The sequence below is a fragment of the Drosophila ficusphila genome, unplaced genomic scaffold (assembly GCF_018152265.1).
Source record: "Drosophila ficusphila isolate 14025-0441.05 unplaced genomic scaffold, ASM1815226v1 contig_791, whole genome shotgun sequence".
Lineage (NCBI taxonomy): Eukaryota > Metazoa > Arthropoda > Insecta > Diptera > Drosophilidae > Drosophila > Drosophila ficusphila.
Genome location: NW_025064737.1, coordinates 9761762 through 9833585, shown reverse-complemented (window position 1 = coordinate 9833585; position 71824 = coordinate 9761762). Strand labels below are relative to the sequence as shown.

The 71824-nt window shown below is 40.6% G+C and overlaps 4 protein-coding genes across 4 annotated transcripts; all 4 read right to left on the bottom strand.

The window, feature by feature from the left end:
- Positions 1 to 4155: 4155 nt before the first annotated feature.
- LOC108097498 (TSC22 domain family protein 1) lies at positions 4156 to 26669 on the bottom strand. Its single transcript, XM_017199811.2, is given in 6 exon segments — positions 4156 to 6037; positions 7394 to 7628; positions 13398 to 13510; positions 20624 to 20739; positions 20742 to 21029; positions 26257 to 26669. Coding segments are annotated over 5 exon segments (1908 nt in total). The 5' UTR covers positions 20845 to 21029; positions 26257 to 26669; the 3' UTR covers positions 4156 to 4696.
- A 30293-nt stretch (positions 26670 to 56962) lies between these two features.
- Positions 56963 to 58037, bottom strand: LOC108096187 (chymotrypsin-like protease CTRL-1). Its single transcript, XM_017197573.1, has 4 exons — positions 57824 to 58037; positions 57708 to 57753; positions 57463 to 57638; positions 56963 to 57394 (listed from the first exon to the last, which is right to left on the bottom strand). Exons 1-4 carry the CDS (start codon positions 58035 to 58037, stop codon positions 56991 to 56993), a joined length of 840 nt encoding a protein of 279 aa, XP_017053062.1. The 3' UTR covers positions 56963 to 56990.
- An 851-nt stretch (positions 58038 to 58888) lies between these two features.
- Positions 58889 to 59964, bottom strand: LOC108096357 (chymotrypsin-like protease CTRL-1). Its single transcript, XM_017197909.1, has 4 exons — positions 59748 to 59964; positions 59641 to 59686; positions 59426 to 59577; positions 58889 to 59361 (listed from the first exon to the last, which is right to left on the bottom strand). The coding sequence occupies exons 1-4, from the start codon at positions 59962 to 59964 to the stop codon at positions 58958 to 58960; spliced, it is 819 nt and encodes a 272-aa protein (XP_017053398.1). The 3' UTR covers positions 58889 to 58957.
- A 305-nt stretch (positions 59965 to 60269) lies between these two features.
- Positions 60270 to 61412, bottom strand: LOC108096338 (CLIP domain-containing serine protease B15). Its single transcript, XM_017197886.1, has 4 exons — positions 61190 to 61412; positions 61089 to 61134; positions 60863 to 61035; positions 60270 to 60738 (listed from the first exon to the last, which is right to left on the bottom strand). Exons 1-4 carry the CDS (start codon positions 61410 to 61412, stop codon positions 60332 to 60334), a joined length of 849 nt encoding a protein of 282 aa, XP_017053375.1. The 3' UTR covers positions 60270 to 60331.
- Positions 61413 to 71824: the final 10412 nt, after the last annotated feature.

Sequence of the window (71824 nt, the reverse complement as noted above, 5' to 3'; positions counted from 1 at the left end):
TAACTTGTTTCTTGCTTTTAACTTCGCTGTGCAACTTTGACCTATATTTTTAGAACTAAACTGCTGTCAAAGCCAACAGTTAATTAAAGTTAGCCCCTTTAAATATTACCAAGTAAACCTACTTTCGAATGAAGAACGCCCAGTGCAGCAACTGACAACTTCAAACAACTTCGAACAGTGTTGAACAGCACCCTTTAGTGGGTGGAAATATGTGTGCTCTAAGCTCGAACGATTATGTTAACGGCTGCATGTCCTCAACTTGTCTTCGGCTTGTCTCGAAAGCTCTCAAACTCCTCCATAGCACATTAATTTTAAATGTCCTACAAGCTCCCCAAGTATAAGCTGCAGATAGTTGAGGGAAAACGAGAAGGAGATGAAGACACTAGAACATTTTGGTACAGTTGACACACATTCAACGTAATTCGGCCATAGGCTTTTGTCTCGGGAGTCGTTTTCCTCTGGAAAACTTTTGCAACTGCCAAAAGTTGACTACCGAATGAGGAAAAAAAGCAGTCATAGCATCTGGCAGAGTTGGGTAGCTAAGGTGGCTTGTATCTATTATTTAATTAAAACTATTCGGGGTGAGTGTGTGTATGGGGCTAAATAATTTAATTGGGCCGTGTGTGAAAATTTGTAATGAATGACAAAACGCTCTCCGGCACAACTGCCAGTATAACTTTCAGAGTTTGCTGTTAAAAGGTGAGGGGTTTTGGGGATTGAAGTGAGAAAACACTGAAACTTTTGATTAACACAAAATAGAGTTCAGGTTTCCAGGAGACCGAGCTAATTGCCTTTGCACTCAATGCAATGCTAGTCAAATGTTGTTCGAAAACACATATAAATAAATGCTACTTTTTTCCTATCTTTTATCTTTTCAATTCCAACTTTTCACATTTTAAACTTTATGATAGCCCAATGTCAAAGAGAAGCTACAGAAATTGTGGTTTTATATTTTTAGTTTGTTGGCTAGATTAATTTTTATATTAAATATGAAGTTTAATTTAAGCCTGTGTCTTTTCCTTGTAAGTATCTGACATACGGTTTAATTTCAATTAATTTGCTTGATTAAAGCTTAATATTACTTAGCTATTTAGTCCATTGCGTAATTATATTATTTGTAAAGTGAGGACACGTATGAGAACCCAACAGATTGGATGAAATAAACTTGTTATTATCTTGCAGCATTTCCTTCTCCTACTAACGAGGTTGATTGAGCTTGTTATAAATCTTCAGGCAATCTTGAACGTATTTAATTAGCCCACTGAAGCCTTGTATCTTTCATCAACAGCAAATATACTTGACGAGCTGTGGTTCCTTTCCCTTTTATGCCGCTCGCAGCCGCAGCAAAAGTGCATCTCGTTCACCCAGAGAAAATAATTAAGTTGTTTATCTTAATGCAGGCACATATACTCGTATAGGGATACATATATCTCTAACACAACCACACACACTCTAGCAAGGACTCCCCATTTTTGCCACTGCAAGTGACTGTTAATTACACCATGAGCTTTATGCAAAACCCCAAGAAAAAGAAAAGTGAGAGCAGGGTAAACTTTCTATTAAAGCGAGTCTTGTAGGAGTGTGTGCACACACATGCTTTTTACCCCCTTTTACTCTTTTGTGGACTCCTTACTCAAGTGCGCACTGCGCAAGCCAATTTAAATTTTAAAATAAGCACATTAACTGCATGCACAAGCGCTAAAACAAACTGAATTCCTCAGTTCTCCGCAATTTCCCTCTCGTTTTTCAAGGAACACGCGCTCATATTTAATTTGCTGCAGATTTACGCCTCTTCTTGAAAGGCACTCATTTTTGGAGGAATAGCCGGGGAAAGAATTTCAGGATTATAAACATTTTTTATATACTTTTAATTGCAATTAGACGTTGCAGTGTCAAAATTTAAAGTAATGAATTGATATATACTTACCAAGATTTTATATTAAAATGTATTTTTTTTTGTGTACAAAAAGAAATTTATTCTTTTTGCATTGTTAAAGATTCCAATCATATTACCAACCCATCATCCGTAAAGCAAATAAAAGTCGCATTCTTTTTCATATTTCATAATTTGATTTTTCATAGTTTTCTTTTTCGTTCTTTTAATTATTATCCATATCTGCTTATAGAAAAAGGTGAAACTAATTGTTTAATTGGTTTTACAAAAAATGTATAAACTAACTAGTTGTTGGGGCATAATTAATTGCTAATCATTTTATTAATGTAATTGATATTTATATTAATGTTTGGGTTTTTTCCCACTGGGACTTCTGTTTACTTCGATTAACTGCCATTAAACATTATAAATTCGATTAAATCGCTCCTTTTTGTTTTCTCTTCTTGCATTAAAACTAAAACACGCTCTTCATATTCCATATAAAATCTAAGCAGTTGTAGAAAAGGATGTAGTTGGTATACGAAAGATCTTTAAATACGAGTCATTGGCTTGATATGCTGTCCAAAAGTTCTTGTTAAATTAACAGGAAAACAATTATTTACATACGATTCAAATTAATTTAATTTGATGCCTAACATAGGTTTTCATAGACTTTCTCTAACATTTTACATTTATTGTTTAGTTTTTGGAAGAGCTACAGCAAAAGTTTCTTATTGACGTCCGTATGTACAACTTGCGATGGAGAAAAAGTTCTTATCGAGTTTGCTTTGGAAGGTTTAAGTTTAGGATAAAAGTTGTTGTTTTAATATAGTGTTTGTACTGATATTGATAGTATTAGAAACCAGGTGTGCTATATTACATAAATACGATCTTTGATATGTAAGATTCAAATCAAAAGATTTAAAATATTGAGACTGGTAACTATAGAAACCATTGGGGAACTCAAGATATATTGAAATTAAATACCTTTAATAATTTTGTCAGTGGGTTTGAAAAACTATAAGTTGAGAACCATATATCTAGTAATTTGTAGGATTAGTCCTTGTAAGCTGCTGTTCGTTTTTGTTGTCACTCGCTCGATGATTGTGCTACTGCATTTAATGTATCTGGTTCTGTTCCACACCATATCTATGTATATACGCCTTATATTGTTTATAGAGACCTCGATTTTGACAGGCGGTTTTCCAAAAATCACAACGACTTGAACTCGATCTAAAGCAATTATTGCATATCATATGGCTGATGGCTGAAGAAGTTAATCTAGGCTAAGTTTTTATCCTTTAAAGTTGCTACTCGTGGGAGGGGAGGTCCAGGGATCGGCCTTATCAATATAAGCATATCGTCTTGGGTTCATTTTTCGATTCTAAGCTATGTGTACTCTACGTACGATTATGTATGTTTGTATAGACTACGGTTTATAGGATACATTGCATTGTGCTCATATAAGAAAATTTAACATTTCGCTTCCTCACACACATCGCTGGGGAATTTTTTGAGGATGGGGACTATTAGTGGATATATTTTTACGGGTTACGAGGCAGGGGGAGGCCATAATCCCCATCTGCTATTTACAGTTCTGATACAACCTAGGTAGTGTTCTCTATATCGCGGGGGTTCATTGACAAGGGCGCCCGCTAAAATGGTTCACTCGATATACCTAATGGGTGTTTTCTCTGATTTTCGAATTCGCTTCTTGCTCGGAGTTTTCGTCAAGATACAGTTTACAAAGCTTTACCAACTAGCATTTAGTTTATACAGTTTATTATTGTTTCGGTAATAAGTAAATATGTTGTTCTTTTATATGTAAACAGTCTTTTTAGAGCCTTTGGTTGTCGTTTCATCAAAGGCTGCGGTTAAATGCAATACTGCAGTTAATGTTCAACAAAATTCAACAAAAATAATCAACAATGGCATACAATACGTTTATAAAACATTGACATAATTTCGACTGTTAAATGTTTACTAACATAAACATGTTAAACTAATAAGCTCGTGGTGAAATGTAAAAAAATCGTTGGCTGTTAATTAACAGCAGCAGTAACATTTACAGTGGCTGACAAAAATATGCAACCAAAAAATAAATTCTGAAGAACAGTTTATAGCAGCGCCGAAAGGTATGCTTCAAATTTAAAATCAATTGTTAATAATGATTTCAAACCATAAACACAAAAAGTTATCTTCCCCTCCACACAACAATTTTCTTGTAAAACAAAAACCCAATGCAACATAAAACTTTGAAAAAATAAAAATTCATGTCATGATTTAAATTTTTTATAATATTTTGGTATATTTCGTTGACCTTCTGTTCAACGCATTTTTCTTTAGCAGTTCTCCTTCTCTTATACTTCACTTAAAAACTAAAATAACAAACAAAACTAAAGTTAAACTTAAGAGTACATTATGGACATACGTTTAATGGAACTAGATTATAAATTAGTTTTGCAGTTTCTAGTTTAGTTTAGTATTATATATATTGTAGAATTTGGTAATCACATTGGAAAAACACTTAGGACCTATAAGTTCTTTGCTTTGCGACAAGTTTCGCTTTTGAAACAGAGCGAAAACTTGGTGGTATGGCAACCCTCTTTGATAGACCTATCGAGAAACTTTGGGTTCTCTTCTTGAAGTTTAGTTAGGCTCAGTATGTTTAATAACTATTGCTTTGACGATGTACACGCAGGACAGTTTTGATATTTAGTATACTTAACCTACGAGATATGACTAACTGTACAAGGGGTATTAACTTAAACCCCCCTTCTATTTACAAGGATTCTATTTAGGGTGCCTAAATGTTTTAGTTATCTACGCTGGTGAGAGACTGGCAGCATTATTGTTTTCCAACTGGGAGGTGACGGTGGAGCAGGCACTGCTGTTGTTGTTGGGACTCGTGGCCTCGCCGCTGCTGTTGCTGCTGTTTCCCGAAGTCTTGGACACAGCTCCTCCTGAAGTTCCCTTTCCCCGGGAATTGCGATTCCAACTGAAGTTCAATGCGGAACTTAGTTTGCTTGGCTTCGGTTGGCTCACCATCTGTGGCTCGGCGAGATCGTAGTCCTGTCGTCCGATCGAACTGGCGGGCGTATGGTGGCTATATCCCGAATCCGAACCGAAGCTGGAATCCCCATAGGGGTGTCTATAATCCCCAGCAGTGGGTAGCAGTGTGGAGGCATAAGGTCTTGCCCCACCAGCACTTTCGTAGTAATAATTCGCATTGTACATGGGCTCTGCGTAGCAGTAGGATGGCTCCTGTGCCATTGGAGCGGCGTGGATGCGGTGGTGCTGGTGCTGATGTGGTGCCAATCGACGATCCAATACCCTCGGTTGGGTTCTCGCCCGCATCGTGGCTGCCATTAAACCACTGGCCGCACTGGAAGGATACTGCTGACTGGCGTTGGGATAGCGAATGCGTTCCCTGTAGATCGTGGAAAGTGGTGGCACGGGGTTTTTGCTCAACTGCGCGTTAATCCTATTCCTGCGCTCCACTTCGTGTTCCAGGGTATTGTAGAATTGTGGGGCTGTGGAGCGAGCCATGTAGCCGAGGGACATCAGATTGCTGCGGTTGTCGTACAGTGGTGCCAAGTCGGCAATGTCCGCCGTCGAGCTGCTGTTGTTGAGATCCTGATCCTGAGTGTTTCGCGGCTGTCGCGTCCTGGTAGTACGACGATTGCTCGAGCCCGCTGCCATTTCGTGATTATTGTTGCTGGCAGAGGAAGCTGTTGCCGTGGAGGCATCCTGACCACTGGAGGAACCACTGCTCAGGACACTGTGGCGCTCTTGGGTAACCTGTTGCAGGTTCGAGGATGTTGCTGCTGCAACAGGTGCTCCTCCTGCTGCTCCTGTACCGCTGCTGCCGCTTCCCGCCGCCCTTTCGTGATAGGGCGTGGCACCTGCAGCTGTGGGCGGGTTGTTATCCTTCTGGAAACTGCATTCACCTGGCAGCGACAGTTCGTCCTCGGCGAAGTCGTCATCGGAGTGCAGTGGCGGCTCCGATTCACCATCGGAGTCAACGCGTCCCGGTCCAAGTTCCTCGTAGACATTGTCATTAGAACGATAGGGATCTGGTCCAGGTGAGGAGCTGACCAGGAACGGTGGCGAACGCGTCATGGGATAGCCACTGGGATAGTGAATGCTTTTGCCTTGGAGCAGCTGTAAGTAAAAACAAAGAAAATAAATTAGTTAGTTATTGCGTAGGAAAAGGGAAAATTAAAGCAAAGGGGTGGGAAAAGAGTTGGCCCTACTTTCACTTTCTTGACTGCACAGAGAAAAATACTATTATTTATAAGACGATTTTACTTTGTTCTTAATTAAAAATAATAAAAAAAAAAAAAAAAAAAAATCAAAGCTTGTTTACAGCCAGGTAACCCTACAGAATTTAAAAATAGAATTTTAAATATACCATACAATATTATGGCATATTTATGCCCGTTGTGGCATTGCAACCCTCTTGCGGAAAAGGAAAGGTTTTTCTTGGTAAGCCGCTTTACAGCCACGTACCCTCGGGCAGGACTTTGAAATGTGACAGGACAAGGAGGCGGTTGCAAAAGGGGCAAGTTGTAAGGGGCAAGCAAGAAGGGAAGGCAGCAGAGCAGCATAAGCAGTTGTTGAAACAGAACAAAGCTGACAAAGGCAAAAAAAAGCAGTTAAAAATGCCACGAGAAATGAATAATAAATGCGTAAGAAAAAACAAGAAAGTAAAAATACCCCAGTTAAAGTATCAAGAGTAAAAGTTGAAGGGTTTTTTTTCCAACCACCATTTGAATTTTTATAAATAGGTCAAGTACTTAAACGATTGGAAAAGTACATAATAAGCAGAAAACAGTTTTAAATAAGAAACAAAAATATACAAAATTATTAAGAAGGAATATATTTAGTCTGCCAGTTCATATGAGACTCCCTAAAGAAGCTGTTTATCAGACAATAAAATAAACACACACTTCAGACGGGCAAAATAATGGTATAGTATGAGTTACCCCGACAAAAGCGCAAAACTCGAACATAAAATATGAAAAAATGAAATAAAGGCGAGGGTGAGTGCTGTCCCTTCATAAAGAAAACACGTTTTGGGTCAGAAAAAGCTTTCGAGGCGTCAGAGTCGTAAAATATTTAGGCACACAAAGGAGCTGAAATTAAGCTGACTGAAGTCTGAAGGGTAGGCGACACACAGGATACGCCGTATATTCACATTATGTCTTGTGAATATGTCCGCCGTTTAAATGTGCCATGTCAAGTTCAAGTGTAAATTGAGGCGTACAATGGGCATAAAGAGCCCTAGGCATAAATGAATAATATGCAGAAAGGGATATCCTTTGGCGAGAAGGAAATGTGGTTTCGTCTTACAATGGGATTGCATGTGACAGGATCAGAAACAGAACTGAAATTCGAGTGCGAGACAATGACTGCGCAATGTTTTGACAGCGATTGTCATCGTGATGTTTGTCCGTCGATTGAGGGCGGGAATATCATATTATATGGGATTATAAAGGATATATGAGAGATACCAACCTCTGAGTGATGCTGCTGATAGTGATGGTGATGCGCCAGCTGCTGGTGATGATGATGCCGGTGCATCACCAGTGGTCTGTGGTGACCCAGGTGGGCATCCGGATCCTCGTACATCCCGTGATGATGATGGTGGTGCGCCGATCCCAAGGTGCCACCGCCGAGGGGCATGGCTCCACTGAGAGGGCCGCGGGTGGGTGTCTTGCAGGGGAGCAGATTCTGCACCTTTCGCTTGTTTCTGCAACGAGGGAAAAAAGAAGAGAAGAATGCGATTAATAAGTGCTTCAAGGATGGCCAAGGAAGACTGATGATGATGATGATGTTGCTCGGCTTTGGCAAACATTTAGCGTTGCCTTTTGCAACTCAGCCCCTCCCTCTGACAGGCTAATAGAGCCATAAGTTCTCGGCCCGAGCCAAAGATAAATCGATTTGTAATGACCAACAGGAGGCAGAGCCGCCTTGATAAATGTCAGGTAAACAAGCCAAAGGCCGAGCTTTTTCCTTCTCCCGAAATTGCCCGAAAACAATTTGATTAATAAAGAATGCCAAAGCAGCAAACACACACACAGCGGAAATTCAATTTAAATGAGCACAAAGCGGCAGGCATGTCAGAATGATGATGAGCCTGCAGAAAGGACGGGGATTCCCAAGGAACGACAACCGCGTGCCATGAAAATAATGAACATAATTAAGTGTTGCCCCTGGCAAAGGCAACAGACAGCCTTGAGGATTCCTCCCATCCCACCCACTTCGCTCAGGCATAAGTATAATGAAAAATGTGAAATTAAATTGACGCCACGTAACTGGCAAAGGATGAGCCCGACATCCTTGTAATGTCTTGTAGGTAAACATGCTGCGATGTCAAAACGGAAGTCGCTCGTAAAAACTCTCAGCCAACGCAAACACAGACGCACACGTGGAAAACTGGTTGTGGGCAGACATTAAAAATGCTTGCCTACTTTCCGGGGTTTCACCCCCGAAGGACTAAAAAAAATTAGCAAAGCAGACGTATACGAATTTTGTTTGACCTAAGTAAAAGCTAACTTTAAGATACAAATTCTTGATACTAAGAAAATTACTAATATTTACTCGAGGAATAATGATTTTTATTGAATTTAAGCTCAGGACTTACTCGCTATTTTACTAAAATCCTTTTAATATATGTATGTACTTATGTATTTATATATGGAAACTAAGTTCCCTGTATTATTTGAAGCAAAAGCCGAATTGATCCAATTAAAATAAGAGCTTTTCAGGCATTTCGAGATTAAATTCTTTAAGACCTTATTGGCTGGGTAACAAACTGTATCTGGCAATGTACAATATCGCACATTCCCTGCAGGATATAATAGACAGCCCACACACACACACCCACACACCCACGAGACTCTCACATTTCATGTTAGCCAGCTGAAGAGCAGCTTGTTGACTTTTGGGTGAGAGTAAGACAAGGAGGCGATGGCAATGGCTGTGGACGGGCCAAAACGTCTTGCCAGTTGTCTGGCTGGCAGAATATTCTTAAAAGTAAATTAAATAATGTGGCATGCCGCAAAACCAAGGCACTCCGCACTCGACATTTGTCCCCTGCCTCTTGACTGCGAACCGGGCGAGTGCTTCATTTCATTTCATTTCACTTACGAGGCGTAAAAACGAAATCAAGAATGAATGGGGAAAAGTGGAAGGAGGTCTTGTTGGCTTAACCCTTTGAGAGGCTTGTTTGATTTCTAAGCGTTATGGCCAACTGGCCATAAAGAGAGGCCATGGACTCGAGGGCAACCCCCCAGAGTGTCGTACAATTTGGCAAGAAAGTAAACCATTTGTATGCTCGATATATGCAGAAAGGGGTTGAAGCGGAGCTTAAGCCAAATGCGAAATGCGAAATACCTTTGGGGGCTGAAGGCAGACACGGGGTTTTTCCTTTTGGCATAAGCAATTTACAGTAAAAAGTAGCCGGCAACCAAAGGGGCAACAATGTTGTTGTTGTTGTGTGCGTGTGTGGGAGTTACTGCCTGGCAAGAAGTGAATCTTTTATTTATGAACTCTGAACTACAGTTCCAGCCACTCATGCCCACTCTTCCACTTTTGGGGGTTGCAAGGCGAAAAGCCCCGGCACGTAAAAAAGTAAACTACAAAGGGGGAAACAAAAAACAAATAGAACTGGGGAAAAGAATACGGAGTAGTACTACAAATATTCCCAAGGTATTGAAAAAATGGGGAGGCTGGCGTGCTAAGACTTTGATATGGAAATTGCCGGCGAAGAGATTGTAACAAGGTAACTAAACAGGCAATGTAGAAACTCAGAAAAAAAGTAAGATCTGCATAGATAAAAAGAAAGGTAAGAGCACATATGCAAATGTCAGGAATGGAACAAAATCGGTTGATTCCACAAATCCATTGACATACGAATATACTCTCTTTATATAGTCAATCGACCTACAAATTAATTTTCCTCTGAAGTCCAAGTCATATTCAACATTTTTTGTTGACCACACTTAATGAACACATTTTCCCAGGCAACAATTTCGTTTGAACTGCAGTCAAAGTAAATGCTATTTGACTGCTTACTGGGGCCACAAAACCGACACCGCCACTTTGGTGGTCTGCCATCCCAAAGCCCCCATCCCATCGGCACTCCCCCTCGAAATGACCATTGCATAATTTCACTGCAGTCGACCAGACGACAGGCAACAAACAAAGTGACCGCAAAGACACAACCGCAGGGCAAGACTCGACTAGGCATCAAATTACCAAAACCAGGAAAAGAGGAAGAACAGCTGCTGACGGCATGAGTCACACAGTCACATGGCAACTCTGGAAGACCCGAGGGCCAGGGTTGCATTTGATTAAAAGGGAAATTGCCAAGACATCCGCGATGATCAACTTGGCTGTAATAAGCTGAAATTGTGATTGTTATTGCATACTTGATAACAACAACCTTACATGACAAACAGGCAAAAAGAAAAAAAAACAAGAGGCCACAGTCAGGTTAAATTGATTTTACTTATTTAACAAGAGTCAACAATGTTAATGCTGCCATAACTTTTACTTCTCATGGTTGTCAGGGTTTCCCTGCTCATTTAATATGAATGAACTTTTTGCCAAGGCCGCGACTTTGTTGCGGCCTTAAATTTGTAAAATATTTCGCACACCATTTGTTGGCGGAAAATATTTGTGTACAAATTAAGCACATGCATTTATTGGAATATTATTAACTGACGACAATGTTAACAATTTTAATAACAAGGCCTTCAGATTTTTTTTAAACACAACCCTTTTTTTTGTGCCATTTGCCGCAACACGCACACATGTTGCATATGGTTTGGCACTCGCATCTCGTGTAATTAATAAAGTTCCAATATGCAAACATTTGCAGGAAAGTGTGTGGCAATCGGAGAGTGCTGAAAACACTCTGGCGGTTTATTAAAATAATTAAGGTAATTACCAGCGGAAATGGAGAGGGATGGAATAAAAAAGGGCAGAATGCATCATAATAAATGCAATTTATGGTTTGAATTTTATATGATAATCGGTTCGGGGCAAGCCGTCGGGGCATTTTAATTAATTATTTATGAAGAATTTAAAAGCCACAAAAGCGGCCGGAAAAAGCTGGAATCAAGAATTCCACGAAACAAAGCCACGAACTTTTTCTTGCAGTGGCATTATGATTATTTGATTTGTTCGGGGCTCGAACAAAAATATAAATAAAATTAGTTGCTATTTTATTTATGGTTATTCATAGTTGTGTGTTCGTTTTCGTCCTTTTTGCCTTGCTTGCTGCTCGGGTCCAGGACACGCAGCACATAAAAGCAAAAATAATGTGCCACATCATAAATGCCACAAAAATGGCACGAACACACATACAAACACATAGACATACACACACATATACACATAGTCATATCTGGGCGGAGGTCAGTTAGACACTTAAAGCAGAAACACCCACACGCATGCATAGATAACTATGTAATAAAGATGCTCGTTTGTCCTGTATTTTTTGCTGCCTTTGTTTGCCTCGCCATAGCCTCAAAAATGATGAAGCACAACAACAACAGTCCGTGTTGTTTTTCCCCCTCCTTTTTTGGGTCACCCCACCCCCTTATCCACATTTTCCCAGCCATTTTCCACCCACTGTGCGTGCGTGCGGTCAGCAAACTTTAATGAATATGTATGAAAATCGCTTGTAGCAATAACTCCTCCCCTTATGGACCCATGAATATTTCCGAACAACTTGCGTATTGTTGTTGAAAGGAAAATCGATTTTGGGACTGCCTTTGGGTCTCCCGAGAATGTTACTTCAACACTTGTTGATGTTAATGAGCGGAAAAGATGGGGTTTCTCTATCCCCCCAGAAAACCCACATCCTTAACTTACTCTTTAACCCTTTAAAGGCGAAAAAAAAAATTGTGTAAGGCTTTGGCCTTGCCTATGGCCATTATCTAGCTCTCTACTCTACTCAACTCCACTCTGCTGTGCGTGCAAAAATCTTTTCCAAGCTTTTCCAGCTTTTCCTGGCTCGGTTTCCACACTGCATTACATGCAAACAATGTCCATTGCTTGTTTCATTCGCCCCTTTTTTTACTGCTCCTCTTTTGTGGTTTATTTCTGCAGCAGATTTCATTTCGTTTGCAATCTGACTGTGTTTTTTCGAGTGTTTTTTTTGCGGAGACTGTAAAAGTAAATTGTTTTATATCTTTACGTGTGTGTGTTTGTGTGTGTGTGCTTGTGCGAGTGGAGTTTTTTTCGACCAACTAAAAGTTGATTTGTGTGTGTGCTTGAACCATTTCTCACGTGTTTTTTCTTGTAGCTGCTGCAGCAACATTTATTTAAAATTTCAATTTAATTTAGTTTCGGTTTTAAGTGCACCCGCACACCCACACACCCACACACCCACACGCACACAGTTACATTGCCATATAGGTCAGTGTGGCTCCGCTCAAAAGTAGACTACATTAATATTCGTTTGGTAACGCGTTTTTTACCTCCCTTTCCACCTCTCTCTCTTTCCCTCCTTCTCCCCGTCTCTTTTCCTCTCTAGCCCTGTTTCGAAAGCTTTAGCAAATGGGTTTTCATTTCTCTAGGTTGTTTTCTTCTATTTTCCCACATTTTTTCGCATGTTTACATACATTTTTGATATAGTTTTATAATGTTTATGCATTGCTTGCATTTTTTATATGGCGTGAACATTTTTGCGGCTCAACACTTTTAGCTACCGTCGTTTTTCCCGCTCACCTGAACTGCATATTATTTGCCGGTGTTGGCAGGGAATTTATTATCCTACGAGTTGCATGAGTTGATTAAGTTTTTTAGGGGCCAAAAATATTTTCATGGTTGCTTTTGCTTTGAAATTGAATCATTTACGAAACGTCCTGGGGATATGTTTTGTAACTAACTTAAATGGTTTGTGCTTTAAAACTGCATTTTATGTTGCTGCATTCTTTGGCTCAACTGTTTGGAAAACTTGGCCTTTCTGCCTTCCGAAAATTTCTATGAAATGCAGCAACTCCGCCTCTTTATCGCATCTCAGCTATCTACCACTGGAAACTTTTTTTCCTGCGGTTTGGAGCCACATAAATCATAAAGGCAAAAGAGCAACATGTTGCAGGCAATGGTTAACGCCTCCTTTAAAGCCTCAGAAGTCTGCAGCTTGCACTGCGGTAAAGAAAAGAGGAAAAACAAAAACAACAAAAAAAAAAGTAGTTGCCAGAAGGGGACAAGCCGCTGTAATAGTAAAGACAAAGCCACACAAGGCGTTTGCGTTTGCCTTTGCAGGGGGGAAAGCATCGTGTGTGTGTGTGTGTGGGCCAGGCCAAGTAATTGAGTCATTGCGGGGATCTTTTGCATCAGACACAGTGAGAAATTTCAATATATTGCCAATCAGGTATATATTTTAATTGGTGTCAATAATATTATTATCAATTTGATATGATTAAAACACCAAACATTACATCATCATTTTATTCTTTTGTAAGCCCCCTAATTTTTTATTTTATTTTCTAAGTGTACTTACTTCCAAACGAACAGCGACGAGATGAGAACAATCAAGACCAAGAGCAGCGAGAACACGGCTATCATGGCCGATGTGGCCAACGACTGGCTGCTGTACAGGCTGGCATCCAAGATCTAGAAAGATATAGAAGAGGGTGAAACACTGGATTAAGTCGGGGGAAAAGTAAAAGTTAAATGTGAGTAAATCAACGCTCAACTCAAACACAAAGCCATTTTGCATATAAACAAAGACCGAAACGCGCGGCCAAAAAGAAAACCGAACTTTTGGAAAGAGGAAAATATTTTCGTAAATATGCCTAACGAAATGCAAACAAAAGCGCAGCGCACGCGACTTGGGCTGTTAACCTTTCGGTTACTTGGCTTTTCCTCAAATTGGTACTGGGAAGTGTAGGCGTTTTACCTTTTTTTCCGCTTTTATTTTATTTTTTTTTTTTTTGACCAGGCCCAGGAAATTAAGGTCAGCTGAGTGGGGATAAGGCGGGCAATTTGCCTTTGAATTTATGCTTGGGCATGCAAAAAAGTTGCTAAATAAATGATGAAGTCGGGGATAAATAAGGGAAATCAGTTGATACAAAAAGTGAATAAAGATTGATAAGTAGGAAGTTCATTTTTGGAACTGTTGGATAGGCCAAACTTTAACAGCTCTTTAATATTTTTTAGTAAAATTTCCTAACAATGCTTATCATCTTTCCGCCTCTCACCTGTCTAAAGAAAGATAAACCGTCTGAATGTGAAATATTTTGCATTAAGCATTTTTATTTATTTCATATTTTATTTCGTGTTCGTGGGACCTTTTGACCCGAGAGTCAAGCTCAAAAAAGCAAAACAGCCGACGAAAGAAGTCGGAAAAACTCCTCCACAAATGCACCTGTCGTTGGTAACACACACGCAGCATAAATCACTCAAAAACATGGAAAATATTTTCGGCCAAGAGGCACAGTGCGAGTGAGCGAGAAGGCAACAAAGGGAGCGAGTGAGAGAGCTGCAGCTTGGCCAAACACAGAAATTGGGGTCAAACTTTGACAGCTGTGCAAATAATTTCGCCGGCGACCGAATGAGTGTGTGTATTTAACTGGCTCTCTTTGTTTTCAAATGTAGGTTACACTTTAATTCGTAATGCATTTTGTGCATATACTAATTTATTAAAAGCATTTTTCCAACTTTCCGATTTTGATTTGTATTTGCCCACATCAAACACAAATACGAGTGGCACAGTTTTGCCGCAAAATGCGGAAGCACTCGCTGCTCACAAAGCCATCCAAACGCTTATCATCCCAAGTAATTAATCATGCGCTCGCAGCATATATAAATATTATTCATACTTCATTGAGAGCAACAAATACGGATTGAGAGCGTAAACAAACAGAAATTACAAGAGAGCATTTCCATCTAGCCGCAGGCGATAAGCCATTAAAATATTGACATCCAGCAGCCGCCTTCCACATGGCGAAATTGTTTAAATTATCGAGCGTGGGGGAAAATCGGGGAGCCCCAAAGCTGCTCGCATTCGGAACGCTTATCACCGCCAAGCCAAACGCACACAAATAAAAATTAAGAAATTTGTGTTTTGAAACCCATTCGGAGACAAATCGCCCAATCCAAAACCGAACCCCAAAAACCAAATACAAATAATAATAAATTAAACAATTATGTGTGGCATGTGTGTGCAGTGCAACGCCAAAAAGCTTGAAATCTGGCAGGGGAACTGCTCCATCGCTCGTAATCAAATTGATTAATGAGACCTGACACGAGTTTTTCCCCCTGTCATTTCTTTTTGCTTCGATCAGTTCATTTCATTTGAATTTGGAGCACTGAAGGGGCTTGAGGGAATTGCCAAGGGCTCTATAGAAATATGGAACATATTAAGGTATTTTTGACAAAAATGAATATCAAATTAAATATCAATTTAATTTAATTTACTGTAAATTACCGATTAAAAAGATTTTAGTAAAATTATCTTTTACAACAGGTTACAAAATCCTTTTCAAAACATATATGCTCTATCCGTTCCCCTACAATAATATAGGTTTACCCCTCTTTTTTTTTTACCACATTCCCAATTGAATTTATAGAAATTACACTTGCGTCATTCAGCTTTTTTTCTTCGGTGAAAAGAAAATGAAACAATTTCCTTTTGTCTCGCTTCGGAAATGTTTCCCTCTCCCATTTCGTACGCTTCACACATTTTCCAGTCAACTTTGAACTGCATTGTGTGTGACTGCGTGCTTGTGCGTTGATAATCGATAAATCTATAATACATGTGTTACTGTGGACTCGCAAGGCGTTTACCTATTTGTAATGCTCATTTTGGGGCCAAACAAATAAGAGAGTGGAGCTGGTTTCTGGAGATCGGCGGCGAGGGCAATAACTGTATACATTGCGACAGTTGTCGATTGCCACCGAAACGCTTCCAGCTGCCTTACGGATTAACCCGAAGATAAAAAACAAAATACAAAAAATACAAGCGGCAAGGCAAACAGAGTCGCATTATCGATAACAACAGAGTAGAGTTGCCCTGTTTGCTCAGATAAGCAGTGCCACCGGTATGATTGAAGGCTTTCCATCTGGGCCGTTTGTAATAACCGCTCACCCCTCATCCGCCTCGTTTCCTATTTAACAACACACACTCCATAGCCCCTGGGCATTCCATAAATTAAATTAAATAAAGAAAGGCAGGAAAAAAGGAGTAGGCAATGTAAACAAAAGATAGCGATAAGAGTTTGAACGATTTATGTCTAGGGAATTCAGGGAAACGCAAACAGTAGGCACATGGAAAAAAATTATGTTTTCTTGAATTGCGTATTGCATTCAAAACCTAGCATCTTTTATAAGACACCCGTATTTTTTTTCTGTGCATCAAGAACAACTTGGCCGATAAAATAATTAAGCCCTCCTTCAAGTTGCAGACAACAAAAGCCATTAGTCGGCGGGTTTCGGGCGAGGCGGAATGTAAAATTATGGCTTAAAGTTTACACCCTCCCGAAAAAATAATAATAATAAAAAGCGGGAATAAGGCAAAGTGAGATTAACGCAGCCAAAGCTGCAAAATGTTGTTTACTTTTATGCGTGTGAGTTGCTGTGGGAGTGTGCGAGTGTTTTTCCGGCCTTGTGGCAACTTTTTAATCATGAAAAATCACCGGGCTGAAGGGCGGCAAAAACGAGGCGACTTGAGTAGGCCATAAAGTGAAATGTTTGCCTTTGACCCAATTTTTAAGTGTGGCCAAAGTGCATAAAAAAGCTCAAACAACATTGTAGAAATGGGCGAGCGTTTGGCAAGTCATCAAAATCAGTCCTCAAAATGGGGTTTCCACCACCGCCCACAGAAAAGTTCTCACCGCTTCAAAAAAAAAAAAAACTTTAAAGTTAACAACTTTTCGCTAGCAAAGTCAACGACTAGCGCGTTTTCATTTTCGTGCCTGATGAGAAAAACACAAAAGTTTTCACCATCAAAACACGACAAAAGGAAAAGCCAGCAACAAGCACGTGCCACTTGCAGGATGAAAACTATTTTGCAACAGCAATAGCAACAAAGGCTAGAACTTGGCTGCTTCGATAACATGGCAAAAGTTTTTCGAACATGCGATGCATGTGTGGCTGGCGCCTTCTTTTTTTTTAGCACCCTCAAGTCCCCGGCTTCCAACTTCGATTTCATTGCACGTGCATATCGACAATCGACCTGGTGGATATCCTCCTCCTCCGGCTGCTCCTTCTCCACCGAGTGGATGCTTCTCCCCTCCGGGTTTTTGTAACCACTTGGCAGTGCAATTGTTTGGAAACAGCCCGTGATTGAGCCCCATTCCCATAAGACGTTCGAAGGGTGTAATGAGTTGCGAAACTTGTTGGGCCGATGTGGCTAAGATGGCGCCGATAATGGGCAAGTGGAAAAGTGCAACGGAAAATGGAAAATTCATCTCTGGTAGTTGGCAATTTAAATTCAGTTATTCCTAAACTTAAATCGTTTTAATGTTAAAGTATTTAAACATTTACTGGTGGAACAAATCATTGAAATCTCACAGAGAGATTGAAGCTTATTTAACCCCAGCAAAGTATTTATTTCTAAATAAAATAAACAGATTTATCCAACTTTAAAGTGATTTAAACAAGTGAAGATGATTGAGTTTGATGGAAAGCCCTTTCAATTTATCTTACATTTTCGCTTATATACAAAAATTTCTTATTTATTCAAGCAGAAGAATATTTGTATATTTTTTAAGAACATATCCTCGCATGAAAATTCAATTTTTGAGCACACAAATATTTTTCATTCAGCCCCTGTTCTCAGCCTGATTTTTGCGACTGTCTGCAGCTGTGTCTGGCTATGTCAACTGTAAACAACATCAACACTAAGCAGCAAAAACAGCAGCAACAACAACAACAACAGGCCTGTCACTCTATGCCAACACCACCCACTCAGTCGAGCGACCCACCTCCAACTGCCTCGGAAAACCAAAAGCCAATGCGCCCAAAAGCAGACTACAACAAAAGCCAAAGGCAACAAAATTTAGCTATATATAGAAGAGGAAGTAGCTAAGGAATTTCGCATTCTCACGACATTTGATATCAATGTCATGCTATTTGCTACACACCCAAGTCTGGATGTCCTTCACCCCCTCCAGCCCCCTTCCCCCTCTGAAATGTCCCCCCCTTTGTCATCGTCTTCAACAGTTTCTCGTCTGCTTAAAGGAGAGGTTCAAATATATTTCAGGGAAGAAGGAAGCGAAAGCTGGAAAAAGGATTATTTGCTGCCACGCCCATTGGAGCAAATCAGAAGCTGCTTGTCAAGTATTTTTGCTCCTTCGCTCGCAAACAGACACATACACACACATACACACGTACTACACTCGGTGGAAATTTAATTTCGCATGTCTGGCGAGGATGCCACTTCCGCTTGCCTTTTAAAGGTTTTTTCCTCGCCGACTTTTTTCAAGCTTTCCTCGGTGGGATTTTCCCTCGTTTTTCCTTCTGCCAGTTGACAATTACACCCACAGACACACGCACACTCGCACACCCCCTTAAATTGGCACAATTCCCGTTAAACTTATCAATTTGATGGGCGAGAGAGCTTTCCGCCATTGAATTTTATTCGTCAACGCTAATCCATTAAATTGATTCGGTTGCTCAAATTGATTTTAAGCTGATTTCGTTGAGATTTTAATGTGTTTACCTGCGATTTATGTGGAATTGCAATTTCCCATTGGGCGTCTAATATCTAAAATAATCTTTCTCCACTGGATTTATTTTTCTGATATTTTGGATACTTAAGAGTGAAACTCGTGAGATACGCTTTCTGACATAAACTGCATGTTAACATTAACATTTGATTTGTCAGCATAAATCAACGGAGACAGCCTCAAGTGCCCACACAGAAAAATACTCTAAGACGCGGGGACCACACACAGATCCGGTTTATTTGGATACATTTTTTCCCATTTCGTTGCGTTTCGTTTTGGGTTATGCTCGTATTTATTTAAATTTATCATGTTGGAAATTAAGTGGAAAACACTCGACTTGGAGCCAAAAAAGAGTCTGGGGTTGGAGTTCGTTCGTTCGTTTTTTTCTTTTTGGAGCACGTGAAATTTTATCAATGACCGCTGCGGTGTTGATATGTGGAATTTGATCTTTGTTTTACCAGAACCCCCAGACTTCAGCGCCTAAACAAACACTTGCCCCAGATTAGAGACGAGTGCCGAGTTACGTTACAGTTTTTCCACATGGAAAATTATCTATCATGCTGCTTTAGCTGGGCAGCACAAAAAATTATATAGAAATATCTATTTTTTTTTTTGGTTCTTTGGTTTTTTGGTTTTTGCCTTTGTAACCGCTGACAACCTTTTAAAGTTGAGGGTTGATTTCGGGCCATATGTTGCCGACGACTGGCGGCCGAAAAATGCTTTTTGTTGCCACTACAGTTGTTGTCCTTTTTGCGTGTTGCTGCCGCTTAACTTTTCATTGTTATTGTAATTTGTGTAACTGTGTTCCCGCTGCCCGTTCGAAGGGGATGGCCAGCATCGGCATCATCGTCCTTATCGTCCTTATAGTCCTCACAGTCCTCATAATGATGAGGGCAGCAACAACGCTCCAAGAAGCAACAGCTGTTGCCCCGGCAACTGGAGGCCAAAAGGACTTGAAACGCAAAAGAAATTTGTTTCACTTTGCTTTAAAGTGATTCCTTGCGGTTCCTGCCGGCACCCGAAATGTGGGCGATGTGCGCCGGAGTGGGCGTGGCATGTTGGCAATTTTTCATCGGGTCCCTTTTTTCGTGTTTGGGTGGCAGATTTAAAGTTAAATGCCCTTAAAGAAGTTGGAAAGCTTGGATAAAGGGGGGACTTACATTAAATTCAAAGTGTATTGATTTTTATAAATCATATGAGCAAAACAACTTGTATTTAATGTGTAATGAAATTTTAAATAAGAGAAACAAATTCAGTAGCATTTCTGTTACAAATATTACCCCTTCTTTTTTTTATTTATCCACAAATCGAACAGATTTCCAATCAGGTGCCGCAATTTCTAACCGTCAATAAATCAAATCGCATCCTTCAGTTGATTTTTCGAGTGCCTACTCAACTGTTAACATTTATTTGCACTACTAGCAGCTCATAATCAACTCCCCCGGCCACGCCTACCGCCACAACCCACCACTTGAGTGGCGACAAGAAGGCTTTTGTTATAGTAATATGCATATAACACATAATTCAATAAGGCAACATACAATTCTGACACCTCTCACAAAAAGCCAAATCACTTGCAACTCGTTTCGGGAAGCGGAAAATCAGGAGTTCAGGGGAAAATCCCGACAGCTGTGCCAAAATGCAGGCCTCATTATGGCAATGCGGAGAGGGTTGCATAATCATCCACCAGGGGGCAAATCCCATTTGCAACGCCCTCAAAATTATAATCAGCCTAAGTTTTACAACGAGGGAAGAAGTGTCACCTAAGCTCAGGACTGAAGTTCTAGAGGAGAAGTTAGGGTGATGAAAAATGTTGAACCAAGTTGAGGTTAAAAAAGGATTTATTTTGAAACTATTGTGCTTGAATTGTAAGTTCTAATTTTTTATGATTTTTTTTGTGAAGGTATTGAAATGACAGCTTTACAGTGTGATAAGATTTTGGTTTGATTAGCTTCTTCTATTACATTTCGGTGGTTTTTGGAATGGCAGTTCTGTTTGATTATTTCCTCGATATTAAAAACATTTCTTATAGTTTATATCTAAATTTTGAACTTACCGGCATTGCCTGGCAGACATCGCTGTCCCACTGTTGTTGGGCCAACTGCTCCTCGTTGCAGTCCTGTGGCACCACCGTGAACTCGGCCAGAGCTGGCGGCCTTGGGGGCGGGGGATGAGGAACTGGGGCGGTGGGGCGAGGGGCGTGCCCGAGCAGTCGTCGCAGTCGAACATGAAGAGCTCGGCCTCGGACAGATCCATCATATCCAGCATTTTCCACATTTGTTTCGTGTGATTTCAGAGGGGCGGGGGCTGTGTGGTATTAGCACCTCGATCTTCGGGTCGCTGGGGATTATCTATAGGGTTTCCCGGCTTCGGTTTTCGAATCGCTTTGAAGTTTTTGGGTGCGTGTCAAATTCGTTGCCCGATCGCTGTCATCTGGACAGCCTTCATTGGCGGCCTTTTAGCTGCAAAAATACGAAAAGGAAACAAAGAAACTCTGGTTAGTTGAAAAGTACTCAGCATGGGTCCTGGTGCTCCTTTTGTGTGCTAATTATCTGACACATGGATGTCCTGGCACGTAACAATTGCCGGTTTCCCTATCTTTAATTAGCCTGATCCTGCGCGTTTTCCCGCGAACACATGGAATAGAATAAAAACTTCCACCTAACCACCCCCTTGGAACCTCCCTCCACCCCCCCTGTGGCCAAATGTTAATTTTTATTGATTTTCCCTAATGCGTTTCGATTTTTTGCTATTTATTTTTATTTACTCTGCTCGCCAGCGCTGCTATTTTTATCCCTTTTGCACCCCGATTTCCGATTTCCGTCGACTCACTGGCAATTGTTTTACCCCGAGTTTTTCCAGCGTGTGTGCTTCTTGCTTTTCTTTTTTGGTTTTCTATTTTCAATACTTCTATTATTATTATCCTTTTTTTTGGCTGCGGTTGTGTTTTTTCTTCACACATATGCTGACAAAATAATTGAGAAAAAACGGTTGACTTGGTGAAACCTTTTTCGGCGTTAAGGTTTCGGGGTTTCGGGGTTCAATTGAGTTAGGACCGATGATTGATGGTCCTGCACGGCAATCCGATATACTCGTACTCGTATTATGAGGCGCAGTAGGTAGATAGAGGAGTAGAAGGGGTTTTTAATCGAAACTTCACATTTGGCTGCCGTTTGTGGGACTTGTCTCTCAGTTGCACTGACAGCTCGCTCGAGAATTCCCCATCTGTTCTGTGTGGGGTAGTCCAAGTCCAAGGTTGGGATTGGATTTGGGATTGGGATTGTGATTGTGATTGCGACTGTGAATCGTGTTCCTCGGCTGAATCTTATTCTCATTCCCAACATATGTTGCCAGTTGGCTTCGTTTAATTAGCTGACAGTTCTGGAGAGGAACGGCAGGGAAGAGAGTCTCCATTCGAGGCACTGCAGCAGCCTCTGATAAGATCTCGAAAAAAAAATACATACACACACAGTATCTGTGTGTGTTGTCTTGCAATCAAATGTAAGCCGCTGTTGACATTGGAGATTAAAAGATATTAAAAACGAAGACGACAACGGGCCTGAAGGAGGAAACGGGGAGGGGGTAGTGGGGAAAAGGCGGAGGAGCTCTTGGATATATAAACACAATGACAAACAGACAGTCAGTCGGACGGACACACAAAACATGTCAAAGATGAAATGCTGTAAAGAAAATTGAATTGAATTGAAGTCCAGCGCAGAGCAAACTAATAAATAACAAAAGAAATCGGACGAAAATAAAAGTAAAACCGAAATAAAAACGGAAAAGAAATCTCCAAAGGCAAGATTGGGTTTCAAGAAAATGTGCTCATCGGACTTAAAGCTTTAGTTTTCGCTTAAGGCCCGCTCCTCTCTTGAAAATCGATTGAATTGTCTGGTCTGGGTGATTAACTTGAGCAGACAAAAACTTAAAAAAAATAAAATACGAAAAAAAAAAAACGGCAACGGCCGAGAATAATGAAATAAATCGTGTTGAAAAAGACCCAAGGAGGGCCGAGAAGCCCGAGCTCAAGACAGACAGTCAACGGAATCGATTTGTTTTGAGATTAAGTCTTGCCTGTACAGTATACCATCCCGACTTCCCTCGGCCCTTTTGGCCAAGGAGCGGTCTTAACTGAAGCGTAAAACGGAAATGTTATGGACAGGCTCAAAAGGAAGCGTAATGGAAATCAAAGTCCTAACCGAATTCGGAATCAGGTGCCGGAGAACGGGGGGCAATTAGCGTGGGTAACTCGTTTCGATAAGAACGAAGGGATCCGCAATCAAAGGCATGGGCAAAAGCACTTAGATAATTGTCTTAAAGCTGGGCACACTTGGATAATTGCTTTAAAGCCTGGGCATACTTGGAGGACAGCTGCCCGGGCATCGATTTGATTCTGGATTACGAAGATTCACCCCCTTCCAATCATAACTCAAACACTTCAAGCCCAATTAAAGGGTTTTCCATTTCTCCCCCCAAATAAAGTGCAATTTCTCCCTTTCTCCTTTCACTTTCCATTCCTTCTTGATTTATTTCGGGAGAACTTCTTGCAGTACTTGACAAAAGACAATTGCGGTTCAAGTACAAGAACAGCTGGCTGAAATTTATACACTTCCATAATTGAATTGTTTGATTGGGAAGTTGTTAAAAACAAAAAAAAAATCGGAGGAGAAAGGAAAAAAAGAAGTAGAATTAGGTGGACACAGCCCAAAAGTCAGGCCTCATATCGGGGGTTGCTATATGACTCAATTGGAATTGGGTTCGTGTCGGTCAGGTAAGGGAAACGCATTTATTAGCTTCAATGATAAATGTTCTCCGGCCATTGGCGACAGGCCTTCGAACTGAAGGCGAAGGATCTACGAAATCCCTACCGTCTGTACTATACTATCCTATACAGTAAAAATATCTCCCTTTCGTTTTTTTTTGACCGCCAGTCAATGTGTAATTTTAATTCGTTTTGGGTCGCATAGAGGAAATTGATATGGGTGCGTCGTAGTTGTCTGGGCCTTGGAAAACTCGGCTCAGGTAAGAACTTGTATCTCTTTCACTCTGGTATTTTTTTTTTGTTGCTCGCATATTGAGACATTATAGTTAGGGCATTGATATCGCAGCGGGGGATTGTCGGACTCGTAAGTGGAACAAATGTGGCAGACAGTTGGAATTATCCTCGGAAATAATGGTTGCAAAATCTGTGAGACGATGTCTTTCTGGTTTTATGTGTTTTAGATAAGTCTGAACTAACTGGAATTATTTTGGAAGTGTTCTTCGTTTTATTTCCATTTAAAGATATATTTTTATTCAACCGATAAGATACAAGAATTTAATGAGTGTATTAAGTAGGTTCTGGGGTATTTTAAATTAAAGCTGGCTTTCCCTACTCTTCATCTTTAATCTGTACCGATAAGATACAAGAATTTAATGAGTGTATTAAGTAGGTTCTGGGGTATTTTAAATTAAAGCTGGCTTTCCCTACTCTTCATCTTTAATCTGTAGCAAATGCCTTCGGGCTTGGCCACACGCACAAATTACTGGGTTTTGGGCTCGGTTTTTGGCCCCTAAGTTGTGATTTGGCCAACCTACGGCAACTTTTGACTTAGTTTACATATCATTTATTATTTGCGAGGGCCAAGGGTCCCGAGGGGCGCTGTTTTCCTCCACAAGGTGTGTGTGCTCTACTAACCAAACAAAACTTGCCACGCCTCCGAGGCATTAAGCGAAAAAAAGCAGAGGAGAAACTTTTAAATAAAGCAAAGATGAAGGGCGGAGGGGGGGGCAAGATGATGGCATGTCACATCAATGTCACTCAGCATTAAGGCTGAAGGAGGCAAGGGCAAGGATGTGGGGTGAATTCATGTCCTGCGAGTACTGCGATAAAGTTTTTTTTGTTGTTCGGATCCCGGCTCCTTTGTGCCAGTTCCTCTTCGGCCGCCGGGCAGCTGAGCGTGAAAAACAGCCTCCCGAATTTCCCCCACCTCGGTTTTTCCTTTTCCTTTCGCTTTCCTACGCTTTTCCTGGGCTTTTCTGTCGCGATAAATTTACAAGCGTATAACAAATATTTTGCTTTGTGTTTACAATTTCTTACTGCTTAATATTCCAACGCCAATGTTTTATTTCTGTCCCCCATGTAGACCTATTTGCATAAGATACTTTCTGCTTTCTGCTGGAGGTTCGTTCGGAGTTTACCTTGTAAGTAGCTTAGGTGTATGCCATAAGTTGCCCGATTTAATGAACTTAGTTCTTTGATGCAGTTGTCAGGCACACACAAAGAAAAAAGTTTGTGTAGATTAAGCAGTTAAATAAATATTTATTTATTTAATGCCATATTGGGGAACATCTTTAGTTTTTTCCTGTGCACCTGGGCAGACGACACTTTTGTGAAATTTATGTTTCAACTATGGAGAAAAGCTAGTCGGCTTATAAATTTCATCGGCACACGTTCGGCATACTAATTAGCTTAGGGATTTCATTTGAAAAACGGCTAAACAGCAAGCGGAAATCCTGTGAAAAAGGGCCGACATGTGTACAACTCAATTCCGAATTAAAATTCAATTTGCCAAACAGGTAGAACCGAATGGATCCCATTCACACGAAACCGATTCGAGAACGGACCTTTGTGACCGCAACGAGTTCACTTGTCCGGGGACTTTTCAATCTACCCACGCCACTCCAGATTGAGTTGTTATTATTATTTATATCCATGGCGGCCACGATTCCCGTTTAACAACTCATTTAAGACCAGATCTTATCGCGATCTTTCGTACATCTTCTTGTCCGAATCCCCAACTCCGACTCCAGTCGAAGCATAAATTTTATTTTGCGTGAATTTATGAGTTGCGCTGCCGACAGGCGGGGGATACTTATTTACCAAAGGATTTACACGCAACAGAATCGGGGAAAAATAATGAACTCCGCTTTGCTGCACTTGTTGCGCGTTTGCTAATAATTTAAACAAATTTACAGAATTTACAGAATGGAAAAAAACACAGCGCACAAAAGTGCAGGTAAACAAAGGTGTCGCCTCAACTATGTAGTATTTGGTTATAATTAAAGGTCTCTCTCAGTTTTTTTTTCCATCTTTTTTATTTTCATGGGTCTGTGGCGGTTTCTTCACTTTGAAGAAGGGAGAAGCCGCAGCCCCAGCGAAACTCCAAGATGATTTGTTTACATTCTCTTGGAGGCGAATGGGTCGCCACGAGAGTTCTGTGCTCTATGCTGCCATAAAGCCACAACTGATATCTGCTGCTCGGTTGGTTCCACAAAAAATCACTCATCACTTGACCGTAATTCTATATGGATAAACAGATATCTGTTTGATAGACACATCGCACACTTTCTGGGAATTTTGTTTGGAATCAGATATAATCCTTCACTTGCTTATTTGAATAATTCCTATGCGTTTATCCAACTTCCTCCCATAAATCTTGTTTTTTACGGCCCAACTTCCTCTGAGATGCTTTCTTCTTTTCTTCATTTCAATTAGTCACCGCACTTTGAAGATTGGAGAATTCAACTTTTACCATATTTTGATTTGGTAATTCCCTTATCAAAGGGAAATTCCGTTGATCTCCGCTACGAAGATTTACACTCGCCTACAGAAGCTCAACCCAAATCGCCAAGTAATCCGCTGCGTAAAAGTTTTCAATATCCAGGTTTGATTTTCCATTTTCCTTTTTCATTTCCCTGCCCACTTACCCGCTGATTTGCTTTTATACTCCAACGGATATTTGTTTATTGATTTGTTTAACTGTTTCTGGTTGTCTTTTGCTAACTAATCGAATCAGATTCAGGCCAATTATTTCAACAATGGATTGCTTATTAAATTTTGTTTAGCTTTTCGGTAACTTTTTTTGGTGTATCACTGAACACAAAATATTTGTGGTAATATATTTCAAAACATTTGTTTCCTTTGCACGGCGCGATGATCGATTGCTTGGTATTTGTGGCGAATATTTCGTTGATATTTTTGTGTTTTGTTTAATCCGCTTGTGTTTCACATAACTTGAAAAAAGTCTCGTATTCCGTTCAGAATTCTCTGTTCGATTTTTTGGGGCAACACGCGAGAGGCTCACGTCCAATTGCGGCGACGTCGAGTCAAAAACTGAATTTCAAATTCGTTTCGAGCGACTGACGACGGCGGCAACAGCAGCAACATCGCGGCAGCAACATCTGCAGCAGCAACAGCAACGGCAACAGCAGCAACAGAACGGCAGCAACTTCGGTTGCCGGTTTGCCACAACGAGAGAGAGGGAAAGAAAGAGAGTCGAGAGTTCGGGGAAAATGAACTTCTCCCCAGGGTTTCCCGAGTGAAATGGAGAGAGGAGAGAGTCTCCCGGAGCGGGTGAATTTATTCTGGCTTACGTTCTAATCGGGAATTTTCGCAGATTTTCGTTGCAGTTATCATTCGCTGGCGCTGGCAAATTGTTTATGTTGCTGCTGACGACGCCCAAAATAACAAAACAAAAAATGTTAAGGTATTAATGTTATATTAAATTACCCTATCTCAGCTTGATTTTTTCACAAAGAATGTTTAAAAATTATTAAAACTGCAACACCTGCCAATTATACCTGCCATTGAACTTCTGTGGATGTCAGAATATACAAATTTGGCAGAATGCATTTCTTATCAGATGGTTCGCCTTTAACCAAATAAATTATTTTAAACTATTTAATTACAACCAAGCCGTTTTATATTAGAGAACAACACAATTTCTAAGTGTTATATGTTATCAATGCTACAATATTTGAATTTGGCCATACTGCCCTACAAAAACATTACGAAAATATTATGGAAAATTTTGATATAACATAGGTAGTGCTTCAGCCGTGATAAAGTGACAAGTTATAAAATGATAAAAACCACAATAGGTTCTCCGGCAAACCAAGCCCATAATAAAAGCATTGTCACTTTTTGTTAACATGATCAATATAATAATAAAAACCTTCGTTAAAGGGTTTATACATTATAATGCTTATATTTTGCAATCTCGTTAATGTATAATTTTTCGTTTTATGTTTAAGAATATATTAATTAATTAATTAATTATCAAATAATATAAATTTATTCAAAAAATAATATAGTAAGTAAACTGGTATAAAAAGGTGGTCAGTATTGGGCTGATTTGGCTGCAGAACAGACTTTGTCTGACTAATAATCCGGGGTAATTTTTTTTTGGGATATCAATTTCCCCACCTGCCCATTAAAAGTGTATCAGTCTCAAATAGGCCAAAGCAAACAAACCAACATTATTATCGAACATATTGGGTTCCATTATAATCTGTTTCATTGGCAACTAAAAAACCAACAACATTTTTGCCATTCAATCAACCAAGGAACAGCAACAAAAACGACCACTATCAAGGTCAATGTCTGGTGGGAGTGGTGGGGGTTAAAAAAGGGGGAGGCAGGGCTTTCAGCATTTCCCTGGTTTTTTTTCTCCTTTGTTGCTGTTTTTCAGCTGCATGTAAAATTGCAAAAACAACAACAACAGCAGCCGGCATGAAAATTCAATGTTATTTTTCATATCACACCCACACACTCACCAAAAACTCTCTTCGAAATTCGAACTTCGAAAATGAACTCGCTCTCTTGAAACACTCCTCTCATTTTTTGTGCTCTCTCATCTTTTGTTGATGTTGCGAGGGACTTAGCAACATGTTGCTCGCGTGTCATTTCCATGTTGCAGCCTCATTTTTTGTTGCAATGCAATTTTTGTTTACGCATTTTTTTCGCACCTCCACTTACTATTTACATTCAATGTTATACTTTCACCTTCTGCGCCACTTTGGCCCCAGCCCCGCCCATTTATCGGCCTCCCACCCACCGCATTCTTTCTATGTTTTGTTTATAAACATTCTTAACTGTTTGTTTTCAATGCAATTCCATTGTGCCAGTTGTTGAAAGCAGATGAAAAATTGAAGTGGGAGGTGGCGGTGGAAAAAAGTGGGGCTCATCTCTTAGTTGGCCTACACGAAAATTAATTTTTTATCCTGCATAAAATATATGTTATGCCTATTTTTTCTTTCTAACTTTGAAATTAAAAAAAAACAATGTATTATATAAATTGTGATACTGGAAATTTATTTTTATTAATTTAGTTAAAAAACAATTTGAATTCCAAAAATAGTTTTGTAGGAAAAAATGAACAAATGATTTTTTATTAAATATATTACATCAGGATGCAATGAGATGTTTTATATCTCGGTACCGATCTTTTTTTTCTGTGTAAAATCCATTTGTTTACAAAAAGGAAGGAAATTCTTTATAAATAGTTAGTTGTCGACAGCAGCAACAAATGCTGTTGGCCGCAACTTAGTCAAAGTCGCTAACGGTAATATCTGCCGCATTGGAAAACCCCATCCCCCATCCCCCGATGAAAAGACCACCCCCTCCCGGACTCATTAGGCGCGTCAAGTGATATGTTTGCCTTTGCCTTTTTCCCGGGGAGCAAACCGAAACACATTAGCGCCTCATTCCCTGCAACTTGGGGCCAAAAGCAGAAAGGCCCCGCAAATTAAAGGCGCATTAAGTGATTGGCCGACGAACGGGGCAAACAGGAGGAAAACAGCAGGAGAGGAGCTGGAAAACGGCGACCACACGCACATTCGGAAAACTCCAAGAAGTTCCCCAGCAGAAACCGCAAAAAGATACAAACTGAAAATATCTCAAGGCTGCCAGCGTTCTTGAGGAACTACCAAGACCAAAGATCCAAAAGTGGAGCGGCTTAAAAGTGGTAGAAGTCTTATATGTATAAAAAAAAATTCATAAGAAATGTCTTTAGCTGCAGCCGAAACAAACATTTTGCAAAAGATCCAAAAATCTCATAAGCTAAGATTTATCTCTTGCAAGAAGATGTGAGTGCTGAAAAGTATTTCGAGAGAACAACAGTTTCTAAACAATTTATACTCACAAAAGTTAAGAAATTTATCGTTGATGGCAGGAGGTTTATTATTAGTTTGGTAAAAGCGAAATGCTTTAACAAAATAAGTGAAAATCATATACATATGTATAAAGAGGAAAACTCTAATTATATTTAAAATAACCAACTGTATAAGTAATTATATTTACAACACGTAATGGTATTCTATAAATATAAATAAATAAAAGTATCTATTATTAAAAATAAACTTTTTGACATAAAATGTAAAATGCAAATTACGGTCCAAGTTAAAAATCTCAGTTGGCTTACCAATTAGTCATCTCGTTTTGTCTGTTGCCAAAAATGTTTAACACAGAATGCTCTTTTGTGGCAGCTCCCTCGCACAGATACACACGAAAGGACAGCTGAAGGGGCGGCTCGTGTTTGCAGATACAATAATTAATAATTCCGGGATAATCTGCATGTTTGTCAAAGTGATACGGTCCAAAAACGGAGAAACGAAAAAAATCTGCTCGACAAAAATCCAACACAAAAACACCTACACACGCATGTGAATATTAAAATCTGTGTGTGCAAAAAGTAAGCAAGCAACAAATTTTTCGGTGCGCCCAAAACCATCTGCATAAATACTTATAGATTGGGTTTGAGTCTGGTTTTCTGGCACAGAACAGAGGTCCTGTTAATGATTCTATTCGATTGGACTGGACTTTATTTTTACGGGCTGGATGCTCCTGCACTCCATCCCCTTCTCCCCTTGAATTTATTGCTACAACTTCATTAGGTCTTATGAAAATATTATTTTTCCTGAAAATCCCAAAATAAAAATACATATTTGTGAGAATTTCATAAATACATAACATTCTCTTTCTTTCTTGTTTTTTTTTAACTTCAGTTGTTAATTTCATCTTTGTTCTTTGTATCGTCATTAAAATTTTAACCTTAAGATAAAATCCCAATTAATCATGCATATGTTTAACATAAAAGCCGAAAACCCTTTATCTAATCGTTATCACTGACAAAACTTTCTGACCTTCATTCAGAGACTCTTCCAATCTATGTAGTTCAAGGTTTTACATATTCTATTTACAGCGAGTATGGAATTGAAACTCTGAAGTAATCTCTCCAATGATTTCGCACATTTCTCGTGTGAGATAACACAAACGCACCCACCTTCCCAACCCATCGTGCCAATTTCAAGTGCAATTATAATTTTTGTTTGTCATGCAAAAACATCAACAGGCAAAAACAATCGACAATGGGAAACGGCAGGCTCCAGCGACAAAATGGGGAAAAATACGCAAACAAAACGAGGCACGAATTGTGGGTTCTGGCAAGGACGAGGGGGTGGGGGTGAGAGGAGGAAGTGGGTGGAGGGGCAGAGGCCAACCGCCCACAATCAAACTGGGTCACATGGCCAGCCAGTGCAATTTGCATATGCATGAGTGGCAGGAAGATACAAAGAGCGGTGAGATATATATGCGGTCTGGCCAGGATCGGGATCGGAAAACGGAAGAGGGAGCTGGAAGGGGGGAGGGAGGGAGGGGGAGGTGTAGCAGGGTGCCAACTGAAGGTGTGCAAGTGTGTCCTGCACGTCCTTCGGCACATGACTTTACAGGTTTTCGACCTCTTCTAATAAATTTCCGCCCAAGTGGAATATGCAAAGTCACCAAAAGCGAAAAACACACGCAGGAAAAGTACACAGAAAGAAATATATATCAAAGCCCAATCGACTTTGCAAATAAATAACAAAAAGATATGTAGCAAGTAAATTATATTTTTTAGATGGTAATTTTGTTAATGTTAACTCAGAAACGTGAGTTATACAATTTATTATTATTATTGATAACAAATTTTATTCTTTTTGAAACAAATTTTCTCTCTGCACATTTACATTGTTAGGCACATACCTATATAGTTGTGTGTTCCCTATATATTGCAGATATATATGGCTCATAAATCAGCGCCCAACTGTGTCACCTTTGTGGAGAAGTCCTGGGGATTTCACAGCCTGGCCAAAAATCTCTCCAACTGCGTCCAGTTTTCAGCATATTTGCCAATGGTTTTTCTTTTGCCGCCGGCTGTCTTGTGCCCCCCGAATTTGCATGCATATCCCTGATATGCTTTTGTTGCATTATTCTAATATCCATGTGGGACAGGGCGCTTCCTTATTGTTTTGTCCGATCTGCGACCTTAATGCGAGTGGGTGGGTGGGTGTTCTGTTTTTGTGGGTGAGTGGGTGTGATTTGCATACTCAGCTGTTCCACTTTTAGTCGGCCTCAAAGCACACAGCCTCCCACTTTTCCCGTTAGGCTCTGGCTGGCTTTTGGCCCACATTCCCCGCTGCAGTTGGCCGTAATTAAAGGTGTTAATGCCGTTGATAATTACACTCGCCACTCTGCCTCCCCTCCCCACGCAAACCCCCCTGCAAACCCCTTTGTGCGGCACTGCTATCGTGGCGGCTATAAATTGTTGGGGGTCAGGCACACACAGAGGTGTGTTTTATGTCCTTTAAGTAGTTGCTATTTATGGCGAACTTGGCTCGAAAGAAGTCCGGAAAGCATCCGCTTTTAACCATTGCAGAGGTGCTAAGTGCGGAATCTATTGAGATTTTTTAGTCGAGGGTTTAAAGTGTTAAAAAGTATTTAATGCCACTTACCATTAAATTAAACTGAATGATTTTTACATCAATTTTAATTATTTTTCTTTTTAATATTATATAAGGTTAAGGATTATAAAATGGATACCAAAAATGTTTAGTATTAAATCATCTTATTACTACCTTCAATAATTTACAAAAAAGTTCTCGACTTTGTTTTTAGTTTTCTAACTTCTAGTATTACCTCTGCCAAATTATTCTTTGGTAGACTTCTGATTTCACCTTGGCAACCCCTCATTATTACTTTATAGTATAAACTCAATGAAATGTGAGCTGCCCAATCGTGAGATAAAGTTGATCCCTTATTAACGTCCTCACGACTGCAGGGCTTGTAATGAATATGAGACAAACAAATTATTGAACAGCCATAACAAAGCAGCCCTGTTCACCTCTACCCGTAAGATAATGCCGCACCAACTGGCCACTTGCCCACAAAACTACTTACGGTTCATTGCCCCGCTTTCACTGGCTCAAACCCCCTTGTCCACCCCCCTCAAAACGACCGCCTGTGGCTGCAACATATGAAATTACACTGAAGCAGCGACAGTGTTGCCCCCAACTAAGTGAAGCAGGCCAAAAAAAAAAGCCCATTACAAGCAGCCATGTAAACTAATTTAAAAGGTCGCCTCAAAATCACCACCGAAAGAAATAACAAAAGACGTTGGCCAGCAAAAGGAAAAGGGGACTCCATTTGAATGGGGGGAATGCGAAGTTCCGGCCGAGGGTTGACTTGGCTAATGAAGAAAAAGCAGCTGTCAGCTGTGCATTACAAGGCAGAAGGATATTTGCGAAAACAACCAAAATTCAATCACTCCCCCCAGCGAAGGAAAAGCCACCCCCAAAAATGGAAAGCCGGGAAATGCAGGTCAAAGGCGTTAATGCACATTTGTCCTGGCCGGAAAATCTGGTGGGGGTTGGCCACACTGTAACAAGTGTCACAGCCCCACCCTAAAAAAAAAATATCAGCAGCCAAAGGGATGGCAACGATTTATGAAAATGTCCGATGGAAAAACGAAGAAAATCAATGAAGAGAAATGTGCTGGGGCGAAAAAAGTGCCAGTAAAATCAATTGAAAGCAAATTATAGTTGTTGCAATTAGATAAGCTTTTCCAACCCCCTCACCACGGACGGACACTCCTTGTCCCCTTTTTTTCGGATCGACGTGAGTTATGAACCTCGGACTTTTCCTGCTCCTTTTCCGGCTGCTCCTTTTCTATCACAAAGAGAAGCCCACAGGCGGCGGACAATTTAGCTCAATGACTTTTTTTCGGGGGTGTGGATGCTCGAAGTGCGGGGAGTTTAAGTGGGAGTTGTGGGGTCAATTTGCAATCTGAGCAACTTTGCCACGAAATGGAGAAAAACAGTCGGGAAAAAAGGAAGAAGCCTGAGAAAAGAGGGAGTGAAAGGAATTCAGCTGAAATCTGATGATGAGCTGCATTTCGTAATTATGCCAGGCAATTAAACGATTAAGCCTCAATGGAGCAGCCAGTTAAGTTGGGGGGCGGCAGTGGGTGTGGGTGTGGCAAAGAATTGGCCTGCCCAGGAAAAGGGAAGTGTTAAGGATTTATAAGGTGGAACAGCCGTGTAATTGAAGTGCACTCGGTGGGGCAAGAAAAGGGAAAACAAGAAGAAATATGAGCAAAATGTGGGAGTCATTTTTACAGGTGCTGGAAAGGGTAATTGCGGGCCAAGAAGATATATGTGACGACATCAGCGAAGTTTGCCAATCAATTGGATGGATTAGTGCTTACGTAAGAGTTCACCCTCGCACCAAAATAGTAATTTAAAGTTAATCAGGCTAATTATGATTTGTAGGATCTATGGACTAATGGTAGAATTAAGTTTTTTGAGCGAAAGTTGCATTTTATATTTATTATATTATAAATTTATATAAACGTATTAAAAACTTAAGTAGTAATTTGTTCTTTGGCAATGTTTGAATAGTTTTGTTAGTTTAAATTGTGTTTTGAAATCAATTAAAAATGTTTTTAGGAACAGTCTCTTGAAGTAATGTTCACTGTTTTTAGATTTTTTAGAAGAACTGGTAAGTAATTTCAATTTGATTAAAGCTACCTTATTCCACAATATAACTCCCTTTCCCACACTCAATCGTTTTGTACATGTGCTTACTTTCATGAACTCCACTCCCACTCCGCTCGATTACTTCTGCGCCCCTTTTCCTTGTTTTCCGTGACAAAAGCTTTGATTTCACTCACTCCCATTGACCGCTGACCCTTGGGCCGAGCTGCAACTTACAGAAAAACCCCCTGGCCAACACCACCCCTTCCCCTCCCCCTTCGTCTTGGAACTTCGACATGACCATTTGCAAGACACTTTGGCAACATTTTACAAGGACCCGGGATCGGGCAAGAAAAAACTTTCATTTATGTGCGTTGCATGGCCATAAAAGTTTGCGCCTCAAATCCAGAGAAGCAAGTTTGAAAGTGCGAGTGTTTGTTGTCTCATAAGAGAGAGTGAGGGGGCGGGGTGGGCGTGGCTGGGGGGCAAGGCAAACATATTTGGGCGATCCGGAAACGGAAATATTCGCACCAGGGCGAGACAACAGCGAGCAGAAGTGGAAAACACTTTTCGGGCCCAACATCTGACAACTGGCAGTGGTCCTCCATTTTCCCCCCTCCCCCCTTACCCCTCTCGATTATCCACCCAAAATTTCCGCCCAGAGTTTGCCTGTCTATCTGCCATTTCTGCCTGGAATTCCTCCCTTTTGTTCGGCTCCCTTTTCCCCTCCTTCCCTTTTCATATTTTCTAAATGCATTTTTGTTGTTCAATTTCAAACTGCGTCTGCAATTTTATTTCGCCATTTCTACCCTTAGTTCCATCCTTACTCTTCCTTCGAATTTAATTTTCTCTACTTTTTCCCAGTTTTTTCCCCTTTTGGCAATGCGATAAGAAAAGTTTCTTTATTTTATTTTTTCTCGCAGTAAACGGCTTGCGGTGGAAATTGTTCGGAATTTCAATATAATTAGGATATAATAATGGTTTCCTTAGCTAGTTCTTTTTTTAACGACTTGGTTTGTTTTAAATTTATTAGATTGGCGATAAAAGAGGAAGATTTAAAAAATACCCCTTAAAGAAAATATATACCTGGCAAAGAAAACCTAAAATATTTAAGAGGAAGAAAGACAATTGAGAAAAATATGCACGAGGCAATTTCATAAAAAATTTGAGGAGCGCCAAATTAAAATAAGGAAACTTGGCAAACAGCTGGACTGTCTCTCAACTGAACGGCAAGTGAGAAACCCGCTATTGAAGTTTGGACCACCCGCAGCCACCGTCAAACGTCTCTTTTTTGCTGGCGGGCCAAAAAAAAAAACTGAATAATTTAATTAGAAATTGCCACTTCTGTCGCATTGGACAACAAAAGCGCGGCAAATTGGCTAAAAGAGGGAAAAATTCGAGGGGGCTGCGCTGCGGAAAAAAAGAGTTGAGTTGTTGGCTTGCTGTTGCCGCTGCCGTTGCCATTGCCGTTGGTGTTGCCGCTTTTTGAGTGACGCATGCAGAAATTGGCAACGCTCACTTAACAGCTGCTGAGGTGGAGCGGGCGGAAAACTGACAGCTGGAAAAGTGCGCGAGTGCGAGTGGGGTTGGGGGGGGAAAACCGGACTTTTTCCCGAGTGCCAAGGCAAACACACTTCAAGTAGCGTAGTTTAATTAAATTTCGAACATTTTTCCAACGGCACTTTACATTGTACCGGCAAATGGTAAATGGTAAATGGTAGGGTGCACTGCGAAAAAAGGGGTGCATGGTGGGTGAAAAACAGGAGGGGGGTTTTGGCAATGCGAAATAAAGTTGCAAAGTGTCAAATTGAGACAGTATCGCACAAAGTGTTCCCCCAAGCAAAGGGGCGCCAAATATGAAAGCGAAAGTTCCTCGGCGAAAAGGAATCGCATTTCCTCGGTGGGTTAATTGCGTTAAGCGAAATGGAATTGAAGCTCGTAATTGATATTGCTTTGAAAGTACTCACTCGTTTGGAACTCTTCTCTTTGCTCTAAAGAAATTTATTCAGAGCATATTACTCTACTTAAAATAATAGAAGAGTATCAATGTATTTTCCCACCAAAATGGTAAATATACAGCTGCAACATTCGAGTCAGCTTCAAACTTCAAGGAAAATACTCTGATACTAGTATTACCACCTTTATCCTAGAATTCCTGTGAACGATCCCAAACAATCTCCCATTAATCCAATCACTTTTCCCCCATTTCTTAGCCAGAATGTTACACAAAATAATCCATGAATTATAAGCGATTGATTTGCCACCTGAACTCGTCGCCTAATTGTCCTCGGCTCGAGTCTGATTATCACCTTAATTTTGTCGGGACAGGCAATAAAGGAGCCTCCGCCCGTGATTCCCATTATTCAACCTTATCGACCTGTGACTTGGGTGCTGCTCCTCCAGCTCCTCAGCTCCTCGGCTCCTTTCGCTCCATTTCGAATCCTTTGTGGGCCCTAAAGTAGCCCATTAAACGGCAGTTCCATTGGCCTGATCGGCTTTGTCGGCCAACTCAAAGGTCGGCAGACAATCGACGGGCAACTTGCATTGATTCTGTTACCCATTTCCACAAGTCAGTCAAACAATTAAGGCCACAATTCAGAGTTAGCCGAGAAATTATGGTGTCACCACAGCGGAGGTGACAGGCGACTTGGCTGCTTGGGCCCCTGACAAATGATACTCTGCTCTGCTCTGCTCGGCTCGGCTCCACGGGCTTAGGAAAAGTGCTGACTTGGGAGTCGGTCGGCACCTGAGCAGGTAATCCTTTAACCTGCCGCCAGACAACTCAATTCTGGTCTGGGGTCAAAGACAGCGCACCGACAGAGTTTCTCGATTGAGACATTGTCATCATCATCGTTTCACTATCTCGAGCAAAGGCGGCGTTTATCTGAGCCCAAAAAGGTGGGCAAACAGGTAACAAAACCAAGGCAAACCAAACCTCAAAGGACACTTTCACAGGCCAGTGCACAAAAGGACACGAGATGCCGAAAACTTCATTGTGCAATTGGCACAATTAAACATAAAACCAAGTCACATTGCAAACGGCGGCTCCTCTGAGGTTGGAGATTTTCGCCAGAAATCAGCAGACGACCCGATCCAACATCAAAGAGCGGATTGTCGCCGATTCTCAGGCCGATTGTTTGATTGTTTGTCACAAAATGTTTATGCTTGACTGCGAAACAAACAAACAATTGTTACCTCAAAACTATTTATAGGGCGGCAGCCTTAGAAGCCGCTTTCCCCTGTTTCCCTGGGAAATCTCCGTCAATCTGCGGAATCTCTTTGAACGGATTTTGGTGAGCTTGCCCGATTCGCCGGAGGGGTCGGGAAAACCACTGAAAAGCTCCAAAACCAAAACCACAACCTTAACCTGGTCGTGTGAAAGGCAAAACCTGCGCCTTCGAATAATTAAAATTGATGTCCGCGCTGGCGAAAATGTTTGGTCCTCGCGAAAAGCGGAAAATGCCGCTTTGCAAGGCCACCGCTGTTCACTACAGAAGCATAATTTGATTAAAGCACCCAGGAGCGGGAAAGCGGGGCATTGCTAACCAACAACGCTGACGAGAAGGTGCAAGACGAGCTAGAGAATTGTACACTGAAATAAACGATTTAGTTTGAGTGACAGCAAGTTATAAAAACCTTCTGAATATTTAGGTAACACCCAAAGAATGCTCTTGAAAAATGTTTTAAGAAAATGTTTATATAAAGATATTCAGTAAGCAATAGATCTTGATTAAGAATATACATTATTGAAATTCTATAAAAAGGGGTGGTATTTTCCAATAGATCTTGATTAAGAATATATTGAAATTTCTATTAAAAGGAATGGTATTTACTCCGTATAAATCCTATTTGTATTAATAGTAAAATTAAATTATAATATTAAGTTGGCTATAGCTAACTTCTATTTTATTCTATTCCTTTAATGTTCCTTAGACTGACTTCTTTTAGTGTACCACACTTCCACCTCGTATTCTCTCCATGACCGTGTCAGAATATTTGGAAAATTTTGACGCAGTCGAGGCGCAAAATGCCAAAAGCATGCTTCAGTCGACTCTCGGGCAGGTCGCTTTTTATGGGCCGTAATTACACCCCTTTGGGGGCTGGCGAAGCACCGATGGAAGTGGCATTAGCCATAAACATTGGACTCCCAAAGGGGCCAGTGAATCCCAGGGATTTAGTTTGATACTCGAAAATGTTTAAATATAACTTTATAGCTGCGGATTTATGCTTAACTAAGTCCTCGAATGCAACAACAGAAGTTGCGGGCGGGTCGGTTCCGTTTTGACCTTGTTACCGCAACGAATTAATGAGTGGGAATGATTTTTAACAACTTTTCCAAGAGTCTTTGAGGCTGGACAAAACAGCGGGAAATTTTCGGGAACTCGGAAATACATATATTTTTTCTTGAATGTCCTTGACCGCGCTTGTACCTGGGAAAATGTTCACACTCAATTATCGACGGTCGACCGACGTCATTAGCAGCAAATTAGAGTCGCTGACCCACTCACCAGGATATTGGCCAAAAAAAAATTAGGGAACCATGGAAACCCAGGACTCTAACGCAGTTTGGTAACTTAATCCAGCATGGCTAAACTATCCGAGAAAATAGCTAACGCCAATTGAGTTGTGAACTTGTCGATGCCAAGATAATGGTAGCGTGAAGAATTTCCAAGGCAATCTTCAGCACGCAACAGAGTTTTAACCTCAACTGCAACCCAACCCCAACTTGGCCCTCATTGCAGCACATGACAAGAGCAAAACGATCTCACATAGAGAAAAATCTATTAAAAATTAGACTTCAGGATAAGAAATTGGTATTTCCTAAATAAGAATTCTCAAGGTAATTTATTCACTTTCCTTTAATAAAATTTCAATAAGTTTCAGACATAGATTCTTTTTATAAGTTATTTTTTTATAGATTTTTGAATCATTAACTATACTAATTATAAAATGTATTGGTATAAAATAACCATTTATTTCAATAGATAACCATATCCAATAGAACGCCATGATATTAATTTTTTCTCTGCGCTGAAAATGATTTTAGAATTTTTAGCTGTCACAATTCGAATTCTGGCTTTACAGTCTTTCAGTCGCTCTAATCACATAAGATCTTTGATAGAACGGAAAGGCAGAGATCTTCCCCCCGAACCGATCACAATGCTCGCTTAAATGCCTAATTATAGACGGACTTTATGCCAGGGCTGTGTATTCCACCGATGCATGTCACGCTATGATGAGTTGTCATAAAATCCTCAGTGTCAGAGTCAAAGATGAAAATGAAGATGAAGTCGGAGTCGGAGTCGAAGTGGAAGGGACAGAAACGGATCGGAACGGGGAAGACAACTCTCTATGGTTTCTATGGTCATGTCAAAGTTGAGAGACAAACGTGTCGTAATTGATTTTTATGGTCTTTGTCATTGTAGCTGCTTGGCCTCGTCGCCGAAGAACCAAAATGTTTTACGACCTACCAAAGATCGTAAATCCATCCGAGCTACGCACAGTATGATCTTGTCCCCGGGTTCTATGGGCCCAGTTAGTTGCCAATTTGTATTGGCCTTGCACATTTACGACCTTGGGATGCTGCTAAACTGCAGCCTTGAATAAATGCACGATGCTGCCTGCTGGTTTCTGGAACCCATCTATCGGCGGGATGACCGAGCATAAACAAATTATCGACGGTTTCAACAGTATGATATCATATGGCGTAGCTGTCAGCTGGGTAGTTGGTTTCCGATTTGGCTTCGGTTTTCCACCTTCCTCTTCAGAGGTGACAAGGTCAAGTCCCTGGCCAAGTAGCCCGGTTCCATATGGTTCTACGGTTAGCCAAATTCGCGTTAGTCACACAGCTCTGGGTTTTGATGCTGGAAAGATTCGGTTTTTTAAGGTTAGAGCAGCGAGAAATTCTGAGAAATTACTGCATTTCTCGATCGTTTCACAGAAAATTATACTACTAGCTTGAAATTGTAACAATTATCTGGAAATACTTTCAACAAATATTTTTCACAATATTAAACCACAAAAACAAATCAGAACTAACAAAGTAACCTATAAAAAACAATTAAATTTAGAAATTATCAATTGGTTTTATAAAATGCCACTCTTTTATTGTCTCTGCGAGCGATACAGTTAATTTGTGATTTATTGCGATATTAATCCAGCATTAATATCAATCGAATTGTACAAACCCACTCGAAACCACAAGGAGAACAAGTTGCAAGCATTTGACCCCGGCCATTGTTAATTGATTTAATTGCAAAGCCAAGCATTGTGAGTGCAACACGCCCCCGTCGCCTTTCTAATGCGATAACAAACAAAACGAAAAGTTCAACAAACAAAAGATGTTGCAGGGGTGTTGGAAAAGCGTTGGCTGCTATCAGGGAAATATTAAAAATTAACAACAAAAAATAATTTCCCATAAATTCTCGTTAACGTGGCGTCCCTCCCCATTCCCTTTTCCCTCTATCACTTCACGCCGCCTAATTAAAAGCAAACATCTAGTGTCTGATGATCCCCAGGAGGCTGGGAGAATGAGGATGAGCAGGACGGCGTCTGATAAGCGACAGAGACGGGGATATGAGCGGGAAAGAGAGGGAAAGAGTGTCGGCGCATCATACAATTTGTCTCATAATCAAATATCATTTGTTAATGTCTAGCCCTGCGAAAGAGAGGACCAAGGCGAGATCTGCGGGCGGTTGACAAGAAAGGGGAGTTCGTTTCATATACACACGGAAAAAAGTTTAAATATAATAAAAGTTAATAACAGGATATCCAAAAATAATTTTTTCTGTGTTTTAACTAGTCTGAATTGAAATTATAATTACTTAAAAATGTAATGAAATAATGAAATGTAATCTTTCCTTTTTGTTCTTTTTCTCTTTTTGTAATCCTTATTTTTCCTCAAGGGATACATCTTATAAAACTAGGGTCTTCTCCACATAAAAATATAATTTTAATAACAAAAAGTAAAATTCCTTTTTTTGCTGTGTAAACGAGGGTGGTGTAACTTAATATTCATTTTAAACGTATGCGCAAACATTGATAGCATATTGATGACCACACTGATGATGATTACATGATGTTGATGTTGATGTGGATGAGGATGTCGAAGTGGCCCTGGATGATGCAACCGCCACTGTCCACCGATAAGTTGCAGCTGGATGTTGCATCTCCACTCCTCGCGGATCTCGCGTCGATGAAAACAAATGAAATGCAAACGCCCTTAATTAAATATCCCTTCGTTTTCTGCTTTCCTTCTTCCGTTCACACAAGATTCCCCCCATAATTTTTCCTTTTTTGATACCGTGAAATTTCCTGGCCACACGAAGATCATCACGAAGCCCAAAGAAACGAGCAAAACTGGCGTTTTTAATGTCTCAATTTGCCTGCAAACTTTGAGGGGGGAAATCGCGGTGGAGAAGGGGCCCAATGTCTTCATCAAAAACCACGATGCACAGCAAAACGCGTTAAATGAGCGATCGTTAAAAGGAATTGCGAGTTGCGACTCGCTTGGCTTGAGTCTTGTCTTCGGAGTCGAGCTCCCTTCTTTTGCATCGCCAGCCCAGGGCATAAAACGGTTACGTGGCTCCCCAACTCTCCGATAGGCGGTACTTGCAGCACAGTGGGTCGGAAAAACTCCTCGAAAGAAATCTTTTAAGTGGTGATATAACTTTGACGTCCTATGAACATACCAAAGCTCAAAGACACTCAGGCAGTTGGACTTTAAGACCATGTTATTGCATTTGAGTTTGCCAGGGGACAAACCAAGGTTTTGAAGGTAATACAAATTGGCATTTATTGCTTTTGTATTAACAATATTTTTATAAAATGGTATCCAAAATTTGCCTTTCATATTAATAGATTAAATTAAATTAAACGATATTTAGTTGATCGTGAATTTCATAATTTATAACTGCATTATAATTGGTTTCAAACCGTATCTGATATTCGCACTTTTTTTTAATTAATTTGATCTTTTAATTTTTTATTAAGCTTTTTATTTGGCTGAAACCACTGCACCTCAACAAGCTGCCGCGGAATTGTTTGCATTGAGCAACAACAACGCAGCAACAGCAACAACCGCGCCACGCAGCAGAAACACCGGCATCAAAAGCCCCCACACAGCACACGACGACACGACAAAGCACTCGGAGAAAGAGAAAGGTAGAGCGGGGGGAAAGAGATAGATAGCCAAAGAAGTGAAGGCAGCAGCGACTTGCACTCATCGTTCGTCACACTCGCCGAGAGTTTTTCTGGCCCTTCAATTATTCATTACCCTTTCAAGAAATAAAGGTGCCATAAGCCTTAAGAAATCAAAGAAACTTTTTCCAAAACTCGGATTTAATTCGTAAGGATCTAAGAAAAGTTATTATTATTTACTTTTGGTTACTAACTCTCTTACTTCCAAAAATGATAATGTGGTTGATCTTAAGTCACAATCAAAAATATTACAATTCGTTCAAATACGAAATATTAAATTCTTAATCTTGTACATAGGTATAATTAAAATGTTTTCAGAAACAAAAGGATTCTACAGATATTGGGACTTAGCTTAGGAAAATATTAAAATAATTCATTTCCAACTGTAATTGGAGAGAGCATTTAAGGACTCCCGAAGCTACAGCTTCCCTTTCGAGTAATTTTTTGCCCATTTTTGGAGGCTGGTGGAAGTGATGCCGTTGTCGCTGGCTGCTTGCCGCTGATCTTATCGGCAATTTGTCATGTAAAAATTTACTGCCGCTCCAAGTCGCGTTTGCCCAAGGGGACAGGAGGGGAGAGGAGGGGGGAGGGGCTCCCAGAGGGGCAGGGCGTTGTAGGGACTGCCCCCGTTTGTTTATAATAAAAGTTGCTGTGCGGCTCATGCGGCAATGTTTTATAATTTTTTGTTTCGGTTTCTTTTTTCTGTTTCTTCTTTTTTTTGGGGGCGGCTTCAAAGCGTTTGTACAGGATGTGCGTTGGTTTTTTTAGTGTCTCCTCGAGCTCCACAAAAATCCCCACCCCCTTACCCTTGTGTATTGCCGCCTGATCAACTCATACAAAATGTGTCGATTAATGCGCTCCAGATGCTCTGACAGACACTCGCACAAAAACGAGAGGAGTGCGGCTGGAATGCGCCTTTGATTTGTTGGGGCTCCACATTGCGGTGGGTGGCCAAAGGGGGGATGTTACTGCAGGGGGAGGGGGCGGCACTGCCCTGACACTGATGAATGTCAGTCGTTTGTCAAAACGCACTGGAAAAGTGCGTCGAGGTTGTTGCCGCTCCGAGGGGAATAAGGGGCACGTTTTGAAAGCGGAATGAAAACAGTAACAACAAGTGAGAACGAAATGGTTTTGGAGATTTTGACTACACATATACCCTTTATTCATGGCCCTTGTAATAAGTAAAATAAATGCTATAATTTTCTTTCTAATGAAAAATTGAAAACCCAGGAAACAAGCATTGGTACATATTTTAAATAAATTTAATTCCGAAAGTTATAAGAATAGGTTGGAAATAACAAGCATGTTAAATTTTGTTGAAAGCATTAATATTAAATATATTCATCAATGGTGAATGAATTTGCCTTGCCAAAAATAACAAAACAAAGTTTTATGATTACGGCGCAATTCCGGTGAATGCAGGATATGTTTATTACAATATACCCGTACTTTCTGTGACTACCGTGCATAAAACCTAAATGAAAAGCAATTCATGAATGCGTGAGTGAGGGAGTCAGTGAGTAATAGAGGAGGTTGTTGCAAGGGGGAAGGAACTTGGGGCTCCACCGCTTTTCCCCCCCTTCAAAACTTCGAAAGGGAGCGTTTTCCATTGGGAAATCGAGCCCGGGTTTTTCTGGATCCGTACGTGTATGTCAATGGATGACGCCACTGCTGGACACCTTGGGCGAAATGGGTTCCTGAATGTGTGTGGCCCCCAAGGAAAAGCAATATAGCCCCTGCTCTAAAAAAATGTATCTCAATGTCAGTTTTAATTGTTGTCAGTGGGAAAGAAGGCGCCTTGAAAAGTCAGACAGGTCACCGGGAAGTAAAAATATAACCAGGAATATTCCTCCTCGAAGTTTATCCATGCAGAATTAAGCCATGAGCTGGAGAACCCATCATCAGATTTGATCTCTTCCATCTGGTGACCAGAACCACTCGAAAAATCCCTGACTTGGACTACCTGCCTTCTGTTAAAAACCACATATTAGAAACAAATTATTGCATTAAGCCTATTGATAAATCAATCCGAAAAAACCCATGCTGAGCATAAGAAAAACCCCAGACGAACTAAAGCACTTGAACATGTTCCCTTTCAAGAACGCTGGCCAAGTGGAAAATATGTGCCAAACAAAAGGATTCCGGAGCAGAACAGTTGTTGAAATAAAACACGAAATGAATTATTTTTCTCCAAACATTTGGTGGGTCCCCGGGCAAAAAGGTATATAGTCATTAAGATAACAATCTGAACGACAGAGAAACGAAAACTAGAACAGAAATTGTCATCAGCAAAGGACAAAAAAAAAACAACATTTAAAAGGACAACATGTGTTGAAAGGATCCCAAATAAAAATAACGAAGAGAGGGGCCAAGGACAACAGTTGGTCTGACGAGTAGTTAAAACCCGAATAGAACGAAATGCGAACGAAAACGAGTTGTTAAAAATTAAATAAGAAAAATATTATTTTTATATCCGCATTGGGAAAACCGCAACAAAGGCATTGGGAAAACCCAACCGAAATCCACAAAAATTTGGCAGTTGCTGATTGAGTGGCAAGTGTTGCAGGTAGCAAGTTCAGGCGGTTACCGGTTACCTGTGGCGATTTTTGGCAGAAATATGCAGTGGCTATGGCTACGGTTTGATAGATGATTGAGTGAAAGAAGTACAGTTACGGTGCCTCGTTGTGGCACGCAATTAGGCATGCCGCATGGAACTAATGCGTTTTCGCAACCGCAGAAATCAATTTTCAGCGCAGCCAGGCAGAAGCACTTAAGATCTGCTCGGTTGTATTTTCCGGAGACAAGGTGGGATCTTTTCAGGGAGGTCCCCTGAGGAAGAAAGCGCTGACAGCCGTCGAATGTGGAACTCAGGATTGATGGCTGTCACTGGGAATTGACATAACAAATGTCACCCCAGGGCGATCGAGCTGTTCTGCTCTCTCCACTCCGCCGTGGTTTCCTGTTTGTTTGTCCGAAATTCGTTGTCAACGTGCTCGAAAATTCAACAACAAAAAGAAGCAAATATCGGGGAATAGTATTTTCAAAATACAAAACATAAATTGGTCCACAGTCCATATCGCAGACCACAAGTTCCGCCGTTGGGGTTGATTCCCTAGAAACATGTGTTTACTTCTCGGGAACTCAACGACCTTTGGATGTTGTGAGTTCTCTCTCGATTTGTGTAACAAATTACTGAAAGCAACAGATTTTTAATGTAAATATAATTGTATAATTATATAATCTGTAGCAGATGTGGGAGCTGACAATTGGGGTTTATTCACCAAAGGGGGGATATTTTTGGTGAAGCATGGATTATTTTTTGGGACTTTAGACGACAAGGATTAATATTGGGAGGTGTGTGTTGTTTCAAAAAATAAAATGACATACAAGAAAGGAATAGAAAAGGATAAAAATGTCTATCACAAATTTGGTTTTTACCAGAGGGGATGTACTTAAAATAATAATACGACTGGAAAAGGAAAGCATGTAATTACTTTATCAAATATTTTTCTTTCTTTATTTGCATTTCTAATCAACAAAATACAAATGGTACACAAAAACCAAATGTAGACCCAATTATATTTAATTCGATTTGAACAGGTGTAACACTTTTAAACGTTTGTAACTAATTGGATTTAAATTGGGTGAAATAAAGAAACCTTCATCTCAGTCCTTTCAGACCATGCAATATAAAATCACACCAATAAACTCAGACTCATTCCTCTGTTCAAACCCCAAATAAATCTCAGGCGATCACATACATATTCATGTGATTATGGCGATCCCAGCTGCAAGAAAAGGCAAAAAATCCAGGGACACGCCCCCACAAAAAGTCGAGTCTCATTCGTGTGCTAATCACGAGAAATTCAATCGAAAAATACATAGCGATCAGATGGGCAGGCGAACCGAGAAATCACGCGCCTCGCAGGAAGCCTTTGTCGAAACCAAAGAAATTGGAGTGGAGTGCTTAGCACCCCTGCGGTTAGGGCATTCTGATCTCTGGGCCTCATCCTCGGCGATCTGACGATCCGAATTAATTTCGAAACACTTCAAAGCAGGCACGACGCCAGCCAGACTCTCGGATGGAAATAAATTAATTAAATATGCCCAGACCTGCTCCGACTCGGGAATCATCTCACTGGCTCCCTGGAGGCAGAGTTTCGATCCTCCGACGATGTCAGGTCCCTCGACAACGGACATTGTTTGTGTCAAATTTTCAAATTTAGTTGTTAAACCCGAAAAACAAGACAAGCAGCCAGCCCTGCGCCCAAAAACCAGACAAACCAGGCGAAAACTTGGAAGCAAGGAGGATACTAAAAACAAAAGGCGTCGGATCACATCACTCACTCTATCCCGACTTCCAGTCCCCGGGTAATTATGGGTTATGCAATGGCAAAAAAAAAAAACAGAAAAACAAGAGAAAAATCGAAATACCAACTGAAGGAGGAGAGAATTTCCAGCAATCCAGCAAAAAGGTTCCATTGGGTTCGGAGCTACACAGAAATTTAGACATTAGACGCTTGCCTCATCGCCACTTATTGGCAACCGGGGCAGGACCCCTCGGAATGTCCGAAAATTGCTGTTAGCAGGTAGCCAGGAGCTCGGGAGATCATGCTCTGGCCACTGGAACAGCTCCTCCTGCCCCGGTCGCTTCCCTATGTTTTTGCATCTCTTGCGGATAACCTGTCATTAGCTCTGGGCGGGTTTTTTTTGGGCGAAGGGGCACCTCGGCACCTTCCTCAGTTTCTCCAGCCGCCCGCTGCGACTTGCATTGAAATTGAGACGTTGCAGGATGCACTTGACGGTGGCAGGGAACGGTATTCTCGGTGCAACCCACGGGGGCACAACGGGAGGCATTGGTTATCGCCGGCTTACATTGAGATTTGTCCGGAATTCGAGAGGATACTGTTTGGGTTCCTATTGGTGCGTACCAACACGTGCAATTTCGGGTGAAGATTGATTGATGAATGACTTTGGCTGGTGAATGATTTTGCAAAATTTAAACTATTTACAGGCAGCTGGTTTTAGCATTATAATGATGATGATCTGAAAACTATAGAAGATCAGTATCTTCACAAAATATATTTTTGGTATATCAATTGGATTTTCTAAATATGTTCTTTAAAAGCATGTTGTTTCTTTGAGAATTCCGTTTCCTTCGAATATACACAAGTTGTTTTCATAAAATTATAATCAAATCATGCGACTTATTATAAGAAACACCTAGTGAATTATTTGTGCGACACTTAAAGTGGTGTTCTAAACTTATAAATTAGAGATCTCAATGCATCCTTTATTTATTACAGAAATTCCACCATCTGCCAATCCCGATATTAACCCATTATGATCAGAGCAAACCAATTACGGGTTGAGAGCGCCCGCTGCTCTTCAGTCAGAACGCGTTTTGGTGGATGGCAGCTGCCGCTTCGACTGCCTCCACTAACTGCATCCATTGTTGGCCTCAATAGAGGCAAATTGTCAAGGCATCAGAAGAATTGAGGAGTGGGCCGTGCGGAGCATGGAAAGAATATTCAAAGTATCTGCAAGTATTTTGCATGACATTCGCGTTAAAAGGCAGACATCAAACTGAATGGGACTTGGTGAAGTGGAGGTGGAGATGGACGTGGAAGTGGAACTGGTGGAGAAAGCGGAGATCCAGGGGCTCCTCCTCAGATGATGGCGATGGCGATGATGATGATGATGATGATGGCGATGACGATGATGGCAGTGTTCGGGTTCTGGGCCTGGCATTTTATGGCTGCAGCTAATAATGCAATTTGCTGTTGGGCTCTTCTCTCGGCTGCTCCTTGAAAAAGTCGCATCATTTGACAAGACGTTTATGCGGCACTTGTGGCGTTTTTCCCGCTTTTCCTGCCTCCACCACATTGCACTTGCTAAATTAGGCGCAACTGGCAGAGTGGCAGATTCTCTTGGGCAATTATTCAGTTATGAGTTGCCATTTGATTTGATATATGTCCCATATGGTTTGACAAGTTGCCGCAGTAATTGTGTCATTTGAGGTCTGTCGGTGGCGGAAATTACACATATATTGCTTTTCGCACACACACAATTTTCGAGTGGACCACAACCCGCAATTTCTATTGAATTAACCAATCAGCATAGTCAAAACCAGGCCCCACGAAACTTAATTAAGCCACATCGAATTTAATTTTTCAATTTGGCAAGCCAACAAGTTTGGAGTATCCGTTCACAACTGATAAGTGTATCAATAAAAATTTAACAGGAGCCTAATTTTATGCATATTCAATTTGGTTCCGGCAAAACTCGTTTCTAATTCTAAATTAATTTCCGATTTATGTGGCGGAATTTGGTAGGACGACAGTTTTGGGTAAAGCACCTGATTAGGTTAGAAATTAATAATGTGACCTACATATGATTGATATTATATTAAACGAGGTTTGGGTTAATGCCAACTAAACATAATTATCCTTAACTTGATTTGATTTTTTTATCCCTTCGCAACCCAATTTCTTATTTGACTGAAATCCCCGGCCAATTAATTTTGTTTATGCGCTTCATTTGATCCCCTCGAGATGGGGCTTCAATTTTGGACAAATATATTTATTTCGTATACATAAATTTATGCATATTTATGAAGCAAAATTTATTTCATGTCCATTTCGAATGCAAACAAATAACAAAACGAGGACTGCCTGCAAGCTCTCCAAGCTAATTCCCCAAATCCCCGAATTAATAAACCAGAGTACTCAGAGTCCCCCAACAACATCCAGGGTAAAAAAGTAACAACAACCAGAGGACAACACGCGAATGGAAAATATGCTAGGAAAAAACTTGACAGCCAAAGCAATTTACATGTCGAAAGAGACAGGGAATGTTCAGAGGGAGAAAGGCAGCCGATTATTAGATAGAGATACACCTAGGTCCTAGGTAATACTGCCAGTTGAGAGAGTTCTGCAGACGGAGTCAGAAATTAGTTTGTGTAAACAAACATGTCAACATCCACATTTATCACCGACAGAACGAGAGCCACTCTTCCCCTCCAGCTCACCTGTCCATTGCAACAGTGGAAAAAATGTTTTTAAAATCGTTTATATAAATTTATATAAGAGTCATAAAACATTTTGAAAGATACACCTCTTTTAAATGTAATTTAATGGACGGTAATCATATGGGACTAAATGCTACACAACTGTGATAAACGTTCTTCATTCAATGAAAAAATCTTTATCTAATTGTTTAAAGTATTTTTCCCACTGTATATGAAGAGGGCCAGTGGCTAGTTATATGGCAGATTGCTACACAGACCTTAGAATTCCTGGAAACCTCACCGAACTCCGGCCTGTCTTATTGTTTTTATTTTTATGGCGCAATGTCAACACTGCATTTTTATTCCTCGGCCGAGGCGGAATATCGCAGATGGGGCTTCCAGATCCGGGGGACGTGGCAAGGGGGCGGAACTGTACAGGTTACCTTTTCTGGGGACCTGTCACGAGGCCCGGCTGTCCTAAACAAAGACATTATTGATGCCCAGATGGTTCCGAGTTGATAAGAGAGAGCACAGAACTGAGAGCTCAGAGCTCGGCGAACTTGGAGGCAGTCACTCAATGATCAGATAAGTGAGATGGCTGGCTGCTCCGGTCGAGGGAGTCTGTGATCTCCGCGAGAGACACGCGATGGCTGCTCTCCATAATTTATAGAAGGCAGTCAGGTGAAGTCGGGCTCCAACATCGATCCCCCCTGACAATTACTTTCTGGGCTGCCAGTCGGGCGACTTGTTGACATCTACTCCTTGCATGCGAGGTTCTTGCTGGCATCTCCTTGGGATCTTCTTTGGATCTCCTTGGGATCTCCTCGGATCGGATCTCAGCGGTTCGTGTTTGTTTGCTTTGTTTGGCTGTCACTTCGGGGGGCCTTTCTGGGGGTAATTGGATATTGTAAACAAGTTGTAGTAGTAGCCGGTGCCAATGGGATGCATTTTCCCAGCTTATACTTATTTATGAGAGCGATGCTGGGGTGTAGATATGAATAATGCCTGAGGGAAAAGCAATAGATCAACGAGGATCAGAGAGAAGGGGGAAATTGGATACCAAAGGTAACAAAAAGAGTTGGATAACCATAAAATAATTTTACGATATGACATTCAATCAATAGAAAAAATAAAATGGTATCTTTCATGTCTCTAAACCATAAACCAAACCGAATAACTATCTCGCCTGAGAAAATCAATGTGAATAATTCCTGGGATAATTTCAAACACCATCACGTTTGAACCGTAAACTCTTTTCTCCTGCAATCTATTCCATCAAATCCCTAAACCTAGCTCTTTTTTTAAGGCACACAAATGATTTTATTAGTCCCACTTCCTGTCTGGATCCGGGCGCCAAATAATATTTCAAATATTGACCACAAAAAATACCACAAGCTAAGTTTATACAAATAAAAACGTACAAAAAGAATAAACAAAGGAGGAGCGACTGACATTGCTACCGATCGATCGTCTTGGGTAATCCAATACAAAACTAAGTTGAGATCGGAGATAAGTAACGTTCCCAAAACCAAAAACCCGAAACCGAAAACTGATTCAGCTCTCCATTCAGGCGAAATTGTCAACGATATAAACGATCGCATGTGTGCGGAGGTAAATATTCAAGTAGGACGATTACCGAACAAAAAGGGACAACAAAAGGAATTTATGACTTGTGTCACTTTCAGCGCCATCAACCCGTAACTCAGACGCCGCCGGACAACAACAACGACAACCCACGAGAATTCCACGTATGCGCGCCTCAAAATTAAGATACAAACCTGCCCAAGGAGCCTCTTCGGCCAGGAGATCGCATCTAGCCTGCCTGCGATCGCTCAGGCGTTCCTCGCGGGTCCTCAGGCCTCCTTTCCATTCCCTATCCCATTTCCATTCTCAGTTCGAGTTCCCAGTTGCCAGCCATCCCTTCCGCCGACTCCTCCACTATTATCCGCCTGTCGTCAGCCGGCGAGATAAGTGCGTGGCGATAAGCCAGACGGACGACAAACGACATCAATGCGTTGGGTTGCGCCTCTGCCACTGACTTTGGAACTGCACTGGGAGAAATACTCAACCTTTGGGTAATTATTAACATTTTATTTTATTACTCAAAGCCTTCATATACAGAGTATTTTATTGAGCAATATTAAAAAATAACTAAAAGCATTGAGAGTGGCAGTTATTCTATTTTAAAGTAATAAATGTTATAGATTTCGATTACATTGCAGAACAGAAAGCCACATACCCAAAAATAATATTATAAACTTGATTATGTAAGAAGTGTTTATGTGTTGAAAAATCACAATGAAGAGAATAAAAAATTTTAAATGATAAATATATTTTTTATATACATGTAACCAAACATACCTTTCTCAAAATACCATACCTATAATTAATAATTATTTATCCAGTATACTAAGACCTAATTCATTTATCTTACAATTTCATTGAAAATGTAGTGTAGTTTTTGCACTATTAGGATTAGTATTTCTTGCAGTGTGGATCCCACAATGATCCCCAGACTGGCCTGAACTCAAGCTTAGGATCGGAAACCCTGCGACGGGAGCCAGTGGCGGAGCAGCTGCCCAGGCAGAGGCGGATCTCCCCCTTCCCTTCCACTGGCCATTCAGGGAGTTTGCACAATTGAGCACTTGAGCTGTTGGCCACGACAAGGGGCGTTGTTTGTAAGAGGGATTCCTGGTAGGGAAGGAAAACGTGTGGGTTGGTCAAGGTAAACACAGCAGTTAAGAGGTTGCGATAATTCAGGCAGGTGCTGGTCGTTTGGAAAGAAAGTAGGTAGAAGTGATCCAAATAAACTGGCCAACTAACTTGGCAATGGAAAGCAGAAAGAGCAAGCCTTTATAATGTAATTAATTAGATGTTTTTAGATTAAGTAACATAACTCTTAGTTAACTCCTCCCAAACGATCCCTGCTAAACGCCAACCATGTTTGTCATGCCATTCTATCATCAGGCCATTTAACGCGATAAGAAAATATGTTAAAGGATTCTTAATTACTTTCAAGTGGCCGAGGCAACCAAACCCAGACACTTAGCCAACGAGCATTGGAGCCTTGTCGGGACATACACTTATGTAAAATCGCTTAAGGAGGCGCAGGCCGCGAGAGATGGTAACCATTATAGACTGGCACTTTAATGAGCTCGGTAATCGAGGAGGGGAGTTGGTGGAACTCGTCGAATAGAAAGCCAGGTAACTTATCGGGAAAACAATTACCATTTACGGCTAATTGCGATGTTTATCCATGTGCAGCAGCTGGAAGAGATAATGGATAGGGCCAGTGATACGCATCCCCCGATCAATATAAGCCTCGAATTGTCATCGAGAGTTTACAGACCGATTCCACACTCCAAATCCCCTTCGCCGGAAATTCCCCAATCGAAATCAACAATTTATTCATTTAATGCCGAGCATTCGTTGCTCATTTGCCGCGATTATTTACATAAACAGGCCCCCAGACTAACCATTTGATAAATATTCAATTAGGCATAGACCCGGGTGCATTGCAAAATGTGGAAATATAATTTTTATAATTTTCAACCAAAACTGAATTTTGCATTTTACGCATTACACAAATGCAGCAGAGATTGAAATTACAAATTAATCGACTGGGATTTGCAATGCAAAAATGGTTGGAATTGTTATTCTGACCCAGGTTTTGTTTTATAACCCCTTCTATCTCCTTCTATAGGAACTATATGGTTGATATGTAGGCGCCACCTGGCCTTAAAGTCTTCAAAGGCTCCGACTTTCTAGGAGATTGAGCATGAAAGACGCTAATTATGTTCCAGCTTTGTATGCTTTGTTGGCACTTCCCGTCGTTAATTTGGCTGTATGTGAATCTCTTTTATTGGCCATCGAAATGCAATTAAAGACCATAAAAGGCGTCCCTACGAAAATTATGTATGTGGCCAACACATGCCACTCAGTTGGAAGTTGGTTCTCGAAGGCGGCGCCAAGTTCTTTGATTTCTAACACCTTTTCCCTTTTTGTTGCTAGGAATTCACTGGATTCTGCTCTGAAGTGTGAACAGTTTGTGTGAACTTGTAAAAAAACATTTGTTAACAATGTGGTCTGAGGATGTATTGGATTGTTTGATGGAAAATATACAATACTGTGGGGTTACTGCAGCTTATTTTTATAAGAGAAGTAATGAATAGTACAAAATATTTTGATCTATAATATTAAGTTGATTAAACACTCTTAAAAACTTGAGCTATGTTCATTTTCTAACATCTGCTGCTCTTAAAACCGTTATGCACTTTTCCTATTAATTCACTTCGTGTTAAATTTCCACTTTTATAACCCAACAATCATAACTTTATGAAAAGCAATGATATAGCCTCAGATATCTGCTCCGATATACGATTTAACGATTCAAGTTCATGAGCAGTTTTAACGAGTCTTCTGTCTAATCAAGTAACATTGAAACAATGGGAGGAACCTTTCAAACAATAGAAAAACACAGAAACATTTCTTATGCGTGTAAGTACTCCAAGTGATTACAATTTTTATGTGCACTTCAGCCGATTCTTTACGAGGCCCTGGACACTGCTTTTGCATACAAATACACTCCTAAATATCTATATCTTCGTCTATATAGTTCGGTGTAGAGGAGAACGATTTTAATGACACTTGTCGAGGAATTCGTTTCACTCAAATCAAAAACACAATTTGTGCATTTTTCTTTAAATGATTCCATCGCTGGGTCATATCTTTATTGGATAATGTATTTATATATTTGGAATATGTGGTTATATAATTTTAATTTCTTTTCATAAGAAAACTGGCCATAAAAGTCGAGTGAGGCGGCCATAAAATGAAAAGATCGGGCCCTGCGCCTTGTTGTGGCCAAAAGGTGTGAATTTCCTGGGCATTTCAGTTCAAGGAGCAAAGGAAATCGAAATGCGTAATAAAAACTTAGTGAAATGAAATGTTTCGTTTCCATCCATGGGACTTTATGAGTTGGCAATTTGATTTGTATCGTCAGACACTTTTTATGGGAATACTTTTCTAAAAGGAAATCTCTTTTCATTTCTCCTTATTTTTTTTCCATGTGATGCCAAAATATTAGTTGCTGCCTCTTGAGCAATTTCACGAAACGAATTGTAATCATCGAATTGTATCTAAACAGACGCAAGGCGAAGGATCTTCGGCTGCGGTTACTTCAAAGCCCTCATAGAGATGCGGGGATCGCAGTGTTTTTGCCTCCCGGCATGTGGCAAACAGATGAGAACCTCAAGATGAACCTTCAGTTCAGTTGAACCTGCACAACCTAATGAAGCCATTAGCAGCGCCTTATCGAAGTGCTCAAGGATCCTCGAAACATAACGAAACGAAACGAGACGAGTTGAGTTGAGGCACAAAAGGTCCGTCTAAGTATTGTCTTTGTCTTTGTCTGAATTCGCCCTTTGTTGCGGGGCAACTAATACGCCTAAATTAGATCGAGATCGGATCGGATCGGAGTCGAGGTGCCCGGGTTGCCTGTGTGGCAGCTGTTGTTCAAGAACCTCCTCCTCCTTTGACTCGCCAGTAGGTGTATCCTGACTCTTGCGGCCAGCCATTAACTTCACTTTCGATGGCTTCATCTTACTTTTTCTTTTTTTTTTTTTGGCAACACAAATCATTTGCTGAGTAGCACCTGATGCAGTTGGCTCATGAGGTAATTATCGTCTGAAAGTTGCCAAATTCAGTCGGCTTAAATTATTCAGATTGAAGGGATTTGCCATAAGGGATGTGTGATTTATGCTTTTAACTTTAAGAAGAATTTATAAGCTTCATTTCAGTTTCAAATTTTATTTGAATACATGATTGATTGAATACTTTTATTATGCCATAATAAAATACATAATCATGGTAAAAATATAGTTAATTAATGGAAAATATACAAAATATTAATTAACTTTTAAATTGTATCCCTTTATTAGATTTCAAAATTAGTAAGATAAAATTTCATTGACACACATTTAGAAAGTTGACTATAATTTTGGGTGGCACTTAAACATATAGTTATAAATTAGGTTCCATGTGGTGGTCTAACCGCAGACATAAATAACATGGAAAATAGTCGCTGCTCTACAAATATTGCGGCACTTAAGCACAAATGCTGCCACCCACCGGTCGCCCTTCCTGCTCCACCCCCTCGTAGACCACCCCCTTGCCACCAATGTCGCAACACTTTCCAGACAATTGCAATAGCGAGTGCAACAAGCGTCGCAAAAGTTGCAGCCTCCGCCGTTCCTCCCGCATGTTTTATTACTTCCGCGCACTTTCGCTTCAGCAGAATGTGGCATGCAGCATGCAGTATGTAGAATGTGTGTGGGAAAGTTATCAGTGCGTTTAGCAGTTGGTTAGCGGAGTAGCAGGAGCACCAGCAGGACCAGGAGGGGGTGGATATAGGGGGAATACATATAGGAATAGGAAGTAAGCTTCCTTCATCCTCTGTTGTCTCTGGCGTTGTTGCCACATTTTGGCGGTGGCTGCGAATGGTTTCCTGTCGGAGATGCGTTGCCACATGGGCATAAATGCACTTACAAAAATTTCTTAAAGAGAATTATTATAATTATATAGTTAAAAAAATAAACATAAGAAGATTAACAACAATTGAAAACCATTTTTCGAAAAATTGTATTTCGTTGGCGTGTTATTGTTGAAATAAAACTTTCTAGTACATTTTTTTAGTAAAACTTACAAGTAAATGTAGGATTTGCTTTCAAATTATAATACAAAGCTACAATAGCATTTAATTAAATTTTAGTTTACTTTGCTTTTGAACTTAATGTATTAAATCAATGGCATAATAATATTTATAAACATTTTTACTTCCAGTGCACAGGGACACATGTGGCATGACAAAAAAGATATTAAGGCTGAAGATGCAGAATCCTTGGCAGGATACACCGCCCAGACGCTGGCAACTGTTCACTTTCGCTGCTCCACAGCTTCCCCCTGCCCCTACCCCTCCTTCCTGGCGCTTTTTTCATATTTTTCCCTTTTTGTCATTAAAGTTTTACCGCGGCATCTGTCACTGTTGCTGCCACAGGAGAAGCAGAACTTAAAGCCTGCTAAATTTTAATTGCCTCCGCGAATTTACAGCGAGCAGTAGCAACGTTCACAAAAAACTGGAGCAAATGTAGATATTACTTTTTTTAAGTCACCGTTTTTCCCCTTTATTTTTGCGCTTTGGTTTCTTTTATTGCCGGCGTCTCCTTTTTACGGCCATTGCAGGTTTGTGGCCTCGTTTTGGCCACAGTCACTCCGCCATATATCAAGAATTAATTAGAGTAATGCATTCACTCTGGACTTCGTAAGGGAGGACTCCTTTTATATGGCCCACTGATCGTGAAAAGTGTTGACTGCGGGTTTGTCGCATTTTTCTTTAGATAAAAAACGGAGAATTTGCATAAAAAATGCACGACGAGCAATTGTATGACGACTTTGTCAGGGTTCCCAACGATTTGCGTTCTTAATTGTTCTGGGGAAGTTAAATTGCATAAATACTAGAGAGTGTTGCTTTGAAGGTTTATTCTATATATTTTTAATAAATAGGTGCGGTTTGGCATTTGTATGCCAATATTTTTACCCAGATTTATTAGAAAATGAACAGCTTTTATTTCTTTTCTGGTACCAAATTCATAAGAACCAGAGCAGGTTCCTATGAATGATATGTTTGCACCTTTAAGATCCAGTCAACAAAGCTCAGGACATCCGTAAAAACACTGGCCTTGGAGCATGCTTTGTTGGTATAGCTGGCGATTCCTACTTGGATGAATCGTTGGGTTTTTTGAAATTGAATTAAGGCTCCAACCGGACCGCCAGAGTCGCCGTTGCACAAATTGCTCGCCCAATTTCCGGCGCAGAACTGAGTATTCGTAATTGTCCGAGTTGTATAGAGTCGGCAGATCTCCGGAGGCTGGCGATTTAGGTCCACAGTATTGAGTTTTGCGCTGTCATTCGCGGATTCAGTGACTCCCCATCCTGTTCCAGTCAGCGGAGTCAGGGAATTGATGTAGTTCCTCCACCTGGTGGTCCACACAATGCAAATGGGCCTAATGCTATCTGTTCAAAGAAATAATGTTATCAGAAAAGGAAAATTATGTACAATATTTTCCTTTTAATGAGCTCACCTGTGTATTCCACTCTTTTGGCTAGCCGAAGAATGGCTATATCGTTGACCATCGTGCCAGGATCGTAGTATCGGTGCTTGAAGGCCCTTTCCACATTAGCCTCCGTTCGAAAGAGGCAGTAGCTTCCGTGGCACTGCTCGAAGTCCTCCCTATCATATTCCCCCAGACGAGCTATTCTGTTGGATAAGAAATATACGTATGTATTTTATTTTAAAAATCAGTAAACTATTCGTTTCTAAACTTACAGCTCGGTACCGGGAAACAAGCAATGGGCAGCAGTTAGTACAAGGCCTGAAAAAAGTGTGAAATATTATGAGCTGTAAGAAATATATGTATAATATTGAGATCTTTGTTAACTAACGATGAGTGATAAGGGTTCCGCCGCAAACGAATCTGCCTGCAGTTGAGTGAAGAAACACCATCCACGGACTTGAAGTCATTCTGGCTACAGTTCCATTCTGAACCCTCATGAGAGATGGATCTGGAGCTCGGATTCCACAGGACATATCGATGAATTGACCTGATCCCAAAAGCGGGAGTAGCAGGCAAGTTATCCCGAACACAGCGGTATACATTTTGCAACTGATCTGTAGTTTCTTTGATTTTAAAAAGCACCACACTCTGGCTTATCAGAAACTCAATTACGAGGAACTTGTGTATACATATTCCTGGAAATCAACTTATCAGGCGCTTCATGTACATACATAATATTGCAATTCGATAGAGATTAAGACATAAAAAAAAATATATTTGTTCGAAGAAAATGTTTAGTCGTGTTCAAATTAACTGGTAGGTAATGAGTAGTACATATTTATTCTGCAAATAAAATTATCAGTTTTTCTAATGCAATTTAAGCTTATGACCAAACCAAATATGTATTAATTACACATTCTTTGAGAAAAAGAAATGTATTTTATAATTGATTTTCGAAGTTACATTTATTAAACATTGGTAAAAATTAAAAAAAAAAAAAAAGGGGAATGTTATTGATATCTTAATCTGATATATTTTTCCACCTCGTCACATCCGTGAAACATTAACATTAATGAATGAAACTTTAAGCCTGGATTATCAGCTTGAGCATAAATGTTGTAGGTATAGTTTTTAATTTACATATTATAAATTCAGTGATCCTAACATTTTTTCTTAAAAACAATACTGGCACATTATGTAAAGAGTGCAGTTTACTTTTCCTAAGAACTTTGTATATAAAATCAAGTTCAAATGTAATATTATATGTAAGTCTTTTACAGACAATTTGCTAATTGTTCTGGAAATACTAGAGTATGCGGCACTCAAAGTTAATTTGATATATACTTTATATATAGATATTCCAAAGGCAACTAAGTAATAAAATGATCGCAAGTTATCTCTGATTGTTGAGTGTTTTTATTTCGGCATATTTATTACAAAAGGAGAAGCACATTTTTCCTATGGCACCAGAATAATGAGATGTCCTTTGCAGAATTCGAACCTGGAAGTGGATATCTGGTTCTTATGATTTAGATTTCTGCACATTAATGATCCAGTCGGCAAAGCTCAGGACATCCGTAAAAACGCTGGCCTTGGCACATTCTCTGTTGGTATAACTGGCGATTCCTACTTGGATGAATCGTTGGGTCTTTTGGTATTCGATTAGGGATCCAACAGGACCGCCGGAGTCGCCGTTGCACAAATTGCTCGCCGAATTTCCCGCGCAGAACTGAGTATTCGTAATTGTTTGAGTTGTATAGCGTCGACAGATTTCTGGACGCTGACGATTCAGATCCACAGTCATGAGTTTGGCGCTGTCAAACGCAGTCTCAGTTGCTCCCCATCCTGTTCCAGTCAGCGGAGTCAGGGTATTGATGTAGTTCCTCCATCTGGGGCTTGTCACGATGCAAATGGGCCTTATTTTATCTGTGCCGGATATAATGTTATCAAAAATTAGAATTGTTAAACAAATTTTTTTCATTAAGCCCACCTGTGTACTCCACTCTTTTGGCCAGCCGAAGAATGGCTATATCGTTGACCATCTTGACGGGATCGAAGTATCGGTGCTTGAAGGCCTTTTCCACATTAGCCTCCGTCCGATTCCCGTAGTCCTCTCTATCATACTCCCCCAGACGAGCTACTCTGTTAGACAAGAAAATATGTACCTTCTACTAAAATCCATAAACAATTAATTTTGTTACTTACAGATAAGCATTGGGTAATACGCACTGGGCAGCAGTTAGTACAAGGCCTAAAAAAGATGTAAAATATTATGAGCTGGAGGAAACATATATAGATCTTTATTAACTTACGGTGAGTGATAAGAGTTCCGCCGCAAATGAATCTGCCTGAAGTTGTGTGAAGCAGGACCATCCAGGGACTCGATGTCCTTCCGGCGACCGTTCCATTCCGAACCCTACTGAGAGAGGAGGGACTTGGAGCTCGGATTCCACAGGACATGTCAAGGAATTGACCTGATCCCAAAAGCGGGAGTAGCAGGCAAGTTATTCCAAACGCAACGATATTCATTTTGCAACTGTTTTCTGATCCGTCGATCCTATGATTTTTATAGGCACCATAATAGCCATACTTTTATTAGAATCTCAATTACGAGGAACTTGTACATGCATATTCCTTGAAATCCACTTATCAGGAGCTAATCATATTACATTAACTCGAAAGTGATTAAGGCATGAACGACATATATATTTGTTCGAAGAAATTATTTAGTCATGTTCACATTAAATGGTTGGTTATGACTAGGAAATATTTGCCCTGAAAATAAACCGTATGCTCTTTAAGAAAAAAATAAATTTTTTACCGACTTTTGAAGCGACTTTTATTCAACAACTTGGTAAAAATTGAAGAACCAAAAAGGGTTATCTTATAGATTTCTTTATCTGCTATATTTGTCGACCACCAATTCAATCCACTCGTAGTACCTGGTCACATCAGTGTAGGTACTCGGAGCCCTGCACTCCCTGTCTCCATAACTGGTGATTCCGTACTGGACAAACCGCAGCGTTCCGTAGACATTCACAATGCCGCCCAGCGGTCCGCCGGAGTCGCCCAAGCAAGTGTTCGTCTCTTTTCCGCCGGCGCAGATTTGGTTTTCGCTGAGCGGGAACTTGTACCGCTCGGTGCAGATGTCCCTGTCCACCACCAGGATGGGGGCCTCCTGGAGGCGGGCGGCCACCCTTCCCGAGTCCGTTTTGCCCCAACCGGTGGCCACGAGCGATATATTGTCCCGGACCAGCAATTCCATCGCTGGGTCCAGGACAATACAGATCGGCCTAATATGAACTGAAAAAAATGAAAGAAAACTTTTTAATACTTCAAAAATATTTAATTTTAAACCATACTTATATATAATGTATGGTTTCCAGAGATCTTGTTTATATAAGCTATATTGTTGGTTTGAACCTACCGTTGTAAGTCACTAGTTTGCCTAGTCGGAGAATTCCGATATCGTTTAAACCGATATCAGCTGTAAAGTATTTGTGTTTGATGGCGTGTTCCACCAAGTAATCCTCAGCTGGCAGTTCACACATCAACCCACTACTGCTGGGACTTAAATCCGTTCCTCCAAGTCGAACAGTACTAGGAATAAATCTTATTTAATATTCAATCATCTACATATTTTTTGTACTTACAATTGTGGTACCCCCTCAATACAATGGGCGGCAGTCAGGACGAATTCTGCGATAAAATGTATTTAAAAAGCCACAAAAGGATTCATTCCGTATATACTGACGACGAGTGATTAGAGTTCCACCGCAGAAAACTTTAGAATTGAAGTGCAGAAAGGCCATCCATGGATGGGCAGTAATGTGAGCATCGCTGCCACCGATAATTCTTGTCCCATAACTGGGACCATCGACGTTTATGCCACAATTTGGTTCCAAAAGTCTCGCAAATCCCGGCTTGCAAAGCACCAGAAAAAATGCGATCACGGCCACTCCAGCAGTTGAGTTCATTACGATCGAATGAATTAATACGAACTGACGATTGGCGGGATCAAGCGACTTTATTTCAATACTTATCAAAGCGGAGCTTATCGTTTTATTGCTGCATATAGCAATTTCACTTAAATCCAAGCTAATCTGAGAATAAGTCGGGAAGCTTTAATACACTTACAACAAACAATTGATTAAAAAATATAAATGCTACATAAATAAATAAAATGGCTTTTACAATTTATGAAATATATATTCATTTAAATAAATAAAATATTTATAAATTATGAAAAAAACTGTCGACTATTTGTTCTTTGTAGTTTGCCTAGCGAGAGAAATTTTCTTACTCAGAATAAAATGTTTTTATTTGTGATGCCCTTTTTGTAGCTTTAGGAAAGGTTAAACATGTCTGATTCCCACGTCATCTAGGTTTTCTGCAGCTGAGTTGCCCTAATTAAATTTGTGGCAAATTAAATGGGCCCTCTGCCTCTTTAACCCGTTTTTGCCCTGGCTTTTAAGACCACGCCCACGAAGGCCAAAAAACGTGGCTGTTGACAGGCGACGATGACGATGATGATGACGTCCTTGGTTTCGGCCAGGTGCAATGAGTAAGGCGAAGCGGTTGGAGGACACTATCGCCATTTTGTTGCCAGCTGCTTGTGGCAGGCGACATTGGGTTAAAATGAAGGAAAGGGGGAAGTGGCAGCAGCAGCAAAATGCATGCCAAATTAAACAGTAAATGCAGCAAGCTAAAAGGAGCTCTCCGCGTCGGAAACAAAAAGGCAAGGGACCCAAAACCCGAAAAGCCAAAAAAGCATTCGACCAACCCAACCGAACCAAGCCAACAAACAAACAAACAAACAAACAAGCAAGCGAATTCAGTGTGAAATTTTAATGCACAAAATTGCATGTGTGTTCGTGGCCATTGTTGTTGCTGCTGGCGTTTCCCTTCAGCCAACCAACCAACAAACAGCAACAACACAAATTACTGGCCACGTCAACACACGGGGCAAAAAGAGTGAGTCGAAACGAAACTGTTGCTGTCAGTCTGTGGCAGCAGCAAAATCAGCTTCGGGCCATGCAAAATACAACAGCCACGGAATAAAACGAGAAAGCGGGATTGTATTGGCCCCCAGAAGTTCTTATACCCTTATTGTCAGATAACATTACTCATAAAAATGTTGAAACCATTTTAAGTTTGTTATCCCTAAATTAAATCATTAAATAATCAAAATCAACATCGTATGAATTATTTCTTATACGAATATCAATATCTCAAAAGGTACACTTCTTTTGTCACTTCTTATCTTATAAACTTTCCTTTAGTAGAAAACGACTTCTCATTCGTATGCCTAAATTCCATCTGAAAGAGTATATGGAAGGGTTAAAACACGGTAACAGCAACTCATTGGCCATGAAGTTTTCCACCTGTCGACAATGCGTTGATTGCTCCCCGCTCCACGAAAGCAAGAAAATCGGACAAGTTGGAGTTGAAGTTGCTTTTGCTGTTGCAGTTGCAATTCTCAGACGCTGATTGTTGCCATTTGCCGGCGATCGGAGACCCAGAGGTCAAAAAGAGATGGACAAAGAGCAAGACAGCTGGCTAAAACGAGACGGGGCATCAAAGTTTCCCCTAGAATCCAGCGGAGCGTGGCCATAAAACAATGACTGGGGACCCTTCTAGTTGGTTTATTGCATTCATTTAGCGCATTCCCGAGCAAAAGTCGCATTGTTTGTGTGTGCTTGGCTCTTTATAAGCTCCATAGGCAGGGCTGTTTTAGCTGTTTTTGCTATTTTATGGGCCTGCCACACGCCATCTTGGCAAAACTTCTCCCGCCATTGTTGAAAATCATTGAGGCGTTAAGGGAAAACATGGAAATTGCATGCGTAAGTCAATCAGCCAAACAAAACATGGTCTAAAGTTGACAAAAAGGGTGGGCGGTGTATTTGGAATTCTCGGAGATGGACGTATGGATTGGAAAAGCTTTACATTTAAATTTAAACCAAAGCTACTTAAAAATAAATCATTGTTTTAATTTAAATCTAAAAAACTTTAGTTTTTAAACAACGACAGCAAAATAAAATTGGTTTTTTTTTTTTACTTAGTTTTAGCTACATCATTTCTGTTGACCTGTTGCTTACCTATTGTTTTAATTTCTCTTTACTCTACAAAAATTTTAAATTGCTTCGTAGTTCCGTTGAGAGTTTGTTTTGCAGAACGAAGTAAAACTCATGCATACCATAGCCTGATTATAAGTGTTAAGCACTCCAACTCTAGTCTAAAAACGCTGGGAGATTTCAGAAACTCCACACAAAAGACGGGTAAACTTTATGCCAAGAGGTGTTCGTCTTGTTTGTTCGCAGGTCGATGCATTTTAATGATGCACCGGAGCTCCACAAATATAATTTCATTTTTGCATTTCTGCAACTTTTGCGAGCCGTAGACTGCAGACTGCAAATTGATTGCCGGCCAACAAAAGGGCAGAAACTGCAGCACTCACGCAACGCATGGCAACAATTGCAGCCGGTTTAATGAGCTCAAAAATGCGAGCAACAATGAAGAGCTGGCCGGGCTCCAAACCAGGGGCAATTTCCCAATGGCCAACCCCACTCGGCATCCCAACATCCCCACAACCCCCTTGTGCAATCCCCCCTTTCATCCAACTTCACTCCCCTTTTTTCCACTGCATTCGTGTAATTAAATGCAATTTTATTGCCACGATCGGCGGGCGAACAAAAAATAGGTGGGCAATAAAAGAGAGGCGGCTAGTGAGGGCCACAAAAGTGTTGAAAGTGCTGCTAACGGCGCTGCAAACTTGATTTATGCAGCACATAGGAGTGCGGCTAACGTGGCTAACACAGCGCCCCCTGGCGGACAATGGCTGCAACTTCCGTCGGCCAAGAAAACAATGAGTGGAGTAATTAATTTCAAAGTAAACAATTTATCAAGTGCATTCCGCTGCCGGCCCAAAACACGTCGGATCACTTCTCCGGAAAATCTTCTAGTGTTGCGAAGTGCAATCGGAAATGGAAGCTTGCAACATTGTACCATTGCATTGTTAACATGTTAAGTTCTTCAAATTTTCGTATTTCATACTAAAAGCTTTGATAAGACAAAGCTAAATATTGTTCTTAAAACAAAAGAAATAATTTTTTTTCCAAAGATCTTTTAAGTCTTTTGGACCCAACTATTATAATGTAATAAATTTTAAGCCAGTAAAGTAGATACAAGGCAATTTTATAGATTTCTATATATAAGTGAAATTAACCCAAGTGTCACGCTTTTAACAACTGCTTTCCAAAAAGTGCACTTTGCGAACTTTTTAAATTAAGCAATCTTTTGGCAGCACTTTGCCCCGCGGTTCGCTGACCAACACTTACTTATAATCGAATTGGGCAAATAAATCCGAACCGGAAAAGTGCCCAGAGCCATCAGCATTATCTACTCTAATTAAGATTGCCGAAAAACCGAGTTTGCCTAGCACTCTTCTTTTGGGGCAACCAGAAGTGCATTTCTGGGCTGCAGCTACGTGCTCATCAGCATAATCAAGTGGGAGTGGGAGTGGGAGCAAAGTGGGTCGGTTTCAGAAGTGGAAGTAAAACTTAACTGCAATTTGAAAGAGATTACAATTATTTGATTGCACTTGAGGGCCGAGGGCAGAGCGACGAACTTGGCCGAGGCCAAAAGCATTTTGCGAGTCATAAATTTTGAATGCCAAATGCCGGAGATAAAGCTTATCGCGATTGGGTAACAATACTTTGGGATACGACGGGATGAATCACGGATGGAATCCAAGGAGCTTAGTCATGAGGGCACAATGAATGGATCCGCTTGTCTTCTCGCGATCTTTTCGCCATCGCCAACAAACCGATGGAAAGTCTCAGCGGCAGTGACAGTTGTTCATAAATTAAGACATCCAACAATAAATAAGCCAAATGAAAAGGCGAAATCCCTGAAAGAGATGCACACGTGTCTGCGGTCGGAGAAGCTCTTCAAAGAGTTTGTCAAGCGGCAAAAGTCTGCGGCTAATTATGCGATTCAGGGTGGGGATATCCCCTCCTCATCCTGCTGCTCCTCCCCTTCACCACTTCAAAATCCCGCATGAAGATCTCGCCTCAGACAACGACTGCAATTGCATTGCACAAAAGGCGGAAAAGAAATGCCAAAAAGCCGAATGACATGTGAAAATATGCAAATATCAAAAGTGAATGAATGGGTCTGGGACCGGTCTGGTCGGGTCTGGCCTGGGCCGCTCTACTTCTGCTGGTCTCGTTGGATTGGATTGGGTTGGGTAGAGTTGTGTTGGGTCTGTCTGGTCGGTTCCTCTGGTTCAGTTCCGTTGGCTCACTCATTAAATATAATGGACCCGGTCGCAAGACGAGACCCAGCGTCGTCACCATGCGCTTTAATTATGATGTCGAAATTCGCATTAATTGCCACAGAAACGTCGAGTTCCGACTGCAGGGCCAGGACTTCTACTTTGCACTCAGAAAAACAGTTTTCTAAAACGTATAACTATGATTCTTGCTAGAAACTAAAACATTTCAGATATTATTTTCCCAATGGTTGAACAATTGAGGCTAGCCGCATTTGATTAGCCGTTTGCAAACAACCTTCACTCAATTCGCATTGTATAATATGTGATATACACCTTTTTTTTTTTTACAAATTATCAATTGTAATTTTATTCCAGTGCACTTCTGCACTTTAAAGAAGAGCATGGCGGAAAAAGTTCCCTAGTTCCCGCCGGCACTTCTGACAGCAGTTTATATAATTTTGACAAGCGTTTAAATGCCTGCCAGACGACCGTCGACAGTTGTCAACTGATATTGTGGGTTGTGCATTGCGACTTGATTTCACATTCAGATTACGGCGCTGTTAATAAGTGGAGGAAAATGGTAGGAAAACGGAGTTGGGGTAAGTTGATGTCGCCAACTCTGTTTTGATGTGCCTTAATGCATTCGGACAGCACGCGATTTAAATTGCCTTGCCAGGCACTTAATTATTTGCAAATGTGAGAATGAGAATCCCAACAAAGTAGTTGGACTGCGGTTAAGTAGGGGGATCATTCGGAAAATGGAAAACAACATTCAGCGGCAAAACTCAAAGGATATTGTGGAAGTTGGGGAAAAATAAAGAAAGGGAAACGGCATGCCAGGAATGTGATTTATTGAAAGCTTAAAAAGAAAACCAGAGGCTATGAAAACTATAATAAAAAATGTATTGATTGCATAATTATCTTGGATATGTGCAATAAAACACTTCATATCAAATAATAATGATCGCCTAATTTAAATATGTTTCCCTCTAACTATATTTATTATCATTTTCAAATCAATATTAAGCTTAGTTTTTCTTTTAGTTTATCAGCGAAATACTACGAGGAACATTAATAACATGAGTTTTGCAGGGAAAACCCATCAATTTTTTCCCATCCCAAGTTCCTAGAAGAATAATTAAGTAATTGCACTGGCAAATGGGTTGCCAATCACAGCGAAATCTCTCATCTCCACCAAAATCAGCGGCATCTGCTGGTCAGGGAAAGCGATTTGATTTATGTTAAAGCTTTTATTAAAATTTCGCTACCCACACCGCTTAACAACTGATTAACAGCCGAAAGGAAGGCAGACGTGCGTGATGCCAAACAAAGGAGGCGATGGTGATGGAGCCAGGATTAACTGGGATCCTGCGATGGGGAGATCGGCGGACAGTTCCTTTAATTAAAATAGACAAATGGCGCACGATTGGGCACTCGATGATGGGACACAACTCAACACCCCCTGAATGCCGCAGCTGTTGCCTAATTTATGAAAAATTCACAAAACGAACTTATCAATCATAATGCTTGAGCTCTCCTCTCCAACTGGCAACCGAAAAAGCGATGAAGGAGCTGTTACATTGTTGTTGGCCTCCTTGGACTCCTTAGGATTCCGAGCACGTGCCTCGCTGCCGGCCAGGAGAAAACTGGAGACAAGCCGGGAAAAGCCGGAGCGAAGTGGAGAATCCACTCCAGCGGCAAAGCTCTCGGCGAGAATTCAATAGAAAAATGGCACAAACCTTTCCGACCATTTGCAGTTTGCAGTTCTCAAACGTAATTGTGGGCGCCCCCGTTTCGGGTTAAGTTTTCGGGACAAAGGGGAACCAACGGGGCCCACTGTCGAGACCGTGATGAAGATGAAGATAATGCGGCGGATGCTTTACTGTAGCCAATTTGGCTGGCAGCCGCTCAGCGATGACACGCCGTACGTGACCTGTTCCTCAAATGCAATGGAGACAAAGTGCAGGAAGCCTTTTGATCAGCTTTAAACTTTTCGGCCAAGTCATTTGGGTTGGATTGACAATTGGGGACAAATATTGATGAGGGCCTTCGGATTTGACCATAAAATACAGCAAGAACAATATTAAAAATTTATTAAACGCATTTTAATACTTATTTATTACGTACTTCTAAAATTTAAGGATGTTTTTAGAAAACAATATTTTTAATTTAATTTTTTATAACATTACACTACCTATTCATAGTTTAAAAATCTTTTCTTATAAAATAATTTTTGTTTAGAGCCTCCCGATTGAACTTTCTTAACATCAAAGCAAATTACTTCTTGAGCAAATCCAACTAATTGTCTTAGTTCGCCAGCGACAGCATAATTAGTCACAATCACTAATTTTTGAGCAGGAAAACCACAGAAAACTCAATTTCCATCGAAATTCGTCTCCCAAAAAGGGAGCCCTCGAAGGAAATGCTTTAAAAAAAAATCAAAGACCGCCACGCGACCACACAAACAAGTTTTTCCTTGCATTTTCGCTTCATCCCGCTCGAGTAGTAATGAAAAATTCTGAGAAATTTCAATTATTCAACATTTTTAACGCCAGGCAAATGAGCAGAAGTTTGCCTTCTCGACTGCTCCCCCCGACCACATGGAAACCCGAACTAATTAAAGACGCGTCCACCTACAAACCAAGCCTGCTCCCGAACCTCAGTGCCCCATCCTCGGCAAACCGGGAAATCATACAAAGTTATATAGTCATCAACTGCACATCAATCATAGGCCGGCAAACTTGGGGCCCCAGACACTGCTTTGTCTTCAGTTAGAGAAAGAGAAAAGGGCAGGGAAATGGGGATATTGGGGAGCAGAGAGGAACTGCTGATGGCGGGAAAAACAAGCGCAAGAAAAGCGTGAAAAATTGTCGAGCATGACGCAGTCTCGGAACGCATCCACACATCCATGGGCTGCACTTAGACATTGCTAAATTTGGACCAGGCCCGGAGAAAATCCACGTTTGCCATGTGTAGGCATTTTGCTGATAATTAGCGAGCGGCCCAGCCGAGTGTTTGCCGCCCTAATTGATAAACGGAGGAGCCACGTTCTGTTTGCCTTCGGTTTGGCTAAGGTCCCCCCTTCGGACTCGCTCTACCATAAAAATTATCTTAATGGACAATTTAAGAATCACTCATTGTGAATTATGCGCTGCATTTACCCGCCGAGTAGTCAAAGTCTGGCCACTTGAGTTGCGGCATCGAAATCTAGTCGGGGGCTAAAGTCTGCGGTGTTGAAAGTATTTTTTTTGCTCTAAGGATAAGTATGAAAGAAGAATTGTTTCGTAAGAAAATGCTATCGAAAAATATGCTAAAATGGAAATGGAAAATACCAATTCGAATGCATTCTTTGTTAGACAATTACCTACATTTTTTTTGTTGCAAATCAAAGAATTTAAAAATGCATAAAATATTTATTATTTAATTTCCTGTGGAGTACGTCATTTTTTTTATATATATATTAATTTTTTAAACTCATGTTCTAATTTTGTATAAAATTTCGTTTTTCTTTATTTAGTAACAGTTTTTATGATATTCTTATGATATCACCCTCCAAGAGTATTAAACATTCTTTATATTTTCTCCCACAAATTCAACCATTCTTTGTTTTTGATAAACATTTGGCCTCACTGAGATCTTGAGGATTGTAAATGTTTCGGAAAATATTCTCGCATAGGCAAATCAAAAGCCCGATGGCACAGATCCAGTCGGATTCTGGGGGAAATACTTGTGGCAGGGAACGCGACTGCAGGGCCATGTGTGTGCCCCTCAGATGGGATTCGAGATGCAAGTGGGGCGGGGAATATTTCTCATCACTCAATGCTACAGATGCTAAAAACAATCAACAGGCACATTCGTATTATTCAGCCACCAGGCATGCAAAATTATTGTAGGCCCTGATGGCTCTGTCTCGCCTGTCGCTTCCCATTCCCATTTCCATTCCCAATCTGCCTTCCTTCTAATGTTTTTAATGAAATAAACTTTTCTTGTGCGTTTTTTTTTTTTTTTTTTTTTCGGGGCTTGGTTTTCCTTAATGTGAATTTATTGTTTGGGCAACGAGTTGCGGTCGCTTTTCGTGCTGTGTGGGCACTCAAAAATAAAACCCGACAACCAGAAGAGCAGGGTGAAGTGCGGTGGATGCCGAGGATGCAGTGGATTCAGTAGATTCAGTGGATTCAGTGGATGCAGTGGATACAGTGGGTTGGGTTGCCCACCTCCATTTTCCATTCCACTCCAATCTGGCAAGAGTCAAGCTGCTTATGCGCAGATTTTTGCTCTGGGGCTGGAGATGGGGAAATGCAGATTAATCAAGCGCATGATGCAAGCGCTCAACTTGCCGCTGCTCACTGACTTCGGTCTTCAGACTTCAGACCTCAGACTTCACCTAGCCACCGCATTGAGCGCGCTTCTGTCTGCTGCCACTTTGCCAGCTGATTAATGTCTTACATGCGACGTTTTAATACCAATTTTTTATGCATATTCAAAAGTGCGGTGTGCGAGAGCCAACTGCGAAATATCTGCTGGCAAAAACCTGAAGTCTCCTGCGATGCTGTTGGATGTCGTGACATTTCCTGCGTGCTTGCCGAGTAAGTCAAGTGCAGTCTTAGCTGGATAAAATGGTCTGGACAAATTGCAATTCAGTTTATTTGGGGAACTTAAAAAATATTTGAATTTAATGCAAAACTTTATCATGATAATTAAAAGCTGAAAATATGCACACAAAAATGTGTAGTCAATAGAAAAACTTTATTTAGCTTGCACTTCAGCGAATATACTTGAATAATTTCTTAAAATACTTTGTAAATTTATCATAGTCGATATGGACTGTTCCCTCTTCAAATCCGTTTTGTCATATTTGCAATGTTGTTTGCAACTCGCTCAGATTGAAAGGTGTTAATGCCAAAACTTGCACAAGATTTGTTCGCCGCTAATTTCTGAATATTTATAAAGGCAAAGTCGACAACGGAAAGACATCTTCGGGCCGGAGGAATACCCCTTCCCTCCCCCTTTTGGACGAGTAATTGCAGATGAGTTTTGGTGGCGCAGCTCAAACAACTCGTTGGAAAGCAGTAATTAAAAGGAAATTAGTAAGCCATACCCTCATGCGTGGACGATCTTATCATAAAGGACCCACATGTGCAGTACTTCCTCATTAATTGAGGTAACGACTTAATAAGTGAACTCGGCATTTGTACTCTGCATTTATCTCTTTCACCTTCGAAACGAGCGGCAATCGCATTAAAGTTTTCAAGTTCAGCTCGTTATATCATTGTGTTAAATTAACCATTTTTTCTGTGGTTCAGAGTTCCCTTTTCGGCGTTCTGAGATCAATTTTCGGAGGTGTCATCTCCGTTGCACCTCGTTTGATGACTCGGCAAGCGATTAAAGTCGTGCGGCAAAAGGTTTGTGGAGCTCAGGGAAGATCAAAAATTATGATTTCGATCACGGAGAATTCTTTGTTCGTGTTTGCATCACTTCCGATTCGAAACGCCTTGAAACGAAGCAATCCCTAATTGGCTTGATAAGATTTCGGCTGAAGAAATGACTTCAAGAAGATTTGAAAATTCGTTTTTGTTTCGGTTTCCCGTAACAAGATCAAAAGCAGTTGAATAATGTCTGCCATATAAATCTTGAAATTAGAAGGCGAAGATGAAAGGTTCTGGAGTGTTAATTTAAATGAGGAATCTTTGGATTAATAAAGTAACTATGATTAATGTAAGTGGTAGATTCTTTCTTCTTAAAAACTTATCAGAAGGTGATAAGATTTTTTAAATTTGCCTTCAATAAAATAATTTGCTTAATATAAGCTTGATTATTTTCCAGATTTAGGAGAAATGTATTCGTCACTCATTTCAATCATCTTTACTTTATGCAAGACGTGTGTTTTGACGCGAACTCAAATTGAAATTAGTGCCCATTGACTTGTATGCCTTATTAATAACACAATATATCATAATACCACCCTCATAGGAACATCAATCCACCCCCAGGCAATCATCACTCAAAAACAGATTGTTTGTTAGAAGCGGAAATTTGTCACTCTGCTCCGGTAGCAAATGCAATTAAAATCTAATTAAATTCTACCGGCATTTTATTAAACATTTTCCAAAGCAA

Coding starts and splice junctions, on each gene's coding strand:
- LOC108096187 (XM_017197573.1), bottom strand. CDS start 58,037: ATGTATACCGCTGTGTTCGGGATAACTTGCCTGCTACTCCCGCTTTTG. Junction 57,639..57,707: donor TTGTTTCCCGGTACCGAGCT/GTAAGTTTAGAA, acceptor CTTATCCAACAG/AATAGCTCGTCTGGGGGAAT. Junction 57,395..57,462: donor CAAAAGAGTGGAATACACAG/GTGAGCTCATTA, acceptor TTCTTTGAACAG/ATAGCATTAGGCCCATTTGC.
- LOC108096357 (XM_017197909.1), bottom strand. CDS start 59,964: ATGAATATCGTTGCGTTTGGAATAACTTGCCTGCTACTCCCGCTTTTG. Junction 59,578..59,640: donor GTATTACCCAATGCTTATCT/GTAAGTAACAAA, acceptor CTTGTCTAACAG/AGTAGCTCGTCTGGGGGAGT. Junction 59,362..59,425: donor CAAAAGAGTGGAGTACACAG/GTGGGCTTAATG, acceptor TATCCGGCACAG/ATAAAATAAGGCCCATTTGC.
- LOC108096338 (XM_017197886.1), bottom strand. CDS start 61,412: ATGAACTCAACTGCTGGAGTGGCCGTGATCGCATTTTTTCTGGTGCTT. Junction 61,135..61,189: donor TGGAACTCTAATCACTCGTC/GTCAGTATATAC, acceptor ATTTTATCGCAG/AATTCGTCCTGACTGCCGCC. Junction 61,036..61,088: donor ATTGAGGGGGTACCACAATT/GTAAGTACAAAA, acceptor ATTTATTCCTAG/TACTGTTCGACTTGGAGGAA.